A 63,367-nucleotide genomic window follows, 5' to 3' on the forward strand; every position below is an offset into this window, starting at 1 on the left:
TAGGGAGGCAAGCACAGCCAGATCTAAGGAGTTATTTCAGTAAGTCATCTTTTCAGCAGGTATGCTATATAAGGGTACATAAATTAATGTGTGGATGATATTTAGGGTGGCAAGTATTCAAAAAATGGTCTGGAAATATCGCATTGCATACTGTTGATGAGAAACCCATGACCTTGTTTCTCTATGTGATGTGTGCCATTGTGTCATCCTTGCTTGTAACAAAAATAATAAACACTGGGTTTGCAGTGGAGTGTAATCAATATAGACATAATCTTTGGAACATTTCTGTTTTGCTTGTGATTACCACTTCTGGACTTTGTGCTGTAGATTTCTGGGAGTGAAATAAGGTAAACTCTTGCAACCTGGGGATTATCTGTACCCACTGTGCAAGATAGATGGTTATCTGTCCAACTCAACAGTTCAGTAATTTCTGTGTGGAACATCCTGGCTACCACCAATCATATTTCATACTTAAAATGACCTAGAAAAAGTCTTTATCCTTAAAGCTACATACCCATGACTAACATGGTACACACACACACACTTCCCCCCCCCCCCCCCCCACCCCCCCACCCCCACCCCCATGATCTGCTGAGAATAAACAACCACTTCCAAATCAACTAAATGTGCACATTGATGTTTCCCTACCTGTCTAAGCGTCAAGGTTCTACTAACACCACAGCCTAACATACACAGTCGCATCACTCACTTCTGTGAAAATTGTTACCATCTGACAGTTGGAATGGCATTACCACACTTTGTGGTGAGAAGGCCAGCTATAAGGTTAATGTTTATTTTTAATTATTTTTGTTCTTAAGTAGTGAAATAGTTATCACATTTTTGTGTTACAAACATTAGTAACTGGTCAAAAGATATGAACAGTCATGAAAGAAATGTAAAAACAGTTGAATCTCAACTGATTCAGTGACATTAGCTATGACTCATTCAAGAATAAATACTTCTGAATAGGCCCTTAACTGCACCAAACTCCAATGAAGGCAAGAGAATAGAAACACATATTTCATGTATGAGAAGCATATATTTCTATTGACCATTTATATTATGATAGGCACTTTCATGTACATGTAACAAGTTTGTATGTAGGCAATGATTCACACATTTTTACACTCCATTAGATATCTCATACAAGAATATTTTTGTAAATGTAATTACTTTTGGTTCGGAAGTGTGTGTGATATATATACTTGCCTCTTGTGGCTCAGATGTAGCAACAATTGTGGAATTGGTTTCTTCTGTGTTGGGAAATAGTTTGATAGATTTTGATGTTTTATTTTCAAGTCTGTGTGGTTTTCTTTTCAGCTACAGCAGTGGTGACTTATTTGGTACATAAAGTAATGTAGCTATTGTGTTTCACACAAATTTCCAACATTCCCCATTCATTGGTTTGACTGGAAATGTAGTTAACAAAATTTCAAATCGCTGGTTAGACGTATGACATCTTTCTGCAAAAGGTCAAGTCTTCTGCTCTTTTTGCTATCCGTTTTTTTATTCTTAAAAAGAAACAACATTATTCATTTAATAGCTGTAGGTTAAAGAGAACCACATATAAACTGCCCTGTGCTGTACAATTACATAACTCCCAGGAGCCTTAGGAAACTAAGAAAGGGGAATGTGCTGTAATTTTTTAATTATTGCTGATTTTCAAGACCCTACACATACTCCCTCTTGTAAAAACTATGTTACAAATAAATATAAACAATACTATTTGCACTCATCAGCTATTGTGTCCAAAAGTGCAGCTTTCCGACTGCTTGGGCCGCTGCTGTTGCAGTGTATAACAAAAATTAGTAGGAGTATCATGACTGTATGTATTAGACTGTGCTACCACTAACAATATTGTGAGTAAAAATTTCACCCAAAAATGCTTTCAGCCTCATACCTAAACAGAAGGTTTTCTTTTATATTCACTTACGAGCCCCTTTTATAAGAATAACAACCACTATAATTTAAGAAAAGGAAAGTTGCTACTCACCATATAATAGAGATGCTGAGTCGCAGATACGCACAACAAAAAGACTATCACAAATAAGATTTCGGCCAGCAAGGCCTTTGTCAAAATTAGATGACAGAAAACACACACACACAGATATATATGTACACATGCAACTCACACACATGGCTGCTTTCTCTGGCAACTGATATCAGGGAAAGGTTTCAGTTGCCAGAAGCTGCAGGTAGCATCGATAACGAGTAAGGATAATACATGTCACCCATCTCTGTCCCTTTGTCGGTAGATGATAGTGCTGAACGTGTGCCTCCATTGCAGCTGCTGCATCAAGCAAAAGCTTGTGTTTCCCAACTTGTGACGTACTGGCCCAGTGCAGCTGTTCCACTGTGATTTCGTCAGGCTACACCATGCCCATTAGTGCAGGATATGGAAGTCTTCTGTTCATACCTTAGCAGGGGCAGGGATGAGTGGGTCCCTCCATGTTGCAGTTGTGTGAAGGTGGCAGCGTGCTCAGTTGCCTGTTCACCCAGATGCTCAGGTGACAGCAGTTCCAAGCCTGATGGCTGTAGAGGTAGCCACATTATTGATAGGGCAATGAACACACAAGCTGGGTGTCACGTTGCTGCCCAGTGCTTTGACAAAGGTGGCTGGTTGGGAGGGGTTTAAATGTGTCTGCTCCTGATAGACTATGCGGAAGTGTTCAAGTTTATGAGTCACACAGAACTTTTCTAGAACAAAGGTCATTGGCTGAAGAGGCTGTTGTGCTGCAGTCAGTTAACTTGTAGAAACTTTCTGAGGGCTGTTCCACTTCCAGGCCACTGGAGTCTGACACCCAAATGCACTCCCATAGCCACAGGAGAGTGTTTTGATTGTCTCGGTATACTTTTACTAGAAAAAAAGCAAGAGTTCAAAAGCTAGTGTGAACCCTGCTTCCTGTTACATGTTTCTATGTTCCCCAAAATTAGTCCACTATAAGCAACTGATTGCCTTTCCCTTATTAATTGTATTTCTCCACCCATGAATTTCCATTATTAATATGAATTGGCAATCTGAATTATTAATTTCAGATATTACATTGTCATGGTTCTCCTGAGGCTGTCAATAATTACAATAAATTTTTTTTATGCGTTACTATTGGCACACAGTGTCAGTAAAGTAACTTGTTAATTTCACAATATTATCTACTGGATTGGTAATGCCTTGGCCTTAATTTTTATTTATGGTCACATGTAGAATATCCTATTAACATCCATAAGCTCATATGCAAATGACACTTGATAATTGACATGTGGTCAAAACTGGCTAACTGGTTGAACATTTCACTTAAACGACCAAGCCCGAGCAGATGAATGACATCTTCTTTAAAGAAACAGCTACGTCATTTTACAGTAGAGATTTTGCATAGCTTACCTGGAGAATCCTGAAGTTTCAAAACAGATTTTTACAGTAAAAGCAATTAGGCTACTTCTTTCAGATATTCTTATGGACATTTTCTAAAAAGACAGTGCATGTTTGATTGAGAAAAGAAAACCTCAATAAATAAATGTTGATTATACATAAGAACAGTATGAGACTATGTGCTGGCTAGTACATGTTACGATAATACAGGTTTTTTAATTTATTACAGCTGACCCATAAGAATTTTATGCATTTTTCCTGTAAACTAAAATCCACAGTGAAACTTCCACAATTTACAGTTTTCTGTGTGTCTGAAACTGATTCTTTAAAACACAATTATCACGCCATAAACTAAAGTCTATTAAACCACGACCCTGTTACAGTGTCGTAAAAGGAGGAGAGGTGAACTCTTATGTGGCGCATCCCTGGTGGCAGATGGGGGGTCCTCACCAGCTTGCGTGGACCAAACACACATCCCGTCAATCTCATTTTTTACCATCCATAATTCACCCATCACCTTTCCAGATCACAGCTGGAACTTTAAACACTGACCTTGGTCAGACACTTAGTGATCACACAATCAAACAAGTATGAGGAATCTTCTACTGAAAGAATCCACCAGTTTGGACAGTCATGACAAGATTATCCAGGCAAAGACACCATTAGGATATGGTGGGGTTGTAACAAGCCGGGCTGTATCCTTGTATTAATGCCACTTAAAGTTCACGTCACAACCAGATGTATTGAAACATTTCCTCGCCCAGTAGATAGTGCGTAGTGTTCCCAACCTACCTTGCTTTGCTTATTCAATATTGTCTTCCCGGTAGCTGCGTCCATCTCACCTAAATCACACTGAAATTAAGAAGCCAGGATCCTAGATAAGTTTTCCAAAATCAAAAGTCAAGACCATATTCATTGTTGAACATCTATGACAACCACAGTGTGATTTATTTGTTATCACTCACACACACAATATTCATGTGACCAGGTCTCTTACACTTAATCGTCACATTAGGTTGATCAAAAACTTCCAGTCTTTAACAATGTTCACAATTACACTTTTTTGGTACCGACCGGAAAAATTAACCGTCTTGCTGCACTTTTGCTCCATGAGAATCTGACCAAGAATTAACAGAACTGCACCAGCTCGGACCTTATATAGACGAGTGCTTGAATATTTGACTATTTCTGTTAATATATAATAGTTTATAATTCCCCAGGGTTAAAATGATCCTTTCTAATTGGTTTTGAAGTTAACTATTGGGTTTTATTACTTAAATAATATGAGTGAGCTGTATCAATTTAAATACGTGGAACTAACTTATGCATCCACAGTGGGAATTCCACTCTTGAACAATAATTTTTACTTATTCAAATTTACTTAATTCTTAATTAATGCGCTTACAAAGTTGAGACTGGAGTCATTTTACATAGAAAAATAAAGGTAGCAAAAGTATCAAAACAGATCTCAGAATTATTTAGTAGTTTGGTCACAATTGGCACTGAAAGTCATACAGGCTACAGATTTCAAGTTTTAATATCTATTTAACTAATAGACTTTAGGTTAATTTAAACACTTTGCAGTAAAATTTAGGCTTTCTTTTGGATGCAGTCTTATAGCTGAATTCGATCTATTAGCTCACTCGAATTTAACTTAATGTGAATTGCACAATTTACGTCATTGTTCATAACTTTAAATAGGATGTATTTCCAATAAAACTAATTAGCTCATTACTTTCAGAATACACATTATAATGTACTGAAATAATAGATTTTACTAGGGGAATTTTATTTAAACTATTTCTGAATTCTGTACTATGAGGCTGTAGGCCACAGAATCTGTAGTCAGAATCTGAGTAGTGAAAATGAAAAATAAATAAATAAATAAATAAAAAATAAAAAAATCATTGCTTAACTAAGTTACTGAAGGAGTGTAAAACCAAAACAGGATAACATTGGGCAACCCTGCTTCATTACAGGGTGTCACATAGAGGACAAAGGCGAGGCGGTGTGCCTTGTGATGCACTGAATGAACAAACATGCAACATATTCCACATAAGAAGGTGCTAAAGTTTAACAAACCAGAAAGATTTTCATATTTTGCAACAGTAAATATTAATTCTTTAAGGAAGTTGGTAAACTGAAACATTTAACAGATGTCTTAGATCAACAGAACATTGTTATCATAGCCCTTCAAGAGTTATGCAGTACTGACCAGGAACTGATTGAATCAGGAGCATATCTACTTTATAGGGGACCACCAGGAGAAAGGGTAATAGAAAATTATCCCCAAATAAGTGTGGGTTTCTTGGTACATAATAGAATATTGGGTTCCATTGAGGATTTTTCATCCAATTCCTCAAGAATGGCATTGTTAACAATTAGGCGGAAAACAAAAGATAACTGATAAATATTGATGCTCCAACTAATGTTAAAAATAGAACTGACAAGAGTGGAATGGAAAAATTGTGGGATGAACTTGATCAACTAGTAGGGACAATACCAGATACTAACTTTAAAATTCTGCTTGGAGACTGTAATGCAGAGATAGGACAAGAGAAGAAATTTCGAGGTGTGGTGGGGTGATGGTCAGTGCATAAACTTACAAACAAGAATGGGGAATGGTTAATTGATGGTTGTACTACAAATGGATTGGTTTTTATGGCAACAAGGTTTAATAGAAGACCACATAAGTTAATGACATGGAAATGCCCTAACATCAAGCTAGGAGAGTTCCAGATAGACCATGTGGCCATGGATGAGAAACTCCATAAGGAAACCTATAATGTTAAAGTCCTGCATGGCATTGATGTTGATTCAGACCACTATATTTTAAAATTAAAATCAAACTGATGCCTAAAAGAAAAAGCAAACCTCAAGAGTTAGATACAAAGAGAACATATTACCCTAGTTATACTATTAATAATCATATATATTACAAGAGATCAAGAATACCTTCAAGTGACAATCTAGAAGCCACTGTCAATCGATTAAAAGGCTTGGCTGAAGAAGTAGCTCCTGTACGGAAATGCAAGAAACATGCTTGGTGGAATGAGGAATGCAATGTAGCGATTCAACATAGACATAAGGCCTGGTTAAATGACCAACAAGAGAGAACTTAAAGCTCTAGGAAGAAATTAATAAATGCTAGAAAATCAACCACCAAAGAAATTAGAAGTGTCAAAAGGCAATTTCATAAGGACTCGCTAAAATCTATCAAGGATGCTTTCAATCACCACAAGACATCTACATTTAAACTCCACAAGCCACCCAACAGTGTGTGGCAGAGGGCACTTTACATGCTACTGTCATTACCTCCCTTTCCTGTTACAGTTGTGTATGGTTTGCAGGAAGAAAGACTGCCGGAAAGCCTCTGTACATGCTCGAATCTCTCTAACTTTACATTCGTGATCTCCTCGGGAGGTATAAGTAGGGGGAAGCAGTATATTCAATAGCTCATCCAGAAATGCACCCTCTCAAAACCTGGACAGCAAGCTACACCATGATGCAGAGTGCCTCTCTTGCAGGGTATGCCACTTGAGTTTGCTAAACATCTCCGTAACACTATCACGCTTACCAAATAACCCTATGATGAAACGTGCCGCTCTTCTTTGGATCTATTCTATCTCCTCTGACAACCCGAGCTGGTATGGATCCCACTATGATGAGCAATACTCAAGTATAGGTCGAACGAGTGTTTTGTTAGCCATCTCCTTTGTTGATGGACTACATTTTCTAAGGATTCTCCCAATGAAACTCGACCTGGCACCCGCCTCACCAACAATTAATTTTATATGATCATTCCAATACAAATCGTTCTGTACGCATACTCCCAGATATTTTACAGAAGTAACTGCTACCAGTATTTGTTCCACTATCATATAATCATACAATAAAGGATCCTTCTTTCTATGTATTCGCAATACATTACATTTGTCTATGTTAAGGGCCAGTTGCCACTCCCTGCACTAAGTGCCTATCCGCTGCAAATCTCCCTGCATTTTGCTGCAATTTTCTAATGCTGCAACTTCTCTGTATACTACAGCATCATCCGCAAAAAGCTGCATGGAACTTCCGACACTATCTACTAGGTCATTTACATATATTGTGAAAAGCAATGGTCCCACAACACTCCCCTGTGGCATGCCAGAGGTTACTTTAACGCCTCTCCATTGAGAACAACATGCTGTGTTCCGTTTGCTAAAAACTCTCTAATCCAGCCACACAGCTGGTCTGATATTCCGTAGGCTCTTACTTTTTTATCAGGCGACAGTGCGGAACCTTATCCGACGCCTTCTGGAAGTCAAGGAAATGGCATCTACCTGGGAGCCTGTATCTAATATTTTCTGGGTCTTGTGAACAAATAAAGTGAGTTGGGTCTCACTCGATCACTGTTTCCGGGATCCATGTTGACTCCTACAGAGTAGATTCTGGGTTTCCAGAAATGACATGATACGTGAGCAAAAAACCTGTTCTGAAATTCTATGACAGATCGATGTCAGAGATATAGGCCTATAGTTTTGCGCATCTGCTCGACGACCCTTCTTGAAAACTGGAACTACCTGTGCTATTTTCCAATTGTTTGGAACCTTCCGTTCCTCTAGAGACTTGCAGTATACGGCTGTTAGAAGGGGGGCAAATTCTTTCACATACTCTGTGTAGAATCGAATTGGTATCCCATCAGGTCCAGTGGACTTTCCTCTGTTTAGTGATTTCAGTTGCTTTTCTATTCCTTGGACACTTATTTCGATGTCAGCCATTTTTTCGTTCGCACAAGGATTTAGAGAAGGAACTGCAGTGTGGTCTTCCTCTGTGAGACAGCTTTGGAAAAAGGTGTTAAATGTTTCAGCTTTACGTGTGTCATTCTCCGTTTCAGTGCCATTATCATCCCAGAGTGTCTGGATATGTTGTTTAGATCCACTTACTAATTTAATGTAAGACCAGAACTTCCTAGAAATTTCTGTCAAGTCAGTACATAGAATTTTACTTTCAAATTCACTGAACACTTCACGCATAGCCCTCCTTACACTAACTTTGACATCGTTTAGCTTCTGTTTGTCTGAAAGGTTTTGTCTGCACTTAAACTTGCAGTGAAGCTCTCTTTGTTTTCGCAGTAGTTTCCTAACTTTGTTGTTGAACCACGGTGGTTTTTTTCCCATCCCTCATAGTTTTACTTGGCACGTACTTGTCTAAAACACATTTTATGATTGCCTTGAACTTTTTCCACAAACACTTAACATTGTCAGTGTCGGAACAGAAATTTTCATTTTGATCTGTTAGGTAGTTTGAAATCTGCCTCCTATTACTCTTGCTAAACAGATAAACCTTCCTCCCTTTTTTTAAATTCCTATTTACTTCCATATTGAGGGATGCTGCAGTGGCCTTATGATCACTGATCCCCTGTTCTGCACTTACAGGGTCGAAAAGTTCAGGCCTCTTTGTTATCAGGAGGTCCAAGATGGTATCTCCATGAGTCAGTTCTCTGTTTAATTGCTCGAGGTAATTTTCGGATAGTGCACTCAGTATGTCACTCGATGCTCTGTCCCTACCACCCATCCTAAACATCTAAGTGTCCCAATCTATAACTCGTAAATTGAAATCTTCACCTAAAACTATAACATGCTCAGGAAATTTATGTGAAATGTATTCCAGATTTTTTCTCAGTTCTTCTGCCACTAATACTCTGAGTTGGGAGGTCGGTAAAAGAAGCCAGTTATCAACCCAGCACAGTTTTTGAGTATGACCCCCACCCATAACAATTCACAGGAAGTATCCACTTCTATTTCACTACAGGATAAACTACTACTAACAGTGACAAACACACCACCACCGGTTGCATGCAATCTATCCTTTCTAAACACCGTCTATGCCTTTGTAAAAATTTCAGCAGAATTTATCTCTGGCTTTGGCCAGCTTTCTGTACCTATAACAATTTCAGCGTCGGTGCTTTCTATCAGTGCTTGAAGTTGCGATACTTTACCAACACATCTTCGACAGTTCACAATTACAAAACTGATTGCTGCTTGGTCCTCGCATGTCCTGACTTAGCCTTGCACCCTTTGAAGCTGTTGCCCTTTCTGTACTTGCCCGAGGCCATCTAACATAAAAAAAACACAACCTCTGCTACCTGTGTAGCCGCCTGATGTGTGTAGTGGACTCCTGACCTATCCAGCGGAACCCGAAACCCCACCACCCTCTGACAAGAGATTACTATCAGACATTCAAACAGTACCAGTCGAAATACACTCCACCTACTCTTATAATGAAGGACACACATGAAAAGGTAACACATAACAATTATGACAATCCAATGATAATGGCTAAATATTTCAAACAGTTACTAAATAGTGGGGAACCTGAACATAATTTGGAATTTGACCCCTATCCAAGAAACAAAACGCATTTAAAAAGTGTTATACCAACACATCCAGATGAAGTACTATTCAAACTAAATACTCAAGCAACAACTGACAAACTTCAGAAAGTTGATAGAAGAATTAACTCACTTCAGAAGTATAAAGCAGCAGACAGTGGAAGAACTTTGGAAATGTGCAAATGTACAACAAACTATTCTGAACTTACACAAACATCCTATTGACATATTGAAAACCCGGAAGTTATCAGAGGAATGGAATGTTGCAATAATTCATCCACTACACAAAAAAGGAGATAGATCAGATCAAAATAATTATAGGGGTATATCCCTAATGGATATTACTTATAAAAAATTTTCCAAGGTTCTGTATTTCAGAATTCATGAGCAGCTTGATGGTGAACTACTCAAATATCCAGGAGGCTTTTGTCCAGGATGAAGCTGTCCTGATCAAATTATTAGTATCAAATGGATAATGAAACATCAAAGGGTGAGGAACAAGAAGCTAGTGATCACCTTTGTCGATTTCAAAAAAGCCTATGATAGTATCCTTCATGATTCTGCTGTCAATTCTTAAAGAATCTGGTTTACATAAGAAACTTGTCAATCTCATTGCAGTCACCCTTCAAAATAACAAAGCTAGAATAAGGTTCAGAAATGAATTCTCTGAACCTTTTGAGATTCATACTGGCCTTTGACAAGGCGATGGATTGTCCCCATTACTGTTCAGTTGTGTGCTGGAGAAAATCATGCATGAATGGAACAAGATATAGCCACTATCTGTTAAGATTGTAAGAAAGATTCGACTTTACTGCCTTGCATTTGCAGACGATTTGGTGCTGTTAGCAAAGAATATTGATGAAGCAAAGATTCAGATAGAACAACTAGAACAATTAGTGGCAAAGATTGGACTGCAAATTTAGCCAGAGAAAACAGAAATGGTGCCCAGCTTCCCAGTTGACACATCCCATATAATACCCCATAATGATCAAAAAATTAAAGTAGTAAAAAAAGTTTGAATATCTTGGTGAGATTATTACCTAGAATGCTAATGAAAGAGCATCAATAGATAGTAGAACATTAAAACTACAGCGAGTGCAGAGAACCACATGGCCAACCCACAAAAAACGACGTCTCTCAATAAATGCTAAATTTCGACATTACTCCTCCATCATCAAACCGAAAGCAACATACGCAAGTGAAACACTATTCAAACTAAATACTCAAGCAACAACTGACAAACTTCAGAAAGTTGATAGAAGAATACTCTGAACAATTATCAGTAAAAAAACATCAAGTTAATGGGCAGTGGAGACTTTTGCCCAATTCAGTAGTGTATAAAGAAAGTGAATCCATTATTGAAACAGTGCAGAAAAGAAGGTTTGCATTTTTCGGCCACATATCTTACCTACCAAATACTATAATCCTGAAGCAACTTTTTGACTACTTCTGGATCAATAAAACCAAAAACATCTGGTTTAAAGAAGTACAAAGTGATCTGGATGAATTGAACATCACCATACACCAAATTCTACCCAGAGAAGAGAAACTGCTTCTGAACAACGAATACACATGGCTGATATTCAAATTGTCAGAATGGAAAAAGTATGTCATATCTGCAGAAGAACGAGCAGCCAAATCACAGTGAATGCAGAAATTTTGGGAAATGTATAAATTGCTGACTGATAAGACCTAAACTTAAATCATTGTAGACTCTGTTGTATTATGCTGGATTTTAGTGTACCAATCTAGGCATAAACTATGTAAATAAATAAATAAAGTCTATCAAAAATCTCAATGCTCAGTGCAATGGTCACATAAAATGAAAGGTCAGTAGTGACATCTGGGTACAAAATGTATAGTTCAAAATAACTTTTTGGGTAGAATGTGTGTCGATCACAATTACTTCTGCACCTGTTATTTGAGCGTATCCTCAATAACTGATGTCATAGGGGTTCAAAAGATTTCTATAGCCTTAGTAGACTGTCACATTCTATAGTTGCATCTAGCCTATTTTCATAGAGAAATTCTTAGAATACTCCGAAGAAACCTCTTTCTTGGTATCACCAGAATCTCTCCCGTCAAAACAACAGGTCAGACTCAAGCAACATAGGGATTAAAATATAGCTCCCAGGGCTAAATAGTCAGTTACGTGGTCGTACTTTCCACAATCCTACCAACACACAAAACTTCTTTTGTCAAGCGTAAGAATTAACACTTTGTCTGCCGCACTCTTTGTGGTGGACGTTTCACTGGTCTAACGCTTTGGATGACTTCAAGTGGTAAGTAGGTGTGTAAACTCTCACTTCTAGAACGTTACAATTTACTTGAGATTGTCAGCCAACTTTCCTTGCTGGTTAGCTTCCTGCTGCAACCTCCTTTTCTCTTCTTCTCCAAAGAATATTTGCTAGGAACAGGAGTTTCTCAAGACTCTTTCTACTTATAAAAAAAATAAGCAGATGTACATAGTTTCTTCTGCTTCACTTAATGATGTATATTCAAACATCAAAACTTTTACAAATGTCATTCTCCACATAAACAAACACTGTCAAGTAAGTCTCTTCGCATATCAAAAGGTTAGAAACAAAGTTCATTTACACATAAGAGAAAATTGGTTAAAAGTCCATTCTCATCCTGAATCTGAATATATGTCTTATCCTCTCCAAGAGAAGCATTCATTTAACAATATTTCAATCATTCTTCTTTTTTTCACTACAATAGTTAAAGTTACAAAGCAGCTCAGAATAACACAGAAGCTCCTTGAGTCTGCCATGTTCTTTCATTAAACTTCCATTGCGTGACCGGCAAACATTTGTTGGTGCTGTTCGACCGCTGTGTCTACAGTTTTCTTACTACACACTTCGGATCTGCACACACAGACAGGTGACATGCAGTAGAGAGGATCTCTCACACTTATATTTAAAATATTGTGTGTTCGAGATAGTCGAAGTCCAAGTAGTTCTAGAATTTATGTGGAAATTCTCGAAACACTACATATCCCCCTCCTCAGATCGAACACGCGATATTTTATACATAATCACCATGTACATTAATATCACACCTAATAACAACTCACATTTTAACAGTATACATTGAGCAATTCTTTGATATCAAGATCTGAGTATTCATTAGTGATCCAGTAAACCTGACTAGTATTTAGGAACCTTGAGACTTTATTTTTATTTTCAATCGTAAACTACAGGTGTTTGTGACATTTGAGTCATCTACTGTAATCTACTTTTTGTTTTCATACTTTGTGAAGGTAGTATTAAAGTACTATCTTTCCTCAGTATGTGTACTTCTAATATTTTATGTAGTTTGGAGGAACTCTGGGCAACATGAAAGTGTTCCTTTTGATACTTGTAAACTTACATAGCACATGATAATGATCGTTGTGTATAGAATTCAAACTTACCAGAATAATCCCTATAAAATGTGTGACTTCTGTCATGTTACTGTCCTTACACCCTAGGATCAGTATCTATACCTTGTCTGTGGGCTGACCATACAAGTGCACTTCCTCTTTCCGTTTTGGTAGGTACGCCCCTTTATACAACATCCCTATTCATTAGACTACAGGTCGTCCTACCTCCATGTAGGTACGCCTGCCCTTTATATTCAGTAAATGCTGGGTACACCCCCCTTATTCTTTCTGAGTAGGCTTCGTGGTTCCTTACCCCAAGTATACATTCCTATGTATACTATAATGAAATATTTTCTGGTAAAGATAAAAAATCTATTCTACATTTCACATTTACTTCTTAATACTTTATCTAATCCCTGGAGCCCTTCTACTATATGCTTATTAGATTCCATGCCTATATACTATTGAGGAGGTAATATCTTTACATACATTATTCAAGTCCCACTATCCTACAACTCCTCAATTTATCAGAGTATTTGCTACACTGACTTTCCTTAATTAAACATCATGAATACTTCAATCTTGCTTGTGTTCTCTTTCATTAATCATGCCTCCTTCTTATGTGTATTCATGCGATGTGAAATTGGCACAGCTTTTTTTTTTATTTTTATTTTTTTAATGTATCTATGTGATATGAAATTGTCATAGTTACATATACGTGTGATAGTTTTTATATAAATAGACAATGTAGCACCGTCATAATAAAAAATGACGTGTGCATATTTCCCGATGTACACATATCTTTCCCCCGACAACACTTGGTGGTCCTCACATCTTTCTAATCTGTTACCTCATTGTTTGTGTATCCGTCTCTCTTTGTGTGTATGTAGAAGTGTGTTCACGTAGTCTGATTCTTTGGCCTTCTTATCGAAGATAAGATGTAGGTTATTGGAAACCACGGGAACCAGGAAGGACTTCTGCGATAGAAGTAGATGAATATGGAAAGGGGAAAAAAAGAGATAGGTCCTCAAATGAGAAGTAGGAAAGGAAGTCAATAGAAATGGTTGCTAAGATCAAAGAAGAGAAAGAAGATAGCCCCAAAGATAAGAAATCCTTCCCAACCCTCTTCCCCAGGATCCCTACCTCGCACGTACTTGAGTGAGAAGCCGGAGGAGGTTTGGTGTTAAATCGTCTCCTACAGAATGGACATTCCCACATTCATCCTTGTGGACATTCTCACCTTCACTCTTAAGGTCCCAGAAGGAAATCTTAGCAACCCTATGGAAACGGCAAGTAGTGATGAATCAGCACACTTGCTTGTGAAGGTTGTCTGAAAGCTGTGGTGTGTGTTTCGTGTTAGCCATGATTTGTGTGTTTTCATAAACCATGGTTTTATCCACAATACCCACCCCTTTCAAAACTAATACAATCCCTCCCATCTACATCACATCTCATAAAAGGTATAAAATATTCTATACAAAGTAGAAAATCTACATACTACGTTATCAAAGTTGTTTAATTAGTCATCCAATAATATATGTTCTGCTAACTTAATATTTCCTTCAGTTCACTAAGAAAAATATGCTTCAAGAAAGATAAATTGGAATTCTGGCCAATTATGGTGGTACATTTGTCAAAGAATAATGCAGGTGTCCTAATGCCAGCTCTGCAAGGACAGAAACCTCAAGTAGAGAAAAAGGGCAAAAGCTGGCTTGACTACATTACATTCAGTATGAGAATAGTACTCCCATGACTTCAGAAATTATTTGACAAAGAAAGTGATCACCATGCAGCCTTAACAAAAACCATTGTTGAGTTCATCGTAATGTCACCTCATATCATCACGATATACAAAATTGATCACGTTGGTTTCACCCAGATCTTTGCACACAGGTTTGCAAGGAAACTGGTGAAGAGATCACATACTACGATCATTCTAAGCAAAAATATGACCTAACTATACATGGAGACCACACCAGTCGAAACAGAGGGAGATAAGAGCTGACCAGGTGCACCTAATATATCTTGTCCCAAGGCTGTGCCAAATGACGGAGATCGGAGACAACATGTGTGCTAATTTCCGCCCCATGCTACAGCCGAGCAAAGTCGGGAAAAGTCCAGATTGGGGACAGGTAGGTGCAAATGCATTGTGCAAATTCCTACCACCTGCATACTCTTGGAAGGTACATAAGAGCAGTGCCAGAAGCACTTATGCAGACGCTTCTTTAGTTGCACAAGAGATTATATATGGAGTTAGAGGTTGTTAGTAGTCTGACTGGAACAAGGAAATGTCTGACCAGGAGGAATTTTGGATGACGTAATCACAAATTCTTGCTGGTATGGCTTTTTCCAGTACCTCTAAGTTGGGGATGATAGAATAATTTAAGAATTTTGGGGAATTTGGTGCAGGAAAATTATTACAGAAGAAACACTGAAAATAACTCAGGACCTGACGGTTGTCACTCTGTCCGTTAACTCAGAATGTTAACGCCCATCTTTTACATTGTACTTTCCCTTTTCTGGTCCAGTTGTAGGATCCACTAAAAATAATGTCTTGGAATGGATTACCATTTGTACTCGGTGTGGTCCTCCATATTTTAGGAAACATTTTTGTGTTTCTTTCTTCAGGGCACAGCTTTGAAGATATTGTTTTACAAGAATTACATCATCAATCTTGTACTTATGTTCAACAGCTTTTTCATTATGTTTACTTATTCTTTGTTGTGATTTTTCAATTAAATTCTTAGAAAGCATTTCCTGATTCAGTTTGTAATCGACAATAGGTTAAAACTCAGTGGCAGATTAAAACTGTATGCGCACCAAGACTCAAACTCGGGACCTTTGCCTTTTGCAGGCAAGTGCTCTACCATCTGAGCTACCCAAGCATGACTCACACCCCATTCTCACAGCTTTACTTCTGCCAGTACCTCGTCTCATTCTGGACACTAGGTTGTTCAGGCCAATTAAAACATTTAATCAGTGGTTCTCCTACAAAGGGTTTGCCTATTACTTCCAATGGTGTCAACCCAGTCGATAAATGTGGTAATTCATTTAGAAGAAGTTCAAAGTCTTTAATTTTTGTTGCCCATAAAGTATGTTTTTGTGGAAGTAGGTACGGAATAGTTTTCCAATTTCCTTCATTACTCTTTCACATGGATTCGAGGATGGGTTACAATTGGATATCAACACTTGACAAATACCTCCCCCATGTTAGAAATTCTTTAAATTTGTTACTCATGAATTGTGGGCCATTATCTGTAAGAAACTGTTTCGGTTTACCTACTTCCAGAAAGCATTGTTGTAAACAGTGTATAACTGTCTGCGTATTGGCTCTTTTGATTGGATATAGTTTAATATATTTTGACCAACACTCTATGATAACCAAAATGTATGACATTTCTCCCTTTCTTTTTTGTAACTGGTCCAAAAGAATATGCTGCTGTGAGATTATGCAACGACTTAGGAATAATCAGATACATTTTGTACTTCATATGAGTATTATTCTCTTTCACTTTCTGGCAAATTTCACAAGTTCTTATCAAAGATGCTACTTTAGGTCCTAGCTTCTTAAAATAATACAACTTATTCATATGGGGTATACACTTTTTTATTCCAAAGGGCCCATATCCTGTATGAACATACCTCACAAGTGCGTCTTCCATTACCTTTGGAATGCGTAAGCGCCAACGTTGCAATGTTACACAGTCTCTACAAAACAAATTATGACCTATAATTTTCCATTTTTCTACTTGATTAGCAGGGAAGGAATTTCAGACACACATAGAAAACATTTCTGTAAAATAGGGAGTATGATGGATATTTTCTGTTATTCTTTGAGACATCTCTTGTACCATGATGTTCGGATATTCTACTGACATAAAATTAACTGCAAAAATAACACCGGGTCCTTCTGTACGTCTTAATTCTTCCATTCCTATTGGTAGCCTTGACAAAACATTCAGTACAATACTCTCGCAACCTTTTACATATTGTATTTGGATATCATATTCCTGTAGGAACAGCATCCATAGCATTAACCTACTGTGCAGCAATTGACTACTCATTACAAAGGATAGAGCTTGAGGATCGATATATAGATGGATTTCTGATTCCCATATTAGTGTCTGAAATTTCTGAATACTCCATACAATTTACTCTTCATTCCTGTTATTCCAACTATGTAAACTCTGGTCACTGGTAATAATGGTAAATGATGTTTAGTCTGCAATGAACTTAATAATGTGTTGGAGATGAATGATACCTTACTCCCTGAGTCTATAAATATATTAACACCTGGCAAAAGCTATGATTGTGTGCTCTACATTATTTAGATCCCACTCTCCTTGGAACAGATCTGCAGCAATACCATAATCAGGTGCATCTGTTGACAATTTAAATAGTTCGCCCATAATGATGATGTAATACAAGTGATTAAACAAGTGCTCTTTAGCCATTTTCAAATGCATCATTTGCCTCTTGGTCTCAAATCCATGGTACACCCTTCCTTCATAAATGTAAAATTTCTGGATCGTTCAGTTCTTGACCTCTTATGTACAGTAGATAGTATTCGGTCATTCCTGTAAATCCTTTCAACTGCCTTACATTTCTAGGGTGTGGGAATTCTTTAAGGGCTTTGATGTGTTCAGGGTCTGGTCTAATTCCCTGCACTACCCCAATATGACCTAAAAACTTAAGCTCTTGGCACGCAAAATACAATTTAGATAGCTTTATCGTAATACCTTTTTCTTTAAATTTCTTTAGGGTCTTACTTAAGGTTAGACAATGCTCTTCCCAAGAAGCTGATATTATCAAGATATTATCTACTTATATTATCAAATCCTTCAATAACTCTCTCCCTAATGCCTAATCAAGTGGATGTATAAATACGGATACAGAAATATTAAGTCAAAGAGGCAATATATTGAAATGATATGATTTACCATCAAACAGAAATGCAGTATACTTTTTTGATTCTGTATGTAAACTAATTTGCCAATATCCCGCAGTCAGGTCGATCGTGCTAAAAAAAACCTTGCTTTAGCTTATCCCACGACAAATTCAGATTGTCCAATGATTCACAAACAACTTCAAAAATGTCATGTCCTGTTGCAGTGTAATCGAGTGGTACCACATCCAAGAGTTTTTTTCAGTTACTTGCAGCTCCATGTCGACCCCATGCACAAAGACTGCAAGCTGAGCACAGTCCGATATGTTGGTGCTTTCATCAAGCACTAGCAAAAATGCAACAGAGCTCTCCGCCTTTTTCCTGAGCTGTGTCTCTAAATCCGCTGCCATGTCCAGGATTTGACAAGACATTGTTTGCTTAGACAGGCAAACCCCTTCAATTGCCTGCACCTCCCTTGGAAACAAACATTCTGCAACTGCTACCATGCATGATTTTACAATTTGTCCCACCAAAAACAGCTTGCCACTCATCGCAATGATGTGAGCGACCCTTTAGCTTTCTCGAATTGCAGATTCAGCAGTGTTTTCTCCGCTCTCATTCACCTGAAAATTATAAACGCATTACAGAACATGAACTATGTTGCATGTTTTGATACCCTCTGTATTACAAAACTGTTTTTAAACTTGCGTCCCCTGGTTTGTCGTTCTTAAGCCTGGCTACCAGTTCTCTGCATGCAATGCCTTCTACCTGATCGTAGAGTGCTGCGTGGAGACATGTACAATGTTGTTGTATATTGTACCTCTTTGCAGAATTAAATACTTTATGACATACAAGACACTGCGGACGACCATCCCTCTCAGTGAATAGAAAGGTATCCTCCAATAGAGGTGCAGGGCTCCCGCAGCTAGTCATAGCTGTCATTGAACATGGATTATTGCATCAGTTGCGGCTGCATGCGGCCAGGAGGGAATTAAGTTTGCAACCCCTATCCACACGGGTCCCGAGCTGCCGCAGTGAGTGCTCCGACCCCCTGGAGCTCAGTTGGAACAGCCTGCACTACATCATACTACATTAGAATTTTATATAAATCTTGTCTTTGTTGATTGGTCAGAATTGTGGACTCATCTATGTCAGCTCGATGTGATACATGATCTACATTATCAATCTCTGGAGACAATTGTGCTGTAACATTTAATCGTAAACATTGATACTCTGTTGTTTGTTTTGCAATGTGGTTACCTGTCACAAATGGTATCCAACATCTACTGTTCCCAGTACCAAAACAAAGAAGATTTTCCTCAAAGTTTAAGATGACTTTAAATTCTAATAACCAATCTAAACCAAATAATACATCTGTATTAATATGTGCTACTAATAAAAGTGTTTGCCGAAATAAGGTATTTACAATGCTGGAGTTCACTTGGTTTTCGTGTTTCACCACTTTACTCTTCATTCCTGTTATTCCAACTATGTAAACTCTGGTCACTAGTAATAACGGTAAGTGATGTTTAGTCTGCAATGAACTTAATAATGTGTTGGAGATGAATGATACCTTACTCCCTGAATCTATAAATATATTAACCTTCGAATTCTCCATGGTTCCTGCTACTATAGGTTGTTGGCTACTGGTAGTCAAGTTTGGTTCTTCCAGTAGCAACCATTCCTTTGTAGGTATTTTCTGGGTAAAATTAACATACTTGTAAGTACTAAGGCCTCCTAGTGTATTTCCATGACCTGGGCCCCGGCCCTGGTTCCAGATTGCACTATCTTTTCCTCATTATCAGTAATCACAGGTTGGTTACTGAATCAAGATACAACGTTATCACTTTGTATTCTATTAATACTCAGTATAAATTCCTGCTAAGTTATTGGACCTAAATTCGAAAGTGGGTACTTTTTCTGATAATTGTTGATAACCATTTTTACTGTTGCTCTGGTGTACTATAGCTATGCCAGCACGGTAGCTCAGCGTGTTCGGTCAGAGGGCTGCTCCCCCTCTGTAATTAAAAAAAAAAAAAAAACTGAGTCAAGGAATCAACAATCAACTTGAATGGATGTCTTGTGACATTTGCCCAGACCAAAAGCAATGGAGAAAAAAAAGAGCTAGGTGAGCCTCATGCTTTTTTTAAAATTAATACCACTGTTTCTTTTGTAGTTCAGATTTTCACTTTGGTGCAAGCTTTCATTGTGGTCCTTACTTAAGGCATCAAGTGCGTCTACAAAGGGCAACAACTTCTTCTACCGTCTTCCATCCACTACATAAGATATCTTTCCTTGCATGTTTGTGTAATTATCTAATTAAAATCAGCACTAATCCTTCTTCATCAATTGGGTTATCCAAGTACTTTGCAGACATTAGATGCCAATCAAAATACTACTTCTTTGTGACCCAAGAATTATTGTAATATTTTGGGTCCCACAAATCTGATATTTACTTCTCTTGGGCACTTGCAGACCAATACTTCTCCTTAAATTTCTTTCAGAAATCTTCCCAAGAGGAAAAGTCTCAATATTTACTGTGCCCCACTCGGAGGCTTCTCCTAGAAGGTTGTTGTTGTTGTGGTCTTCAGTCCTGAGACTGGTTTGATGCAGCTCTCCATGCTAACCTATCCTGTGCAAGCTTCTTCATCTCCCAGAACCCACTGCAACCCACATCCTTCTGAATCTGCTTAGTGTACTCATCTCTTGGTCTCGCTCTACGATTTTTACCCTCTATGCTGCCCTCCAATACTAAATTGGTGATACCTTGATGCCTCAGAACGTGTCCTACCAACCGATCCCTTCTTCTGGTCAAGTTGTGCCACAAACTTCTCTTCTCCCCAATCCTATTCAATACTTCCTCATTAGTTATGTGATCTACCCATATAATCTTCAGCATTCTTCTGTAGCACCACATTTCGAAAGCTTCTATTCTCTTCTTGTCCAAACTATTTATTGCCCATGTTTCACTTCCATACATGGCTACACTCCATACAAATACTTTTAGAAATGACTTGCTGACACTTAAATCTATACTCGATGTTAACAAATTTCTGTTCTTCAGAAACGCTTTCCTTGCCATTGCCAGTCTACATTTTATATCCTCTCTACTTCGACCATCATCAGTTATTTTGCTCCCCAAATAGCAAAACTCCTTAACTACTTTAAGCGTCTCATTTCCTTATCTAACTCCCTCAGCATCACCCAACTTAATTCGACTACATTCCATTATTCTCGTTTTGCTTTTGTTGATATTCATCTTATATCCTCCTTTCAAGACACCATCCATTCTGTTCAACTGCTCTTCCAAGTCCTTTGCTGTCTCTGACAGAATTACGATGTCATCGGCAAACCGCAAAGTTTTTATTTCTTCACCATGGATTTTAATGCCTATTCCAAATTTTTCTTTTGTTTCCTTTACTGCTTGCTCAATATACAGATTTAATAACATTGGGGATAGACTACAACCCTGTCTCACTCCCTTCCGAACCACTGCTTCCCTTTCATGTCCCTCGACTCTTATAACTGCCATCTGGTTCCTGCGCAAATTGTCAATAGCCTTTTGCTCCCTATAATTTACCCCTGCCACCTTCTGAATTTTAAAGAGAGTATTCCAGTCAACATTGTCAAAAGATTTCTCTAAGTCTACAAATGCTAGAAACGTAGGTTTGCCCTTCCTTAATCTAGCTTCTAAGATAAGTCGTAGGGTCAGTATTGCCTCACGTGTTCCAACATTTCTACGGATTCCAAACTGATCTTCCCGAGGTCGGCTTCTACTAGTTTTTCCATTCATCTGTAAAGAATTCGTGTTAGTATTTTGCAGCTGTGACTTATTAAACTGATAGTTCGGTAATTTTCACATCTGTCAACACCTGCTTTCTTTGGGATTGGAATTATTATATTCTTCTTGAAGTCTGAGGGTATTTCGCCTGTCTCATACATCTTGCTCACCAGATGGTAGAGTTTTGTCAGGACTGGCTCTCCCAAGGCCGTCAGTAGTTCCAATGGAATGTTGTCTACTCCGGGGGCCTTGTTTCGAATCAGGTCTTTCAGTGCTCTGTCAAACTCTTCACGCAGTATCGTATCTCCCATTTCATCTTCATCTACATCCTCTTCCATTTCCATAATATTGTCCTCAAGTTCATCGCCCTTGTATAGACCCTTGATATTCATACAAGTAGTTCTCTTATCTCCAAAGGTGTCTTTAATTTTCCTGTAGGCAGTATCTATCTTACCCCTAGTGAGATAAGCCTCTACATCCTTACATTTGTCCTCTAGCCATCCCTGCTTAGCCATTTTGCACTTCCTGTCGATCTCATTTTTGAGACGTATGTATTCCTTTTTGCCTGCTTCATTTACTGCATTTTTATATTTTCTCCTTTCATAAATTAAATTCAATATTTCTTCAGTTACCCAAGGATTTCTACTAGCACTTGTCTTTTTACCTACTTGATCCTCTGCTGCCTTCACTACTTCATCCCTCAAAGCTACCCATTCTTCTTCTACTGCAATTCTTTCCCCCATTCCTGTCAATTGCTCCCTTATGCTCTCCCTGAAACTCTGTACAACCTCTGGTTCTTTTAGTTTATCCATGTCCCATCTCCTTAAATACCCACCTTTTTGCAGTTTCTTCAGTTTTAATCTATATGTCATAACCAATAGATTGTGGTCAGAGTCCACATCTGCCCCTGGAAATGTCTTACAATTTAAAACCTGGTTCCTAAATCTCTGTCTTACCATTATATAATCTATCTGATACCTTTTAGTATCTCCAGGCTTCTTCCATGTATACAGCCTTCTTTTATGATTCTTGAACCAAGTGTTACCTATGATTAAGTTGTGCTCTGTGCAAAATTCTACCAGGCGGCTTCGTCTTTCATTTCTTTGCCCCATTCTATATTCACCTACTACGTTTCCTTCTCTTCCTTTTCCTACTACAGAAATCCAGTCACCCATGACTATTAAATTTTCATTTCGCTTCACTATCTGAATAATTTCTTTTATTTCATCATACATTTCATCAATTTCTTCGTCATCTGCAGAGCTAGTACGCATATAAACTTGTACTACTGTAGTAGGTGTGGGCTTCGTATCTATCTTGGCCACAATAATGCGTTCACTAGGCTGTTTGTAGTAGCTTACCCACATTCCTATTTTCCCATTCATTATTATAACTACTCCTGCATTACCCTTATTTGATTTTGTGTTTATAACCCTGTAGTCACCTGACCAGAGGTCTTGTTTCTCCTGCCACTGAACTTCACTAATTCCCACTATATCTAACTTTAACCTATCCATTTCCCTTTTTAAATTTTCTAAACTACCTGCCCGATTAAGGGATCTGACATTCCAAGCTCCGATCCGTAGAATGCTAATTTTCTTTCTCCTGATAACGACATCCTCTTGAGTAGTCCCAGCCCAAAGATCCGAAGCAGGTATTGATGGTATACCTGCAACAATGTTAAAGAAGAGCGCATCAAACCTAACTGAAATACTCACACACTTATGTGACTGCTCACTTCAGTTAGGCACTTTTCCCGATGTATTGAAAACATCAAAAGTTATTCCTGTATATAAAAAAGGGGATAAAGACAATGTAAATAACTACAGACCCATCACAATTTCCTCCTGCATCTCAAAATTACTGTAAAAAGTTAAGTATGAGAAACTTATGAAATTTATAAATAAATACAGCATCCTATATAATGAACAGCATGGATTCATAAATAAGAGGTCAACAACAACTGCTGTCTATGAGTGCATCAATTCCATCCTAAACCTCATGGACAAAAGACAGGAAACAATAGGAGTCTTTATTGAATTGTCAAAAGCTTTTGACATGGTGGACAATAAAATTCTGCTATCGAAGCTTGAAAGATATGGTATTCGAGGTCTGTCCAACAAGTGGATCAGTTCCTTCCTGACTAATCTTAAGCAGGCAGTGTGCATCAAGCACACAAATATTGAACTAAAAACTGTATCTGTTCACTTATCTGACTATAAACAAATTTAATGTGGTGTACCCCAAGGATAAGTAATGGGACCCCTTCTGTTTCTTCTGTACATAAATGATCTAAGCTTAAATGTTGATGCACACAAAACAATCATATTTGCAGATGACACCACGATTCTACTACAAGGAGATGACGATGAAGAGTTACAGCAGACAGTAAACACGATCACGAAACAACTTAGCAGCTGGGCACAGAGTAATCAGCTTGTGATAAACAGTAAGAAAACCATTGCTCTAAAATTCCACAATGTTCCTAACAAGGACATGTTTATCCCATCAGTCTCTATCAATGATGAACCAGTTGGTAACAATACTGAAACCAAATTCTTAGGACTTTGGCTGCAGAGTAACATCAGTTGGAATAAGCATATTGAATATCTCAATGCAGAACTGAGCAAAACATGTTATGTTCTTTGTTCATTAAAATCATGCTGTAGTGAGAAAACAGTATTGAATGCATATTATGCGTACTTTCATTCTCATCTTAGATATGGGGCCACCTTCTGGGGAAACTCTAAAACAGCTAATAGCACTTTTAAACGACACAAAAGGGCCATTAGAATCTTGTTTAGGTGCAAACCTAGAGACTCTTGTAAACCCCTGTTTAAGAAATCTGGTATTCCTCCATTACCATGCGTATACTTTATGGAGACCCTTTTGCTCTTTAAATTAAATGTAATAGGCAAGGACTGGAGACTGAAAAAAAACTGTGATATACATGATCACTTTACCAGACAAAACAGAAACTTACAAACGACTCAAATCAGCACAGCAATGTGCCAAAAATGTACTTTTCACATGGGAATTAAGCTTTATAACAAACTTCCTTAAAACATAAAAGCTATCACTGAGGTCAATACGTTTGAAAAATCTCTAAAGTCATATTTACAGCATCACTGCTTTTACTCCACTGAAGAATATTTAAATTTATGAAATGTGTTATATAAATACTTATGTGTAAAGTGTATTATTGTAATCTTAAATATGTATGCCTTGAAATGACTTTCAGCCTGTGTATTTAGGACTTCTTCTACATCATCCATATCCTGTGATAGTGTCACAACATGGATCACCGGAACAAGAGATAAATAAAATAAATAAAAATGTCCAATGCCTTATGCATAAGCTGCTATGGAGACAACAGGACCAATAAAAAATACAATACAATAAAATACACATCTTCATTGGGCTTGAATTTAAGAAATTATCTCCATAACCCTGAATTCATTCCTCTTTGCGAATCAGTGACTACTTCGCTATTTAACACAACATTAGGTGAAATTGTCCATTTTTCCACTTTGTCCTGGATAAGTTTGAATTCTTTCCACAAGTCATCTATGACCTTTCAGGTATCTGAAAGTTCAGAAGAAACAATAGGCAAAACGTTCCTGGGTGTTATTCCCTCTGTAACTTTTCTTTCTATAATTTCTTCAACTTGTTCTTCCAAACTACTTACATTTACGGTATCAGAGTCTGCTATTTTCTCTTTAAAGCTTCTTTCTACATTATCCACTCATGTTCTTACACCTGCAATTTGCGACTCAATGACAGGCATTAACTCGCTCTGCTTATCAACACTTTCTTTTAAAGTATTGAGTCCCTGCTTTACAGCATTACAATTTTCATTGACTTCTGATTCTACATTACTGCATCTGGCCTCAATCTCAAAACATTTTTGATAACACATGGAAATTATCATTCTGTTTACCAGTAAGATCAGTGACCATTTTAATTACATGAATGTGCAGGGAACTAGTCAATTTTTTCTTTAAATATATCTTAAAATTCTCTACTTTAGTATTTAAAGCATCGAATTCAGTCTCCAAATCCCCTATGCCTTCACTCAGGTTACTAAATTCTTTACTTTGTGAACCTACCTTAGCACTTAACAATCATAAAGTTTCATTTGAACTTCCAATTTAGCATTTAAATTTGTACTTTGAGCATCTAATTTAACATTTAATTGCAGACTCTGAGCATTTAAAGCTTCATTTAATTGATCATTTACTGAGTCTAACTTAAGATTCTGAGCTTTGATTAGTTTTATTAACTCAGACCAGTCAGGACCTTCTTAAGTAATTCTTATAGCTATGGCTGGATCCAACGTCTCTCCAACTTCTTGTATACTGTCCATGCTTCTATAGAATTTAGCTCTTGTGAGTATTTAATACTAATTTGAATTATACCAATTACACGGTAAAAGTTCACCCAGCAGTATTTTGTAGTATATATTACTAGAGTAATAACGCTTTTATTCACGCTCTTCTGGTGTAGAATTCTCCCTGTGTAGGTAGGCGGACGTGACGGCAGGTAGGCACCAGTGAACAGAAGCTGGTGCCAGCGTTGGATGTAGGTTGGTTTCCCTGTCTGCGTGCTAGAGCTGTATATTCCCCACCCCAGACCATCTTCGTTGGATTGTTCTCAGCGTCTCTCTTCTTAGTCTAATAAGTCGAGATCTTCTCTCCATTCCTTTAACATTATGAATTTCTTACAGCTTTCCTTTGTTGCAGTCACAATTTTTTTTTTTCATTTGATTGCTGGGCTTAATCCAGTTTCTCGTAACGTTTTTCTTGTCTTGTTATACTCTGTTGCTACGGAAACTAGATCATCTCATTTTCTTCAAAAAATCCTGTTTTCTTCTGTTCATTCACACAGGTCGCCAAGTTCTAACGCTTTGGATGACTTAAAAGTGGTGAAGTATGTGTGTAAACTCCCACTTCTTTAACAATACGACTTACTTGAGAACGGCGGGCAAACGTTGCACGCGGCTCATGAGGCCACAGCGCTGCACGTGTGCTGCTTGCGTGCAACCGGGGCAGTGGCGACAGCCGGCAGTTTGGGGTAGTGTAGTGCCAGGCTAAGGTGCACGCGTTGATGCGAAGCGACCACTAAGTAGTGAATTTTGCATTTCAAGAACCGGAAAATGCAGAGTGAATCAAGGAAACGGAGAAGTGGAGATTTGCTATCTTTTAAAAAGGAATGAGAGAATCATATTTTCTTTGTGCAAAAACGTGAAAATTCGAAATGTTTAATATGATATGTGACAGTATTCTAGCTGGTCAGCGGAAGTTTAGTATTGAACGCCATTATAATAAATTTCATAAGGACGAGTACAATTTATTGTCAGATTCTGAGCGGATGGGGAAATTGACTGTGCTTAAGAAGAGCGATCTGACGATATTAGATGAATCTGACGTAAGTTGCTGTTGTCACGAGAGATCTGCGACTTTATTTCAGCATGACTCTCATCTAACTGATTTAACATTTTATAGAGCACTGTTTTCAGTTATTCAGGACGACAGCAATGATAGCCTAGCAATACGTGCAAGTTATAAGACTGCCCTTAATATAGCGAGAGCTGGAAAACCATTTGCTGAAGGTGAATTTATAAAGGAATGCATCAATGACGCAGTTGATTTACTTTGCCCACTGAATGCAAATCATTTTCGAGCTATCACTCGACTGTAAGTCGTCGTATAATGCCATGGCAGGTGACGTTTACCGTCAATTAAGGAGTGCAGTGCAGGAGTTTATTGCATTTTCCATTGCACTTGATGAGTCCACATATATTTCAGACACCGCGCAATTAGTGATTTACGTCCGCGGCGTGGACACTGCTCTGCACATAACAGAGGATTTTTTTGACATGATATCTTTAAAAAGCTGTCGATTCAGCTGTCTTAAACTGGGAACGTTTGGTGTCAGTGACAACAGACGGAGCACCTGCAATGAAAGGGGAACAGATGGGATTTGTTGAATTACTAAGAGAAAAGCTACAGCGTACAGAAGAATCGCTGTACAGCAACCACTGCATTTTGCACCAAGAAGTACTGTGTGCAAAAGCAGCAAAACTGTGGGACGTCATGCATGTGGTTATTCGGATAGTTAATTATATGAGATCCCAGAGGCTTACACATAGACAGTTACACACATATTTAGCTGAAATTGGGGAAGAGTACGGTGACATACCATACCACAGTGAAGTCTGCTGGCTTAGCCGCAGTAATGTACTCAAAAGATTTTTTGAACTAAGTGTGCCAATAAATCAGTTTTTAAAGGACAAAGGAAGGTAAGACCCCAAGTTAGAAGATCCACAGTGGGTTGCCGACCTTGCAGTTTTAGTGGACATTACCGGACACATTAATGCATTGAACACAAGTTTGCAAGGAGAAAAATCAGCTGATTTGTGAAATGGCTGAAAAGGTACAATTTTTCACTAGCAAGCTTGAGCTGTGGGAACCACAGCTCTCGTCAGGGAACGCAGTATATTTTCCTACTCTGTCTACCGTGCAAGAACAGAAATGCAAAGAATATGTTTCTGTACTTAGTGCAGTAAGAGGAATTTCCCAAGCGATTTGGGGATATATCATATTTATCCCAAGCTTTTGAATGGTTCTCGAGACCATTTGATGTGTCTGTAAATGATATTCATCCCAATTTGCAAATGGAATTAATAGATCTACAGTTTAATTCTCGTTTGAGAGATAAGTTCCTGTTGACAAGACGTGTAATAGACGTCAATCACGACTTTCCACAACAAGAGTTTCCTCGTCTCCATCGCAAAGCCACGAAGATAATGTCCATGTTTGGCTCAATATACGTTTGTGAGAGATTTTTTTCTGTTATGAAAATTAATAAGTCTCGGTTAAGAGCAAACATTAGTGATTACGTAACTATTTGCGTTTGTCTGTATGTAGAAATTTTGTCCCAGACATTAAACGTATTGTAAACTCCACCTGTAATAATTAAATAGAACGTATCGTAGCTATTAGGTACACTTTCAAACCATTAATTCTTTCAAGCACTCCTACTAACCTTATTCCTTCATTCAATAAAGGAAGCTAGGGAACACAAAGAATTACAGAGGAAGGAACGGTGAGACGGTATGGTGGGGAGGGGAGAGAAGCGGGTGGCCAGCTTGCCCCTGTGTGCACGCAGAACGCCTGTTAACTGCACGCGTGCAAGTGCACTGTACACGTGCAGGATTCCTGCCCGCCCCTGCTTGAGATTGTCAGCCAACTTCCTTTGCTGGGTAGCTTCCTGCTGCAACCCCCTTTTCTCTTCTTCTCCAAAGTATATTTGCTACGAACAGGAATCTCTCAAGACTCACTCTACTTATAAAAAAATAAGCAGATGTGCACAGTTTCTTTTGCTTCACTTAACGATGTACATACAAACATCAAAACTTTTACAAATGACGGTGCCATTCGACCGCCGTTTCTAGTCTTCTTACTACACACTTTGGACCTGCACAGACAGTCGACATGCAGTAGGTAGGATCTCTCACACTTATATTTAAAATATCATGTGTCCGAGACAGTCGAAGGCCAACTGGTTCTAGAATTTACGCAGAAATTCTCGAAACACTACACTGTATGCCGAATGGCATTGGGCCACGCAGTGGCTGCTAATAGCCACATGTAGTCAACATGTTAAAGAAGTTTGTTCATCTCCTTTATAGAACAAAAAACAAAGCTGAAATAGATTGAACTAGTTCAAGAATGAACTTTCATAGTTCTTAATGGGGCCTACGAGATTTGGCTGTAGTATCTAAATTTTAATAGCAACAGGGTAAGTGCCACAATTCAACCCTCCATCACGTTAGTAAATGTCTTGGCAGTGTGTCACTGGTCATGCTGAAACATTGTACCTAAAACTGACTGAAAAGACTGCCCATGAAATATGACTAACCCAAAATAAATGTATCTAATTTTGAATGAGCAGCAAATTGTTTCCTTTACAAGATTTATGATCTGAACGATAAGTAAACATGAGTGTTGTGTGTGCAAAATTAATTTTTATTTAAAGGACTTCTGTGTTTAAGTTAACATACCTAATGACAAAAATATGCCTGTTTTGCAGTTCCACATGCGGTTTTAAAATACCTTCAATAATTTCAGAAATAAGCTCGGAGATTTAGGCTTCTTGAAAGAAGGGTAAAAGAGGAGGAGTGGGCAGGAGAGGAGGGGGTGTTGATGAGCCATATAAACCAACACAAGTGAGCGCCAATAAAATAATGTTTGTACTGTGCTCATTATTGTAGACTATTAACAACCAGGTTATGTCCATTATTTTGCAGGTATCGTGTGACTTTTCTTTCAAGAAATAATTGAGTACATAGCGTACAAACCACCAGCGACTGCCACAATTTTCTTCCTAAAACTGACTGTACCTTCTCTCCACTATACAAACTACTTTCAAAGTGCAAAATGTACTACAATAAATAAAACACCTGTCTAAAGCCACACTGTACAACTTAACTGCAGGGAGGCACAGTCTTAAGTCAGTAGCCAATGCCCTCTGATCTCTCAGCTCTGCACCGCCAAGTGCGGCATCCATAGATAAACCCAGAAAAATCTGCCAATTTGCACCCCAAAAGAATGGACCAGCCCTGTGGGCAGATTGGACTTGATATGATGGACAGGGTCTGGCCAATCCATAACACACCCATAGAACTGGCCCACTGCAGAAATCAGGTCATTTGTGGTCAGCTTTTCAAACCAATAGTTGATCCAAACAAACAACTCCTCACACCTCCCTGCCCCTCTCGCCGGCAGTTGCTCGGCTAGCTTTAAACAGTTGTGGCAGCACTGACTGCAAGCTGAGTTGAAAAGCAGTAGGAAGGATGAAGTAGGGAGGGGGCATGTGATACCCAGCAGCTACCCTACTGCACCTAGCCAGCAACAATGTATCCGTAAGCAAACCATTTAATCCATTCAGCCAAAAATGAGACTTTACAGTTTTTTTCCCCTGAATTTCCTTGACATGTTTGAAATTTGCTGATTTTCAGAACTTGTGGCAGTCCTGAATAATTCCTGCCACCCTAAAACTTAGAACTTCAGTCTGAGGCATCTGTCTCCATTTGCCTTACCAGATTCAGCACCATGCAATTCTGGCTCTCCCTGAAAATTAAAATCAATCTTAAAGGAAAACATTTTGACACCATTCCTGACTCTGGAAGGTCCACAACAGAGCAGCTGAATGCTCTTTTAGAAAAGAAGTCTTGCAGAAATGCTTTCAGTTGTGGATTCAATGTTGGGATAAGGGCATTGCTAGCCAAGGATAGCACTTTAAAGGAGATTCATCTCAGCTTCTTGTGATGGTCATTCTCACATTAGCTGTGTATAAATTACACTAGTTTCAAATAAAAACACCTTTTGCATGCTGCAAAATAAATTGCTTTTTTATTTACCTTGTGTACTGACATTTTGCCATCACAAGGCATCTTCAGTCACAAGATTTTTTCATTTGCACACTTAGGTTATATATTCAAAACAGTGCACTGAGGATTTTATAACAGAACAGTATCTAATTCAGGTTTTTATAACAAAACAGCATCTAATTCATTATTTTTAAGCCAAACAGCTTCCTCTTATGTGGCAAACTGATCCAGAGGTTGCAGTTTTCTTGTTTGTCACTGTTTTCACCATATAGCACTGCCATTTTGTGTGTCTAGAGCAACATTCACTTCTGTAAATGTGGCCAACTTTCTCAGGTTTTGCATACATTTACATACTTGAGAGAGGGAGAAATGGGAATTGTGATCATCTACTGGGATTACTTTCTTATGCGGTCAATCAGTGTAAACTATGAGTACTCAGTCATATTCACTTGGGTTATGTAGTAGTACCTTCCTTTCAGCCTTTGATTTGTGTATGTGGTAAATTTCTTGTAAGGTTAGGAGGTGTCTCATTTATTCCATCTAGTTTCATTTCTTTTAGTAGGTTTGTGCTTATTTTCTATTAAATGTTCAGCAATAGTTGAATGGCTTCTCCCATATTTCCATGCTGTGATATGTTCTTTGCACTGGGTGTCGAATGTTCTGTTTTGTCCTACATATCTTCCACCACATGTGTTGCATTGTAGTTGCTGTATTCCTGCTTTCCGATTTTTTTTTTTTTAATGAGCTGCGTTTTTGAATGCTACGTTTATTATGCCTTGTCTTTTGAAAATGATTATTATATTCGAGAGTTTGCACTTTTACATTGTGTGCCATCTTGAATCAAGTTTGCTTTCCTGTATTCTTTGTGTCATTGTTTAATTTTTTGTTTAACTGTATGACTAGATTACTGTTATTTGTGTGATGATGTCTACATGTTTCTGGTAGTTTTCTGTTCTGAGGCTCCAAAGCATGTATCTGGGTGCTGATTGCTGCTTTTTGATCACATCGTGTATGTGGTTCAGGTATTCCAGATTAAGTACAAAATAGATCTTAATTGTTATATGTGCTTGCATCTGTGCACACAAAAACACACTCAATGTAATACTCACTAGCCAGGAAGAAGGTAAATAAGAACTGAGCAAAAGCTGTTCCTTATCATATTGTGCTGACAGATTAAAGAATGTGGCAAAAGGCTTGGAGAAGAAGAAAACAGGAACAAATACAACTTACAGAGAAATAGAAAAGAACTGAGGACCAACATGTGTGGTAAAGTTAGGAAGGGAGTGTTGTCAGAAATTGTAGGCAGAAATAGTTGAGGTGACAGACCAGAAATATAAATGGAAGGAGTGTGGCTGAACAGGAGCAAGATGGTAATGAGAGCCATATGAGAAATGGCAGGAAGTGAGAAGCTTAGAACACCAAGTTTCACAAGAGGGACAAGATGAAGTACTGCACTGGAGTAAGTCATGGAAATTGGTGCTAAATGATGGATCCAGATTGTCTGATATATTAAGCATTAACTATTGTGGTGCACTTCATTGCATTTTTTAGAGTCTTGAAGCAGTAGATAAGGCCAAAAATAGATTGGTTTGACCAGTGGGAAATAAATCACTCTGAAGACATGAATGCTTCTGCACATTCTGGTCATTTAATTTAAAAATTAAAACACTGTAGCAAATCTTTAAACATAGTTTATTGTAAAAAATACAATACATAATCATTTCTGCTGAGCAGCTTCTCGTTTTGCTTTGCGTTCTTCTGCCCTCTTCAGTTGCTGTTTTGGTTTCAAATTATGTTTCTTTGCAAAACGCTGATTTTTCAAAAACTTTGCATCCACCTGTAAAAAATAACCACAATGCATGCATTTATTTTTCAATAAAAAGCATTTAATTTTTCAAAATGTCTTTTGTAATTCTAATGCACGTGTATTAGCATCATGCCTGTAAAGATCTTAAGTTGAAAGACACAAAAAGAAAGTAATATAACCAACTTAATATACAAATCTTTTTAAAGTGACGTAACACCTAATTTTTCAATAGCCTGTAAAACAATTCCAATATGAAGTAGTTTATCACCCCTACAATTGTGGCCAAGATAGATACGAAGCCCATGCCTACCACAGTAATACAAGTTTATATGCCAACTAGCTCCAAAGATGACAAAGACCTTGATTAAATGTATGATGAGACAAAAGAAATTATTCAGACAGTGAAAATTTAATAGTCATGGGTAACTTTAACTCTACAGTAGGAAAAGGAAGAGAAGGAGACGTAATAGGTAAATATGGAATGGGAGTAAGGAATGAAACAGGAAGCTGTCTGGTACAATTTTGCACAGAACATAACACTTGGTTCAAGAATCATAAAAGAAGGCTGAATACATGGAAAAAGCCTGGAGATACTGGAAGGTTTCAGACAGATTATATAATGGTAAGGCAGATTCAGAAACCAGGTTTTAAACTGTAAGACATTTCCAGGGGCAGATGTGGAGTCTCACCACAATCTATTGGTTATGAAATGTAGATTAAAACTGAAGAAACTGTAAAAAGGTGGGAATTTGAGGAGATGGGACCTGGATAAACAAAGAACCAGAGGTTGTAGAGCTTCAAGGGCATTAGAGAAGACTGACAACAATGGGGGAAAGAAATACAGTAGAAGACAAATGGGTAGCTTTGAGAGATGAAGTAGTGAAGGCAGCAGAGAATCAGGTAGGTAAAAAGACGAGGGGTAGTAGAAATCCTTGTGTAACAGAAGAAATACTGAATTTAACTGATGAAAGGAGAAAATATAAAAATGCAGTAAATGAAGCAGGCAAAAAGGAATACAAATGTCTCAAAAATGAGATCGACAGGAAACGCAAAATGACTAAGCATGCATGGCTGGCTAGAGGACAAATGTAAGGATGTGGAGGCTTATCTCACTAGGGGTAAGATAGATACAGCCTACAGGAAAATTAAAGAGACCTTTTATAGAACAGAGAGCCACTTGTATGAATATCAAGAGCTCAGATGGAAACCCAGTTCTAAGCAAAGAAGGGAAAGCAGAAAGGTGGAAGAAGTATATAGAGGATCTACGCAAGGGCGATTTATTTGAGGACAATATTATGGAAATGGAAGAGTATGTAGATGAAGATGAAATGGGAGATACGATACTGCGTGAAGAGTTTGACAGAGCACTGAAAGACCTGAGTCGAAACAAGGCCCCCGGAGTAGACAACATTCCATTGGAACTACTGACGGCCTTGGGAGAGCCAGTCCTGACAAAACTCTACCATCTGGTGAGCAAGATGTATGAGACAGGCGAAATACCCTCAGACTTCAAGAAGAATATAATAATTCCAATCCCAAAGAAAGCAGGTGTTGACAGATGTGAAAATTACCGAACTATCAGTTTAATAAGTCACAGCTGCAAAATACTAACACGAATTCTTTACAGATGAATGGAAAAACTAGTAGAAGCCGACCTCGGGAAGATCAGTTTGGAATCCGTAGAAATGTTGGAACACGTGAGGCAATACTGACCCTACGACTTATCTTAGAAGCCAGATTAAGGAAGGGCAAACCTACGTTTCTAGCATTTGTAGACTTAGAGAAATCTTTTGACAATGTTGACTGGAATACTCTCTTTAAAATTCAGAAGGTGGCAGGGGTAAATTATAGGGAGCGAAAGGCTATTGACAATTTGTGCAGGAACCAGATGGCAGTTATAAGAGTCGAGGGGCATGAAAGGGAAGCAGTGGTTGGGAAGGGAGTAAGACAGGGTTGCAGCCTCTCCCCGATGTTATTCAATCTGTATATTGAGCAAGCAGTAAAGGAAACAAAAGAAAATTTCGGAGTACGAATTAAAATCCATGGAGAAGAAACAAAAACTAAGGTTCGCCAAAGACATTGTAATTCTGTCAGACAGCAAAGGACCTGGAAGAGCAGCTGAATGGAAGGACAGTGTCTTAGTGTCTTGAAAGGGGGATATAAGATGAACATCAACAAAAGAAAATGAGGATAATGGAATGTAGTCGAATTAAGTCGGGTGATGCTGAGGGAATTAGAATAGGAAATGAGATGCTTAAAGTAGTAAATGAATTTTGCTATTTAGGGAGCAAAATAACTGATGATGGTCAAAGCAGAGAGGAGATTTATCACTATTAACAATTTTATGGCCCATCGCCAGAAATGTTTTGAATTTTGTTTCTTTGTTCTTTATGGTGCACTTCACACTTCAATAATAAATGTTGACTTTGTTCTTTCTTCACTAAATACCATTAACCCTCCGACAGTCACGCATTTATCTGTGAGATACATGACCTACTTTTTCTCTAATATTACCACAATGAACAGTGGTAACAGTGTGCTGGCCCACGACATCTTGTGTCATACCTTTCTTATTGCTTCACAGGAATTTCAGTCTTATCCCAATACTGACAAGGTCATAAATGAGTCAGGTATGGGACTGTGTACTGCCTGTATCTCTCAGATACAGTGCGCCTACTCGGGTAACGCTTTATTGCCGCTAATCACTGCAGCTGTTGTATTGTTTGCAGCGTACGCAAGTTGGCAGTTGCGTTGTTGTCTTCTAAATGAAGCAATGTTTCGTTGTAGCTACATGTACTCTCTTTCAAAATGAGTAAATGATATGATCTAGAAAATCCTTAGGATTTGGAAGAAGTACATCGCCTTCTTCTCAACGACGAGGTATCCACTGAAGATGATCGTGCAGAACCTGATTCAGAAACCGAAGATATACCCGAAACATGATCTGTAGACTCAGACACAGATCATGAATTTGATGAAGAGGAAAATAATGAAGCGCAGGAAACTGATGAACATTACTATTTTGGTGAGCAGAAGAGACAATAAATATGCTTTCAGATGTATTAATAACAATATCTAATAATGGTGTAATGTACTTATTTTTTATTTTAGGTAAGGATGGAACTAAATGGAGGAAAGTGTCTTGGAAAGCAACAGGGACATGGCCTCATAATATACTAACCAAACTGCCTGGGGTAGTTGGAGACACAAAGAAAATTGTAACTGAAATTGACTGCTGGAGCCTATTCATCAGCAATGATATCCTAGATCTAATTGTGGTCAACACACAGGCGTATAGCTGATCTAAAAGAAAACTTTGCTCGCGAGAGTGACTGCAAGGACACAGTCGCAATCTAAATAAAAGCCTTTCTTGGCTTGTTATACCTTGCTGGTGTGTTCCGTGGTGGGCGACAATGTTCACGACTTCTGGACAGCAGATGACCTTGGTCTGAATATTTTTAGAATGACCATGTCCGAAAAATGTTTCCTGTTCCTAATAAGATGTGTTCGTTTAGATGATGGAGCCACAAGACAAGAACAGCGCAAGACAGACAAATTAGCAGCTGTGAGGGAAATGTTCACCATGTGTTTGAATAACTGCAAGACATTACTCCCTCAGTCAGAATGCCACAGTTGATGAGCAGCTACCAGCATTTCGAGGCCAGTGTGGGTTTGCCAGTTCATACCAACCAAACCATCTAAATATGGCATCAAAATTTTCTGCCTATGTGATGCCAAGCTTTATTATACTTGCAACATGGAAATATATTGTAGATACAACCAGAAGGACCCTTTCAGAATAACATCTCCGCCAAAGTAGTAGTTCTGAGACTTGCCAAACCAATATATGGGACAGGTAGAAACATTACAACAGATAACTGGTTCACTAGTTTGGAGTTAGTAAGAGAACTGCATAAAAGGAGACTCATTTGTAGGCACAATTAGAAAAAAAACGAGAAGGAACTGCCATCGAATTTCATAGCACCAAAAAGTAGACAGCAATATGATAGCGTATTTGGCTACAGCAAGAATGAAACCCTTGTGTCATATGTCCCGAAAAAGGGAAACTGTAGTCCTCCTTTCGAGTATGCATGTTTTGTCAAGCGAGGTTTTGGAAGGTTTAGAGAAAAAACCAGCAATTATTCTACACTACAATGACACAAAATCTGGAGTTGGTGCAGTTGACAAACTCTGTGCAAGCTACAATGTAGCTAGGTCAACAAGAAGATGGCCTATGGTGACTTTTTCCCATCTGTTGAAGATTGCAGGCATCGACTCAAGAGTAATTTTCTTGGACAACAAGAATAAATACTCAAATCGGCACGAGTACCTCAAAACTTTGGCTCTGACTCTACTGCAAGATCGTCTCAAAAGAAGAGCTCTGATGATATAAAGCCAATGCTAGTAAAGTACAAACCTAAAGGAAACGAGCAAGAAAATGCTGAACAATCCTTGAAATCAGGAAACAAGAAAAGAAAAAGGTGCCAGTCATGCTACAGGGAGACAAAAAAAGACTTGTCTCAGCAAGTATATATGTGAAAAATGCGGTACACATCTTTGTTTGCAAAAGCAAGCAAAACTAATTTGTGAACAATGTTTTTCTGTAAAGGGCAATCAGTAAAAAGAGACATGCTTTGATTAGTTCAATAATTTATTTGTATCTATAATAAAATCAATTTTAAAAAGAATTTCATGTACTTCTCCATTACAAAATGTCAAATATTTCTGTTAATTTGAAAGTGTAATGAGCCTGATGTTCACTTCTGTATTTGTAAAATCTGTAGCAATAAAGGTAACTGCAATTAAAAACAAAAGAAAAAGAACCTGTAAACAAAAAACCACAAGAATCGTCGCATGTATCCACGAGATACATCGCGACTAGTGGCGTCATGAAAGTTGACGCACCTGCTGGAGGGTTAATCACCTTCCATTATTCAAGGTTTCAATGTGATTTAAGGATATGGGACAGTATCGAAGGATAAAAATTGTCATCATGTATTCTCATTAATAAAACTTGCTTCACACCATTTAAACAAGCATCCAAAGCAGGTGAAATCTGCAACATGCATTTGTGGTGACATTTACAAGTGAAAGTAACACCACCTACAAGTGCTACACACAGTGGAACAGACATGTGGCTGTACTGGAATTATTATTTTGCCTAAGCAGTTTCAGTGTGCCTCACAGAAGAAAGTGAGCATCTTTCAAGCAAGTTTCAGGATGGGCTTCAAAAGAATAATTGCCTACAGAGACTGTGGATTGCCCTTCAGAGAAATCAATGATCGTGTTGGATGGAAACAAGCAACTGTGATGCGGGCCTGTAATCGCAGGTTGGAGGATGGAATGACGGACTGACGGGACCGACTGCACCCACCTAGTTGCACCACTATATGTGATGCAGGCATACTGTGTGCAAAGCATTACTGGGTCTCTCTGCCAAGTCACAAACCATCACAACAAATTTGGTATTTTGCACAACAAGTAGAGTCCATGCGCACCATTCAATATGGTGGCCTGTTCACAAGGTTACCATTTCTGTTGTTACCACTGAGTCATTGCCAAACGTGTTTGCACTAGCTATGGTGCGATGGGCAGTAGAGAAGGACAACACAATGGTAGAACAGTGTTTTTCCAATGAATCTCGAGTCTGCCTGCAACATCACAATGGTTGGATTAGAGTCTGGAAAAAACGTAGTGAGAGACTGTTGGAATTGTTGCCGTATCTATTGCCACACTGGTCCTGCAACCAGAATTATGGTTTGAGTTGGTCTTTGTTTCCACTGCCACAGCACCTTAGTAGGCAATGCTGATACACTAACCAGCCAGCATTACACCTCTGAGGTGACAGACACTGCTGTCCTGTCACACCTTCGGAGCTTGGTTACGCCCACATTGCACCATGATAACACGCGACAACATGTGGCACATAATGCTTAAGACTTCTTTGTCATCCATTGGACTGCTTTCCTGCCTTGGCCTCCCTGTTCTCCCATCTCTTGCCTATCGAAAATGTTTGGTCGATGATTGCAGAATGACTGACCCGGGTTATAACTGCTGCTACCCCACATCAACTATGGCAATATTTGGAAGCATCATGGACTTCTATACCTCAACAACACATCCAGAACCTCTGTGGTTCAATGCCGAGGCATGTAGCAGCGTTTATAGCCTGCAATTGCAGGAACACTCAATACTGATTTCATCATCTTCCTTTCTCGACATGGGGATGTATTTTCAATCATGTGATCTTTGTACAAAGTGTTATCTCCCAAATCAATTTAGCTGTGGTATCTCTGGGGTCCTTGGTGGAAATTTTGGATGGCCAGCAGTGTATTTGTCAAAATACTGTAACACTTAACACATGAATAACAAACAAAAACCTACTTACTGATCGCAAAAAGTGAAATAATCAACTAAGGTGACAGCTCAAAACAATACAAAGACCAAAGAGTAATAACAGTGGGCAAATGTACAGCAGAGGGGAGGAGTACTCTGACTCAGGTAAAACATGGGGCAAATTAGGTGCAGTATCTTCTCGTACTATTAAAGTAGGTGAGTTATCTGCCAGGTTCAAGCTTTTCTGAATTGATGCCATGTGCCTTGTGTATGAATTTTGTTGCTATGCATCTTCCTACATTACAGAACAAAGCTGTATACATCCCATTCCAAGTCCTGAGATAACAGGAAAATGTTCAGGAACTGGACACTAATACAAGATAATGATGAGCAGCAAGGAAGTATCCAGTTATCTTATTTTCTTTCATATTAAATAAGTATCATCTACTTTATGAAGCCATTTATTTCTTTACATTGTTTGTAATCACAGTGTCTAAAATGAGGAGTTTCCAATCCTACTCCAATCATCAGACTGTTTGAAAATAAAAGTGGAATACAATATAGGTTTCCCAATTTCAGAAATTAAAATGCATTCTAGAGCAACGCAAATTACTTTTAGTGCTGAGGAAAAAGATGTGAAAACTGATCAAGTTAGCCCATAATGTTATCAGAAATGTTGCTATTATTTTCTCACACAGCACATACTGACTTTCCATTCATCACACACAGACTATTATATGCACATTATCATCAAATTGTGTGCAAACGAGAATAAAGTATGTTCGATGGGCATTGTGTTTCTCAGTGCAAAAAGGGATCACTATACTTACACCCAATGTTGATTCATGGCGGTACCTCTTTGGTTTCTTAATGCCATTTCTGTGTGCTTTCCTATCTGAAAAACAAACAAAAAATGTGCTCTTCATTTAAACAGAAAACAAACGTAATAAAGTACTTACATAAAATCTCTGAATAGTTTGTGGCTGAACTTCTATTAAATTACACTAAGCTTTCACTAATCTGTTCCTTAGTAAACTCTAATCTGGCCCTCAGAAATCTGGCCTCACAGTAATCTGATCTCCATCCGGCATATAGCCACTCAAGCAGAAATGAAACACACAACAATAAATTATCCTCTGCAACATTACAGTTACTTAATTACGATGTTAAACAATCCTTGACATGAAACTTCCTGGCAGATTAAAGTTATGTGCTGGGTGGAGACCAACTCTGGACCTTTGCCTTTCACGGACAAGTATGGCACGATCAGCTACCCAAGCATGACTCACAACTCTACTTGTCCACACAGCTTTAGTTCCACTAATACATCATCTCCTACCTTAAAAAAGCTATGAGGATGAGTCGTGCCAAGGTAGCTCAGTCGGCAGAGCACTTGCCCACAAAAGATGAAGGTCCATAGTTTTTAGTCTCAGTCCAGCACACAGTTCAGTGTCACCTCTTCTAAAAGGAAACATGTTACACTGTATCTCAAGCAGAAACTCAAACTTGCAACAATCAGAAACTCAAACTTGGTAACAGACAGGTAAGTTGAATCTAGGTTCTTCACAGAACGCCATTGCTGCTGAACACAATGTTGGACGAGCAACTATCCACAATACAAGAAAGAAGAATGAAGTACAGAGCATACCCCACCGACTGGCAATGCTAGAAAAAGGACACCAGTACTTTGGTATCAGAATACTAAGAAGTCTGCCCAAAACCCTGAAAGATAGTATACTTCACAATGACTTTCCAAAGAAACTTAAAGACTATCTCATTGAAAAAGAGTTTTACAGTGTTGCAGACTACTTATGCCATTAAATTTGTATATATTGTTACTCATTATCAGTAATGTAAAAATGTAAGCTAAAGGTGTAGAAAAATAAGTGTTAACATTTCTTAACACTTTGACATGTCCTATATTACACGCACATTTTCTGTACACAATGTAATCTTACAGGATCAAATAAAATTCAATTCAAATTTACTACGTTTTTCATTGTGTGCATAACTTTCTGTTGCTGTTTAATAGATGGTTGCTCCAATAACAAAGGAAAGGAGTTCCAGTCAGTGGTCCAATAATAATGGAAAAAGTAGTTTCATTTAACAAAAAACTTGGAAGCAGGAAATTGCAGCTAGAGAGGGATGGCTATCAAACTGGTAAAAATGACATGGCGTGTGGCAGCTGACAGGCATCGATGAAAATCATCCAGCTCACGAAAAAATCCAGTACTTCCACTAATTTGGCACAAATATGTGTGAGGAATGGCCAGATTAGCGAAGAGTCTAGCATACAACAATAAAATATTCAAGTTTACTTTACTCACAACCACCACACACAATAGACTAAGAACCACTGAAAAACACAACAGCAGCAGAATATATTTTGTGACATCACCTTTGTCAGATTGGAAGAACCAAGAAAATACTGAAGGCTACTACTTCAAAATGACAACTAAAGGCAGTTTGCATGACAAGGAAAGCAAGAAATGAAACAATAGAAGTATTATTCGTTTGGTTTAGCCATATCCATGCCAATCATGCAGAAAAAGGCACTAAAACTGCACACTACCCGATGGTGATCCTAACTTCACAGCCAGACAAAATTGATGAAGTAGATGCTTGGTTGCAGAATGATAGTAATGCTTGTTACAGCATGGTGACCAATGACAAACTTCATATTCCTCACTGATTTACTACAAAGAATGACAGCAACAGTGAAATGGGTGTTTCACACGAAAAAATAATTCCTCAGATGGAGGCAGTAGCACAGCTAGGAAAACTAACCATTTACCTAAAATGTCAGGTAGAAACAACTCCAGTTGAAATGATGTTAGTGAAACCTCTATGCCCTGTGCTACTCACAAACACAGAAGTTTGAAACAAAAGAAACTTACATACTTCATCTGTAATTAACCACGAGTATACTACATAAATAGAGAGTTTAAGTGTTTAAAAAGTGTTTCTGGTTAGTGCCTAGGTTTGTAGCCTATACTGCAGTACTTCGAGTTTTTGCAGTAGTACAATATTTCTGGATTACCTGGATTCTTGGAAATCCAGATTACATCAAATCAACCCTAGTTCAGATAAATGATGATGTATATTGATTTTGATAACAACTTGTGTCACCACTCAATATAGACTGGTTGCACTGGCAAGTAAAATATACCACATTAAAATTGTCCTAAAATTCAGCATTGGCTGGCATTTAAATGTTACTCTACACACAGCAACCAACTCAAACTAAATCACTAATGAAATTAATTTGAAGAAATGTGGAAAAGTTAAAATAAAAATTGTAGTAATGCTGTATGTGAGAAACATTATTGTTGTTGTTGTGGTCTTCGGTCCTGAGACCGGTTTGATGCAGATCTCCATGCTAATCTATCCTGTGCAAGCTCCGTCTCCCAGTACCTACTGCAACCTACATCCTTCTGAATCTGCTTAGTGTATTCATTCTTGGTCTCCCTCTACAATTTTTACCCTCCACGCTGCCCTCCAATGCTAAATTTGTGATTCCTTGATGCCTCAGGACATGTACTACAAACCGAACCCTTCTTCTGGTCAAGTTGTGCCAAACTTCTCTTCTCCCCAATCCTATTCAATACTTCCTCATTAGTTATGTGATCTACCCATCTAATCTTCAGCATTCTTCTGTAGCACCACATTTCGAAAGCTTCTATTCTCTTCTTGTCCAAACTAGTTATCGTCCACGTTTCACTTCCATACATGGCTATACTCCATAAAATTACCTTCCAAAACGACGTCCTGACAAATCTATACTCAATGTTAAGAAATTTCTCTTCAGAAACACTTTCCTTGCCATTGCCAGCCTAAATTTTATATCCTCTCTGCTTCGACCATCATCAGTTATTTTGCTACCCAAATAGCAAAATTCATTTACTACTTTAAGCATCTCACTTCCTAATCTAATTCCCCCGACTTAATTCGACTACATTCCATTATCCTCATTTTCTTTTGTTGATGTTCATCTTATATCCTCCTTTCAAGACACTGTCCATTCCATTCAAATGCTCTTCCAAGCCCTTTGCTGTCTCTGACAATTACAATATCATCGGCAAACCTCAATTTTTTTATTTCTTCTCCCTGGATTTTTATAACTACTCCAAATTTTTATTTTGTTTCCTTTACTGCCTGCTAAATATACAGACTGAATAACATCGAGGAGAGGCTACAACCCTGTCTCACTCCTTTCCCAACCACTGCTTCCCTTTCATACCCCTCGACTATTATGACTGCAATCTGGTTTCTGTACAAATTGTAAATAGCCTTTCGCTCCCTGTATTTTACCACTGCCACCTTCAGAATTTGAGAGTATTCCAGTCAACATTGTCAAAAGCTTTCTCTAAGTCTACAAATGCTAGAAACGTAGGTTTGCCTTTCCTTAATCTTTCTTCTAAGATAAGGCATAAGGTCAGTACTGCCTCACGTGTTCCAACATTTCTACGGAATCCAAATTGATCTTCCCCGAGGTCGCCTTCTACCAGTTTTTCTCATTCGTCTGTAAATAATTCACGTTAGTATTTTGCAGCTGTGACTTATTAAACTGATAGTTCGGTAATTTTCACATCTTTCAACACCTGATTTCTTTGGGATTGGAATTATTATATTCTTCTTGAAGTCTGAGGGTATTTTGCCTGTCAAGTACATCTTGCTCACCAGATGGTAAAGTTTTGCCAGGACTGGCTCTCCCAAGGTTGTCATTAGTTGTAATGGAATGTTGTCTACTCCCAGGGCCTTGTTTCGACTCAGGTCTTTCAGTGCTCTGTCAGACTCTTCATGCAGTATCATATCTAACATTTCATCTTCATCTACATCCTTCCTCAAGTACATCGCCCTTGTATAGACTCTCTGTATACTCCTTCCACCTTTCTGCTTTCCCCTCTTTGCTCAGAACGGGGTTTCCATGTGAGCTCTTGATATTCATACAAGTGGCTCTCTTTTCTCCAAAGGTCTCTAATTTTCCTGTAGGCAGTATCTATCTTACCCTAGTGAGATAAGCCTCCACATCCTTACATTTGTCCTCTAGCCATGCCTGCTTAGCCATTTTGCACTTCCTGTCTATCTCATTTTTGAGACGTTTGTATTCGTTTTTGCCTGCTTCATTTACTGCATTTTTATATTTTTTCCGTTCATCAATTAAATTCAGTATTTCTTCTGTTACACAAGATTTTCTACTAGCCCTCGTCTTTTTACCTACTTGATCCTCAGCTGCCTTCACTACTTCATACCTCAGAGCTACCCATTTGTCTTCTACTGTATTTCTTTCCCCCATTCCTGTCAATTGTTCCTTATGCTGTCCCTGAAACTTTGTACAACCTCTGGTTCTGTCAGAGTCCACATCTGCCCCTGGAAATGTCTTACAATTTAAAACCTGGTTCCTAAATCTCTGTCTTACCATTATATAATCTGATACCTTTTAGTACCTCCAGGATTCTTCCATGTATACAATGTTATTTTATGATTCTTGAACCAAGTATGAGCTATGATTAAGTTAAGCTCTGTGCAAAATTCTACCAGACGGCTCCCTCTTTCACTTCTTACCCCCAATCCATATTCACCTACTATGTTGCCTTCTCTTCCTTTTCCTACTGTCAAATTCCTGTCACCCATGACTATTAAATTTTCATCTCCCTTCACTACCTGAATTTCTTTTATCTCATCATACATTTCTTCAATTTCTTCGTCATCTGCAGAGCTAGTTGGCATATAAACTTGTACTACTGTAGCTTACCCGCACTCCTATTTTTTATTCATTACTAAACCTACTTCTGCATTACCCCTATTTGATTTTGTATTTATAACCCCGTATTCACCTGACCAGAAGCCTTGTTCCTCCTTCCACCGAACTTCACTAATTCCCACTATCTAACTTTAACCTATCCATTTCCCTTTTTAAATTTTCTAACCTACCTGCCCGATCAAGGGATCTGACATTACAGCTGTATTTTCCCCCTGCTTTCAGCCGTTTGAAGTACAACAACAGCAAGGCCGTTTTGGTTAGTGTTACAAGGCCAGATCAGTCGATCATCCAGACACGTTTGTCTGACCTCTCAACAGATACCCCTTCGTTGTGGTTGCACCTACGGTACGGCTATCTGTATCGTTGAGGCACGCAAGCCTCCCCTACCAACGTCAAGGTCCAAAATTAACAAACAAAAATGAACATTCGAACAGGCCTTGAAGGCAGAACTGTGCCAACTGGCTGTTGTGCCATCCTCCCAGCCGTCATTGGATGCAGATATGGAGGGGCATTTGGTCAGCACATTGCTCTCCCAGCCACCTTTGCAACACAGCAAACCACAGCCTTCTGTATAAAAAATTACCGATTTTATTAGACCTTGAAGGAATGCATGTAAAAATTTTAACATTTTCAACTGGTGTAGATTATATTTAAAAAATAAAATAAATCCCATGTGAGATTATAAGTGATATATACATAACTTTATTTAAAAAATTGCAAATTTTATAATGAGATAAAAATCCGACAATATGAAAAAATCTTATCCATTTGAAGTCCCCTTAAAGAAGGCTAAGTTTTGGTTATTCAGTTGTTTATAAAACCAGTTTAACCTAAAAGTGCAAGCTTTCTTTTCCAGGGAATGTAGGACTATATGGACTAATCAACAGGAAAAATCGAAGTTTTATGTACTGGCATTTTTGAAAATTTTTTCCCCCATGAATTATAAAAAGTTCAGAATGCTATAGTAAAAGAACTTTGGCAGATAAATCCAAATGGAGCATTTCTTTGTAATCATAAAGTAATTATCTTTCAATTAAAAAACAACAAAATATCCAGAACTGTTCCAGAGATACAACATTTTAAAACTTTTCCTAAAATTTGCATATTCAAAATGGCATGCGAAGTGTCGTCTTTGGAGGCCTGTATCTCAGAGTGGAAATTTATTTGGAGAGAGAGAGAGAGAGAGAGAGAGAGAGAGAGAGAGAGAGAGAGAGAGAGAGAGAGAGAGTTTCTTACTTAGCCCTTCATTTGGATTAACGGAAACGTCCAATTCCACCCGTTTGCTCTGACCGACGACGTCGCCAATGTGGCGGAAACGACAATTCACAACTATGACGTCATAACAAACATGACAACACAAAAATAGATAAACAACCATCAAACACACATCCCTCCAATAATATAATGAAATTAATGGGACGAGCATGGGAAATCGGGGGTTTTTGGGTGAGAAACTACAACTAAACATGCACCACTAAACCAAACGACATGAACGATAAAACAAAACTACCACAACCTTCCCAAAATCAACTAAAAACTATATTCACTGTAATCTAACACTTCCCTTGACCTATACAGGTCAACAGAAACTACAGACACCAAATCGTGAAACCCGAAACATCCACAATCATCACCGCCTCAAAAAGAAAACAACAACAAAACTGGTATCTAACACTTCCGTTGACCTATAAATATCAAACCAGAAACTACCGATACCAACCCCCCCCCCCCCCAACAGCTACAACTATACACTGAAACTAAATCCTTCCCTTCACTTACAAAGATCAACAACAACCCCCCCACCCACACACACCCAACCAACCATCTAAAAAAACCTCATGACAAAAAAGCTCCGGCACTGCCCTCTAGATCAGACACCACAATCACACCAACACAATAAAAGATGACCAAATAAATTCCCCCTCCCCAAAAAATCAAAATCATTGGGGGAGGGAGAGAGATGGAGGGGAGGGGGGGGGAGAGAGAGAGAGAGAGAGAGAGAGAGAGAGAGAGAGAGAGAGAGAGAGAGAGAGAGAGAGAGAGAAAAGCAGAATCACACACTACAACAAAACAAATACCGCACAACCCATCCACACACACACTACAACAAAACAAATCCTCCACACAAAAAAAACCACGACCACTCTCCACCCACCTCCCCAAACCTTACCAATATCACCCCCAACGAAATCTAACTAACCCACAACCTTCGGCCAATACATCTCACTGACAGCCCTTAAAAACCATAAAAATACAATAGCCCTCAGCGACACTCTTCCGCCAACAGTACTGATTTAAATGCGCTCTAAGGTTAAAAGAGTACCTCTCCCATCTCCCAATAAGATTTAAAAGCCACTCAAAACACCTCTACAGTATTAGTACAGGCCCCACACTCAATTAACTACAAAATACTGGTATCCCTGCCGACCCAACCACCTATAAGAAGAAAAACCATCCAAAACTACAGTACTACCCTCTTCTACCTATTCCTGAATCAAAACCCTCCCTCCTTGTACAACACTCAACATTCTGAAGACTACCCCCCCCCCACACCCTTATACCAACCACAGGCTTTCCCGTCCCAAACGGTGACTCATCAATCTCTACAATAACCCCAGGCCCACCCCTGTATTTAATATATTCAGAACAAACCTCACGACAAAAAGAAAATCAGTCAACCACCGTTCGCTCACTCACACCCACCTCATACACAAACTGTGAGAATTGATAACAAAATGTTAACTGAACACAATATCACGCATGCCCAACCTAGATTTCTCGAACCATGGCGAATGGAGCACCCTATGTTATCCCTCCGACATCTCCATAGATAGCTGCCTCTCGTCCAAGACACCGGAACTTTGGTAAGCCTCATAGGTTAACCACACAACAAACACTGCATGAACTCAGCCAAAAGACCGAAAAGTTGCAGGAATTTTATAAGTGACATGGGAGTGTCGCTTATAAGCCCCCATAACCGAATACTATTTATCTTCTGGGTCACATCCATACCTAACAAAGTACTTAGGCATAAAAAACTACACCATCCACTCACTGCAAAACATTCCACTAGACACACAGTCAGCACCACGACAAAACCAATCTACCACTGAAATAAACACAATACTACACACAAAATGGAACCCACAAACACTACCAGAGCACCACAAACCACAGCAAAACGCCACCTACAGACAAACTAAATCCACACCACTAACACGAAACCCCCAAACACACCCCCAAACACACCACCAGACAGCACCACCGACCCCATCAACATGACACCTACAAACACGCGACACTCACGAACTAAACTACGCGCCGTCGTGACGTCACACCACTAACCTGTCTTATTTACCTTACCAGATACGACATTTATGGTCCAACAACTTATAACATTGTACTTGATAACGACATCTAGATAGTACAAAAGATAAATACAGGAATGCAATGAAATCGACTTTACTCTTTTAACCAATACTACCAAGTGTTCTGTTGTAAAGTCTAAAACCCAGGACAGAACTGCAGACAGTGTGACTAACAACTATCTGTGTGAGGCAGAGGACTTTCAGAACCATCAATACAGGTTTAAAAGCGGAAGGTCATGTCAGCACGATATACAAATTTCTCTTCACAAGCCGTTCCCATCAGCCAACCGACAAGTGTTATCACGAAAGATGTCAGCACTTGACGAAACTGCCCTATAAATAGAAGCTAAGACGAAACATACTGCATTTGCATTATCTTTAATAAATAGAGTGAATTATTAGTCTAGGAGACTGAATAAGTCTATACGTAAAGAAGCCTGCGTCCATTAGAACACGAATCTGTACTTTTACCTACAATCTAGCTCGCTCGGACAGACGTGTGAGAAAAGCATACTTCAACGCAAATACAAACCAATTCAATTTGGCTTTAGTGATCAGGAGGAAGACACTACAGTTCCCCACAATATATTGCTATACAAGAAGAAAACGTGTGGTGCGGGAGAACAACACTACTATTCCAAACGACACACTGCTAATCATGAATAAAATACGCAGTTAATAACAAAAAATGTTTCCACGATGCTCAGTTTTATAACAACAATATGCTAAAACGCTTCCTTAACACAATAACTGCTTACTTTGATTATGATTCGTGTGATTCTTTGACTTCGCCATTTTCAGTCACCTGAAATAAGGAAAATACACAATAATCATTATAGGAAAACATTATTGCTTCACGCGCACTAACAAGAGCAACTACGAATACAAAAAACAATTAATACGCACAAAATAAATTCCTCCAACAGCCTTCGCTCCGTCCTAGTATTGAACAACGTGTTACAAACACATGGACCTGTACCGGAAGAACCATACAGCGACAATCGACTTACAATCGATAAAACTCGATGGTGTAAACGCCGGGGTCGAAAGACACACACAACCGAACTGTCGCCACTGCAGTTACACGGGTGAAATCAGGGTCGCAACTTAAAAGACGCAACTTTTGTCTAGCGACAAATAGTAAAACTTGGTTGTACTTTGTTGCGCTAGTTTACTTCCCCCCCCCCCGCTCCGTGGCGGCTGTACTTCGAAACACTTGCTTTCTATCGCGGTAATAATGGGTTAATTGCTGCTGTATTGCATTTGATATCAGTGTGTTTTTAATTTAATACTAAAGATAGTCAAAATAGTAGTCAACAGGTGCGTTTCCGTAGCTTCTGGAACGACAAAAAGCATCACTTATATTTAATTTCATGGACAGTTTACTTGTATGTGTGTGTACGTAATTTTTGCAAACCAACGATCTATGAGCATCCCATAAATTTAAAAGAGTTTTGGATGAAAAATAAATAAAAACGTAATACGTAACCTATAAAGTGAACCATACAATTTTGTCATTTGTGAGAATATATGCAGAAAATAGCGCCAAATGCGATTTGGCAGCTGGCAAGATAAAAATTAGTTATTCGAAATGGCTAGATCAACGAATAGAATAAGATTCTACAATCTCGGAGGAGTGGTGTTGGAGATGGTATTTACATGTCGGCTGATGATTAGTTTTCCAGAACAGACAGCATTTTCGTCTTAGAATGTTTTTTTTTTTTTTAAAGTGTGTGCGTGGTTGCTGATTTAGCCCTGCATGCTATTTATTTTCAGATCTGACATTTGGGTTTCATCTTCCTTGTCTTCAACTCTTGTCACCTTTGTAATGACATAACCTGCACTATAAATATTAATACCCACAAATATGATTCCAGCTGACAACATATTGAAAACTGTGAAAATACACATTGTCTGTGACATTCTGTGTGAACAGTACTTCTCTGTGCACTACAGAAAACTACAAGCTGTGGCGTCACATTAGTTGGGTGTGTGAACACAGCTTAATAAAACTGTATTTGCACTTACAACTAAAGTAACACTACAGCTATTGGCATACCCCAATGACACTACAGTTGCATGTATGAACACATGATATTTACAATTTAACAGTTATTGGATTGCTGTAGCAGACATTATTTTCATCTTTGAGTGTTATTTCTTTTATAAATGTGTTTGTGGCTCCTAATATATCTTTGTGCAAAATCTGTTTTCGGATCCAAATTTTGGTTTTTATCTTCCTCACATTTAATTCTTCTCCTAGCTCTAACGCCCTAATCTGCACATACCTTTAATATGGACACATATGATTCTACCTGACACCATACTGAAAGCGGTGTAACTGCATAAAATTTGTGGAGTCCTGTGTATGATAGCTCATGGTGTCCGTACAGAATGCCACAAGACGTGACGTCACATTACTTGCGTATGTCAAGCTGCGTTAAAGATATTATCACCACTCACAACCGTTTTCAAAATGCTACCAGATGGCTACTTCCGAGCACCAGAAAACATGTGTTACTGTGTGTGTGTTTGTGTGTGTGTGTGTGTGTGTGTGTTTGTGTGTGTGTGTGTGTGTGAAGCTGTGATGATGTGTAAACCCTACTCTCAGTATCTGCTGTGTTCAAACGCTTCAGGTCCCATTTCTGCTTGGAATTTCGTTGCTTGGTCGCCTGTGGCCCTAGTTGTCAATCCATACTGTAATCCATTGTTACAAAATTAAAATGCTGTGTATGTCAGCTTTTGTATTACAGTCTGGGAACTAAGAAAATGGTAAGCTTATGTACACCAATGCTTCTAAGATCGGTAAAAAGGACATCGTTTTTTGTGTAGGTAACTTCATGTGGTTAAAATTGGGAAAAGTGCCATCAGTATAGAAGCGTGTTACATTCAATCTTCACTGGTTACAGTTCAAAATGAACCCAATTTTTTGATCTTGTACATCACCAATTCTACAAAGGCACTTGTACTAGAGTCACACAATACACCGAGAAAGCACTTAGAACAAATACACTGTTTTAGCAGAATGGGACAGTGTTGGCTATATTTTATACGTGTTGGCAAGTTTTCATTGAAGAAAAGGGCCACTTTTATAAAGGCAAGGTTTCTGCTGTATGAAAAAACTGGTTAATTCTATGTCTACATTGAGCATTAGCATTTAAGTTTTTGCACTTACTTCCAACAGAGCTAGATAATCTCAGCGTGTGGATAATGCTTGAATATGAAATAGGTCAATACATGAAAAAGATATCTTCTAGAGACATCTGTTGGCTTTGTGCTGTTTATTTCTCTTTTCCAATTGAGAACAACACACGAGCTATGCGGAAAGAGCAAGCACAATGGCTATTATGCTATTGAACCCGACATTTTACAATGATAGTATCTGGCACTCATGTTGTGATATGCATTAAATCGCAATCAATTTTTGTTCTCATATATTTAAGTTCAGTGAAGTTGTCCGAAATAGTTTCAGGTTGAAATTAAACTGTTGCCTCATTAAATTCTTGGCATTCCTATATAGCGTCAGTCATTTATATAGAGCAACAACAGTACGGAAATTACTATTAGAATGTGTGATCTAAGGTTTTCTCGTTCTTTTATTAGTGTTTATTAACGAAATCAAGTCAAAAGTGAGATGTGTAATACTATGAAAACTACTTACAAAATATATCATAGATATCAACCAAGGAAAACATAAGACAATGAAAATATGTGGTATTTTTCCAATATATAATTTACCTAAGAATGGCATTCTCTACATTTAAGAGATAAACAACTCATATTGAGAAGTAATTTGGACATTCGAGAATTGACTGGATAGGTGTCAAAGTGGGTTGTGATTCAAAGATTTGTGCGTCATGGAAGCTAGAATTGTAAAAGAAACCATTTATTCTGATCAACCGTCGATATATAAGAAACAAAACATTTCATTCAATACTACTGACCAAATTCGCCTTCTTAGTTGCCTTCAAGTGAACATTTATAGCATTAAGAGATTTCACGTTATGTCGTAAAAGGAACAAGACATCTGTGAGTATGGCAAACGCACTGGAATTTTGTGAAGCACACTGAAAAGGATAATTTGACACAAAATGCACATTTGTATATCTTTACACTGATATATCTTTACACTGAAGTACGCGGAATTAAGTTCTTAGGCATGGTGTTTGGGACATCAATTTACTTGTAGTACTGTCTTATGTTTGGTTCTTTATTATGGCGTAATATGAGATTCATGAACGCTATCTGTTGATGTACTAGAAATAAAAACACAGACTTGAAATTAAACGAACAGTTGAAACAGGTCAATAGTGTGGAAAGAAACACTTTGTTTCAAATAAATTGACTGTTTCAGTGGAGGTGAACATTTCACTTTATCAGATGAAGAAAAGCCAAATTTCTTTAGTAAAGAGACAAAAATAACTTGAATGTACTGCTGGCCGATTAATTCTGCTAATCACATGGAAGTAAAATCGCACCAGAAGACTTAAACTAATAACTAGAGCCCACAATTTATGCAATATCAAATTAAAAAGCATTTACCAGCTTGTTAATGAATTAGAGTTTCTGAACTGGAAATGTTGACTGAATTTTAGCTGTGAAATAATAAATAGAAGTTGATGAAATGCTTTTACGACTGGCTACTGAACAGAGACCATCAAAAATGTCTTTAATAAACTTTCTAGAAAATTTAATAGTAAATGTTCCTCATTGTGTCATCTTCTCAGTGGGATACTTTTGCCTCTGCTTTCTGCTGTGCTGGTCATCTTATATACATCCACTGCAGAAGTTGCTAATTATTGACTGAGTTACCTATTGAAAGAAACTCATATTTCATTGTGATGAGATGATCTGTTTGTCAATTAAATACACAGGCAATGTAATTCTCTTCATGTTTATTATATTAACCCAAAATCCAATATTATTAAGAAAACTGTTACAATATGAAGAGTGATATAAATGGTCACATCCTCTCTTCATCAAGACACATCTTAAGCTTCTCTCTTTTTGCTGACTTAAAAAAGTTAAGTGACAGTCAGATCTCTCCCACCTAAGAGCATCTCTCTACTTCAGCACAAAGCTTCCTTTTTTATCTTATATATACCTCTTTGGACATATCTAACAAGTGCAGTTACACATTCCCCCTACGGTTGGCTGTGGATTAACACACATAGCAAACAGTACAAAATTTCCTTTTCTTATTTATTAATACAAATTTATAAGTTTTACATTTTTTACTTCAAAGGGCAATGTGCACTCAGAAACCTTTGTGTTGCGATCAACTATTGGCATATTTGTCTATTATTCTTTAATATACTATTTGACTAATGGGTATCAGCTATGTGAGAACCGTGTTTTTATCAAATTCTTTGTCTGCCATATATTTTACCAAAAATATTCTTACACTGTATTGAAATTACAAATAAATCCATTACTTTACCTGTGAAAGGAAAATATTACGATTGTTTCACATCAGGTAGTCCTATTTCACATGCAATTAAATACTTATGTTTCTTTATTTGAATGTTGACAAATGGATATCTTTGCTTTTGTTCACAACGAAAATTACGTCTTCTCTGTCCTTTGTTTTTCTGTTGTCGTTGAATCATGTGTGTGAACTAGCTGTATTGTTTGAACTTCCTTGTGGCTACTATTTGCCTCACCACCCAGGGCATTATTCGTGCAAATGACGGAGTGAGAGTAGCTTGTAGTATTCATTCAGGGTAGCTATTTACACCTGCCTGCGGATTACACAAGCTGCAAAAGTCTACAGTGCATCATGACGCCGAAGGACCCTACTGGACCAACTGTCTCTTCATCGACATTTTGGTGAGTGTTCATCTTTTTCTTAACACAGGTGTGCCACTGTTCTGTTTATTAGGCTTGGCACATCAGATTCGTTAAACTTCCTGCATTGCAGACGATGAAACACTTGGCGATTGCAAACTTGAATCGTCGCACAGCACTATTTTTTAACCACTAGGTTAATCGAGGTACACTGCACAACTTATATAGTACTCTTTCGCAAGTATTTATGATGTTGCATAAGGTTAGTTTTCACAGGTTTATAAAATATACATGAACATATTTACAAAGACATGAGACAAACAAATTATATACAACTACAGTTACAAGAAAATCTTATCTATGTTCTAATTCGAAGTTCCTCGTAATTAATTCTTGATGACACTTTTTCTCCTTTTCATTTTATTTCAGAGAGTGAAGAATTTACTTCTCAAAACCTTTACATCTCCCACAAAAACCTGAAAACAGATACTTATCGTCAGCACAATCAAGAGCAAATTCACAACTTCACCACAACTTGAATAAAGGAAAGGTGTAGGAATCACATAAAGCAAGTTCTCTTTAAGATAAACGTCTACATCTACATCTACATCCATACTCCGGAAGCCACCTGACGGTGTGTGGCGGAGGGTACACTGAGTACCTCTATCGGTTCTCCCTTCTATTCCAGTCTCGTATTGTACGTGGAAAGAAGGATTGTCGGTATGCTTCTGTGTGGGCTCTAATTTCTCTGATTTTATCCTCATGGTCTCTTCGCGAGATATACATAGGAGGGAGCAATATACTGCTTGACTCTTTGGTGAAGGTATGTTCTCGAAACTTTAACAAAAGCCCGTACCAAGCTACTGAGCGTCTCTCCTGCAGAGTCTTCCACTGGAGTTTATCTATCATCTCCGTAACGCTTTCGCAATTACTAAATGATCCTGTAACGAAGCGCGCTGCTCTCCGTTGGATCTTCTCTATCTCTTCTATCAACCCTATCTGGTGTGGATCCCACACTGCTGAGCAGTATTCAAGCAGTGGGCGAACAAGCGTACTGTAACCTACTTCCTTTGTTGTCGGATTGCATTTCCTTAGGATTCTTCCAATGAATCTCAGTCTGGCATCTGCTTTACCGACGATCAACTTTATATGATCATTCCATTTTAAATCACTCCTAATGCGTACTCCCAGATAATTTATGGAATTAACTGCTTCCAGGTGCTGACCTGCTATTTTGTAGCTAAATGATAAGGGACCTATCTTTCTATGTATTCGCATCACATTACACTTGCCTACATTGAGATTCAGTTGCCATTCCGTGCACCATGCGTCAATTCGCTGCAGATCCTCCTGCATTGCAGTACAATTTTCCATTGTTGCAACCTCTCGATACACCACAGCATCATCTGCAAAAAGCCTCACTGAACTTCCGATGTCATCCACCAGGTCATTTATGTATATTGTGAATAGCAATGGTCCTATGACACTCCCCTGCGGCACACCTGAAATCACTCTTACTTCGGAAGACTTCTCTCCATTGAGAATGACATGCTGCTTTCTGTTATCTAGGAACTCCTCAATCCAATCACACAATTGATCTGATAGTCCGTATGCTCTTACTTTGTTCATTAAACGACTGTGGGGAACTGTGTCAAACGCCTTGCGGAAGTCAAGAAACACGGCATCTACCTGTGAACCCGTGTCTAAGGCCCTCTGAGTCTCGTGGACGAATAGCGCGAGCTGGCTTTCACACGACCGTCTTTTTCGAAACACATGCTGATTCCTACAGAGTAGATTTCTAGTCTCCAGAAAAGACATTATACTCGAACATAATACGTGTTCCAAAATTCTACAACTGATCGACGTTAGAGATATAGGTCTATAGTTCTGCACATCTGTTCGACGTCCCTTCTTGAGAACGGGGATGACCTGTGCCCTTTTCCAATCCTTTGGAACGCTTCGCTCTTCTAGAGACCTACGGCACACCGCTGCAGGAAGGGGGGCAAGTTCCTTCGCGTACTCTGTGTAAAATGGAACTGGTATCCCATCAAGTCGAGCGGCCTTTTCTCTTTTGAGCGATTTTAATTGTTTCTCTCTCCCTTTGTCGTCTATTTCGATATCTACCATTTTGTCATCTGTGTGAGAATCTAGAGAAGGAACTAAAGTGCAGTCTTCCTCTGTGAAACAGCTTTGGAAGAAGACATTTAGTATTTCGGCCTTTAGTCTGTCATCCTCTGTTTCAGTACCATTTTGGTACTGGACATTTTGTTTTGATTCACTACCGCTTTGACATAGGACCAAAATTTCTTAGGATTTTCTGCCAAGTCAGTACATAGAACTTTACTTTCGAATTCATTGAAAGCCTCTCGCATAGCCCTCCTCACACTACATTTCACTTCGCGTAATTTTTGTTTGTCTGCAAGGCTTTGGCTATGTTCATGTTTGCTGTGAAGTTCCCTTTGCTTCCGCCGCAGTTTTCTAACTCTGTTGTTGTACCACGGTGGCTCTTTCCCATCTCTTACGATCTTGCTTGGCACATACTCATCTAACGCATATTGTATGGTGGTTTTGAACTTTGTCCACTGATCCTCAACACTATCTGTACTTGAGACAAAATTTTCTTGTACTAGTATTTGTTTTCACAAACAATTTACACTACTTGCTGTGGGGACAGGTGAAATACTGGTTGTAAATCCATTTCCTGGTCACAGCATGCTGTTCTTTATATCCCAATCTATGTCTCGAAATCCTTTGTTTAGTACTTAAATTTTTCGCTCAACTAATTACTGTTGAAACCATCTTTTTATGCTATGAATCGAGATATTTGTATACTGTATATGTTTTTATTGCAATTTATGTTTATGTTCACTGGTAACACTGTGTTTGAATATACTGTTGGTTTTTTTCTACAGCACTAGTTTTGTATTAATCTTTGTACAATGTAAACGTAAGTGTTATTTTACCATCAGCTGTAGGTTGCATAAACAAGTATGTATTTCATTAGACATACCATTCAAAGTTTTACATAATCGCTTAACACAGAGTCTGAGTTAATGTGAGATCCACTGTACTAGTTATTAATCTTCAGCTGGCAGAGTTACATTCGTGTTTAGCTGTTTCAACATACTGAATATATATGTACCTACTTATTCTCCTTTCCATAAATTCTTCTTCTTCTATCTTCTTCTTTATTGTCACCTTGCCCCATGTCATGTAGGGTCGGCATTGCTCTTCTGGATCCTTATCCTCCATAGTACTCTATCCATTGCCTCTTCCTTCTTCCATCCTTTCTCCCTTAGATCCCCAGATATCTTATCATTCCGCCTCATCTTCGGTCTTCCTCTCCTTCTCGCTCCTTCAATCTTTATATCTTCAACTCTGATTCCGATATACTCTTCCCCTTTTCTCTGTAAAAGTCCGTACCACCTTAGTCTGCTCTCTTGTATCCTTTTCCCCATGGGTCCCACTTTCACAGCTCCTGGCAGCACACACACTATTAGTAAAATGAAATGACGGTTAATTGTACTATGTACGCCGCTATGTATCAATTCGTATGTACTGTAATTGTTTAACAAAAAATGTTATTTAATTTTGTGTAAAGAATGTTGGTTATTATTGTAATATTTCCTGTAATAATATTCTCTATGTATTTATGATTGTAATATTTCTATACTCATAATGTAATTACGAAAAATGTTAATATCTGCGATGAAAAAATGTAAAATATAGCCACAGAGGAAAATGATGTAAGATTACAAAGAGACATTCACTAGCAGCAATAATATAAAAAGCACTACATAATGTGCATTCTTTGTCGTCTTCCTCTAGAGCTGAGAGAGAGAGGAACCTGTGACGTAGCATTATATGAATGAGTAGACTTCGTTTGTCTGTAATCTATCTTTAGGCGCCATTAGAGGAGAAATTGTACAGGTGTGTAATTTAAATTATTGTTATGGTCTAAATACATTATAATTTACCAAAATTGTGTATTACTAATGTAAATTAGCTTGCATACGTCATCTATAATATTTCTTTAAAGAATTTTCAGCACTTTTAGCTATTATCGTTGGTGTTGCTGGGCTGTGCCGCGACCGAACGATTTGCAGCGGCGGCACATTTAAAAAATTGTTCTGCTATAAAATTAACCAAACCCATAAATCGGGAGCAGGTAAAATTAGCAGTGAATTACGAAATATTTTTCTTTTTCAGTGATCCTGAGGCTGACTGAATTTATTACTGGTTTTACGTTTGTGCAGTCATAGGTGGATAATTAACGTTGAATTTGTTAATGTATTGGTTCTTTCCATTTCTAAAGTAAGTTACTTAAACGTATAGTGAAGTGTGTTTTGTCAATGGTAATTAAACGTTCAGGTCGGCTTGGCAATATTTAACCATTTTATGCTAACAGAGACAGTCTTGTGTTCCATAGCTAATGCCGGGAAAGAAATCAGTAAATATTTAAAAACCCACTGGATCTAGAAAATGTGTGGCAAGGCCGAAATACGTAAAAAAAAATTTAATTTAAATAAGTTTCAAATAAATGTTATGAATCAGTTAGTTTGAATTTATCAGCATGAAAGGGTTGCTAAGGTTCACGTAATTTTAAATGTGCTTAATTCTGTCTAAATGAATTTTTATTACCACACGTAAATAAGGGGTTCGTACTGAAAGAGTAAATAACTTAAATATTTAAAGCCATTTCTTCCCCATTTTTTCATCCATTCATTCACTTTTACATAATAAACATTTCATATCTTTTTTTCATCATTAAAATATCCACCTCAGCATCCTCATTTCTGCCACTTTCATCTTCTTTTCCTGGGCTACTGTGATTGGCAGTGTCTCTGCCCCGTATATCATAGCAGGCCTTACCACCGACTTGTACACTTTCCCTTTCAACCCAATGCTCACCTTCTTGTCATACAACACTCCACTCATTTCCCTCCAGTTGTTCCAACTGCAGTTTATTCGGTGTTGTATTTCTCTTTCCAGTCCTCCGTCTCTCTTTATGTATGACCCCAGATATTTAAATCTGCAGATCGGTTTCAGCTCATCATCCTGGATCTTGCAAGACCTCTTCTGCACATCCTTCAGTGCTAAATATTCTTTGTCCTGCTGATTTTCATCCCTCTTTCTTCTAGTGCCTTCCTCCAATCCTCCAGCTTCTCCTCAAGTCTGTCGATGTTCTGCTCACAAAGAACCACATCATCCGCAAATGTCATATTCTATGGCGCTTCCTTCTTCACATCTTTCACCAGACATCCATAATCAGGGCAAAGAGGTAGGGACTAAGCGCAGACCCTTGATGTAACTCTACTTTTACTGGAAACTCCTTTATCATGCCCACACTACTTCTCTCCTGTGTCATTGCTCTTCTGTACATTTCCTTCACTAAACTCACATACTTCTCTTGCATGCACTGCTCTCTAATGCTTCTCCATATTTCGTCCTTTGGGACTCTGTCATATGCTTTCTCCAAATCAATGAAAGCCATATGTAGATTGTCTTGTAGCTCCCCGTCTCTCTCCACTATCTACCTGAAAGCATGTATTGCATCAGTCGCTCCTCTTCCAGGCATGAACCCAAACTGTTCTTCACACACCACAGTCTCCTTGCGTAATCTTGCTTCTATAACTCTTTCCCAAATTTTCATTGTGTGATCCAGCAGTTTAATACGCACATAGTTACTACAGTCCTGCACACCACCTTCCCCCTTAAGTATTGGGATCAGTACACTAGTTCTCCACTCGTCTGGTTTCTCCTACTGTCGCCAAATCTTCTTCATTAAATTCCAAAGGAGTCCAATTCCCTTTATTCCGAGACACTTCCATACCTCAATGGGGATCTGGTCTGGGCCAACTGCCTTCCCATTTTTCATCTTTTCAACTGTTCATTCGACTTCATCTCTAATTATATCCATCATTAATCCTTCGTTTGCCCCTCCTTCCTCAGTTTTCACTCTTACATTTTCTTCATTCAGCAATTTCTCAAAATAATTCAACCACCTTTGGAATATTTTTCCATGGTCCTGCAGAATTATTCCTGTTTCATCTTTCATTTGGTTCATTGCTTTTAGATCCTTAGAAGCTTTATCTCTTGATTTGCCTATCCATATCAGTTGTCTCATATCCTGGTTTTTCTGTAGTTGTTCGTATGCCTCCCTCACTGATTCAGCTTTAGCTTTAGCCACGCATCGTTTTGCCTCCTTCTTTGCACTTTTGTATGCTTGCCCATCCTCAGCACTTCTGGACATACCCCAATCCCTCTTCGCGTCTTTCTTTTCCTTCACAACCTTCTGTACCTCTTCATTCCACCACCATGCTTCTTTATCTTTTGGCACCCCTCTCCCAGACGTTAACCCAAACACTCCCTCCCTGGTCTTCCTTATAACAGCACTATTTATTTTCCACCACTCCTGCACACTCTCTGCCAATTTCACCTTTCCTGGTACTTTTTCACTAAACTCCTCTCAAATTTTTATCCTCTAATCTCCACCACTTAATACTCCTTTCACATTGATTTATGTGATTCTGTCTTTTACGTACTTTCATCTCACAATCTGCTACAATCAACTTAGGTTGTGTTGCTATTCCTTCACCGTATATAACCTTAGTATTTCGCATATCCCCACTATTTTTCCTTCTACATAATATGTAATCAATTTGGCTTTTATTTTCGCCATTCCTGTATGTTATTAGTTTCCTCTTTTTCTGTGCGAGTAGGTATTCATAATCACTAGATCCCTCCCTTTCCTTCCATCAACATGACCATTTAGATCCCCTCCAACTATCACTCTTTCATTCTCTGGTATTCTGAGCATTACTCCATCCAAATCTCACTAAAATTTTTCCTTCTCATCCTCCGAACATCCCACTTGGGGTGCATTGGCTGCCAAACATCATCTTAACATACATGATCCTATCATTTACTCTGCTGTCTTCACATACCTCTTGTTGAAGCTCTCTCTGCAAAATAACTCCAAATTTATTTCTGGATTCCGGGTTTGCACTAATATAAAGTAGCTTATAGCCTTCAGCAAGGATCTTTGCCTTATTACCCTTCCTCCTTGCCTCTTGCACACACAAAGCCTTTATCTTCCTCCTCTACATCATGTCTACTATCTCTCTTCCATTTCCCATCATCATTCCCACGTTTAGAGTTTCCTCTTGAACACCTTCAGATCCTTCGCAAAACACCTCCCCCGGAGATCCGAATGGGAGGCTATTACTCCGGAACATTTATCTTGAGAAGCATCCATCACTCCTCTTATTTTGGAAATATTTTTACAGCCAGGTGCCCTTCCTGCCGCCAACCCCCTTCCCTTGTTAGAGGGGCGGTGGCTTGCTAGTTTTGGTTTGTCCTGGGTATTTTATTTCCCCAGTACCCACCATATCTGGTGAGTGATCCCCTATCCGCCACCTGGGGTGGCGCCTGATGGGAGACTAGCAACTCCTTTCCATAAATTCATATATACTAATTATACAAAATGTATAAACTAATTTTCAGGAGAGCCGAACTGTTATTTGGTTTCTTCCACCTCCAATGCAATCCTTTTGCCAAATGGGATGTGCTACTTTTCATAATTCCCTACAAAATTCTTATTACTACATAACTTCTTAATTATGCATAACTGCCTGTAGGTAAGTCAACGTGTTCATTCAGATATACACACAAATAAAGAACAGCTTGTTACATTTAACATTTTTGCCAATAACGTTTCGTCTTCATACCTCTCAGAATATATGTTTATCACTATTTCATATTTCCTCACAAGCTCTTTGACAGTGATTTGCCTGCTGCACTGACTTTGCGTAAATAACGTTTATATGCCATAATGAGCGTTAACTTACCTTGGGGCTTGTAGTTGCTAGCTATGCAAAGTTTTTGCCATTTTAATCATGTGAACCTAATTTCATTTCCTTTCTGTACTACTTCCTATATAGTACATTAGTTTTTCGTATTCACTTTAATGTAGAGGTAGTTTTCAACAGAATAATTTAAAGTATGGTATAATCGTCATCTCTTAATTGGCTGTAGTTATATATAAATCGTATAGTTCTTTCTTATTGTAAGTAGCTGTTGATAGTATCATATAAATCGCAATTAATTTAAGTACTGTGACTACATTCACTAGCCTATTCATCTCTTATATGTTAACATTTGTTTTAGTTTTTACTTAAGAATAATCGTAACCTTTCTGTAAATAGTTGCTTCCTCGCGCATGACCATAGCTTTTTCCATGGAAGAATGCATATGCTTTCTGTAAATAGTTGTTTCCTCGCTCATGACCACAGCTTTTTCCATGGAAAAATTAATATGCATTTTTACTCTGATGTATCTTTCTTCTTGCACATAATTCTACACCTACTTACGGTCATATGTGTGAAGCTGGTTTTGAAGTATGTCACATACTGTCATGACAAAATGGGCGTGTCATTAGACAAAATATTTCATACTAGCAAAATCTATATAGAAAATACAAAGTGTGCAGTGACAATACTCTTTTTATATGTTTATTCTTTTGATTAATACATTGGCCAGCTGTAGGGGTTATCATGTGTACTCTTTGTTCCTATAACAACTCGTAGTTGTATATGTAACATAGAAAATTTGCTTCTTCACTTGTTCGAATTTCTGTAGTTTGGGGTTATGTATGTATCAGTGTTTACTTAATGCTGTTTACTCATAGTAACTACTTTGCACAAATAATTCTAATTTTGTCGTTTTCATTAGCCAATGTTTGAATGACATGCTGTGTCCCATACATTCAATCAGTGTTTCTTAAGTGATGTGTTGAGTATAGCACCCATACGTGAGTATGGACTCTGCAGACTGTGTCGAAAAGCGAGAAGTCGAGAGTGGAGGAAACGTTTCCCACCTGCAACTCAGCTAACATCTCTCTTTGCACAGCCTCAAGTGCAGGCTGTCAGACTGTTTCCAAAAGGTGTTCATCGTACAGTTTGTAAAATGTCACTTTTCTCAGAATAGATGAACAAAATTTTCATAATAGATTTCGAAGAATTTTTGTAGTTACCTTGGATTATAACTAGTCTAGAATTCATTATGAGATTCTCCAATTTCTTTCAAAAGTGTGTGGACATTTTGCATGTAGTTAAACGAAAATATATATTGAATCAAATT

General features: G+C 38.3%; 1 long non-coding RNA gene across 1 annotated transcript; it reads right to left on the bottom strand.

Moving 5' to 3' along the window:
• Positions 1-49,194: 49,194 nt before the first annotated feature.
• On the bottom strand, positions 49,195-49,486 carry LOC126355250 (uncharacterized). Its single transcript, XR_007565496.1, has 2 exons — positions 49,346-49,486; positions 49,195-49,244 (listed from the first exon to the last, which is right to left on the bottom strand). It is a non-coding gene; the product is annotated as an uncharacterized LOC126355250 (long non-coding RNA).
• Between the last annotated feature and the right edge of the window lie 13,881 nt (positions 49,487-63,367).

The sequence above is a fragment of the Schistocerca gregaria genome, chromosome 3 (assembly GCF_023897955.1).
Source record: "Schistocerca gregaria isolate iqSchGreg1 chromosome 3, iqSchGreg1.2, whole genome shotgun sequence".
Lineage (NCBI taxonomy): Eukaryota > Metazoa > Arthropoda > Insecta > Orthoptera > Acrididae > Schistocerca > Schistocerca gregaria.